A 65,315-nucleotide genomic window follows, 5' to 3' on the forward strand; every position below is an offset into this window, starting at 1 on the left:
TCACTCGGTGTTTCCTTGTCACCCATTATAGGTTGCTTGGACTCATCTATTTTTGCGGGGTCAGGCCGTCATCGAAGTCATCACACCGGATAGCAAGTTTTGGTACTTTCTTCTTAGTTGGCTTAGAAGAACATTTTGGCATGTATAAGCTATTACGTTGTGTTTGAACTTTGGCATGTAAACTTTAAGCCATGCGAAAATGGCACGAATGTTCGATTGAGTTGGATCAAGGGTAGGCATGAAATGGACCTAGTTACTTTCGTAACAGATGCTGGCAGCAGCAGTGTCATGAGATTGAAAAAAATCACTAAAAATAGTAGGAGTGGAATTAATTGATGAATAAATTATGTAATCGAAGCTCGATGAGTCTGTTTTCATGAGGAAGTAACGAAAAGATCATATGGGCAGTATATTAAGAGATAATCAGATTTTTGTGGGACAGGGCCAGAACGGTTTCTGGATTCCCTACTCCGACTTTGGAAATTCATTATAAATTAACCAGAGATAATTAGGGGTCATACCATATATGTACAGATTCCTCTCTGAGTCTAATTTTCATAGAAACAAACGGCATCAGTATTGAAGCCCCGTGCAGGGAGATATCCAAGTCATAATGGGCAAAGGTCAGTGTAGTCGACCCCTGCAACATGGGAGACTTTGACTAATAAACTGTACTAATTGGCCCGACCAAAAATTCTAGAAAAAAATACATAGATGGGCACATGAGTCTAGTTTCTGGAAAAAATTACGAAACTTATTTTCGAGTTACGAAACTGAAGATATGATTTTTAAAACGACTAGTACACAGATTGGGCAGTGTCTGGAAAATAAATTTTATAAGGGGTTAAAGTCAGTTAACACCTCGTGTTCGACTCCGGTGTCAGTTTCGGGTTCGGGGTGTTACAAATTAACTAAGAGCAAGACAAAGATTAAAGTTGGAAAGTATTTTTGGAAAAGCGATGGAGAAGACAATACCCAAGGAAAAATTCACCAAGACTTCACTTATACTTTTGAATTAGATGATTTATTCACTTGACTTAATCCGTAGAAATCCCTAACTTATGTTAATATCTCTTTCGAGACTAAAAACAACTGACTCTAGGTTGATTAATTGAAATCTCTTTCTAATTAAAACCCCTATTGTCGCATTAACTCGGTCTATGGACTCCTTTATTAGATTTGACTCTAATCCGGCAAATAAATGTCATCCTATCTCTAGGATTGCATGCAGCTCTACTTAATTATGGAAGATCTACTCTTAAATAGGGACATTTGCTCCAATAAATAAGCACATCAAAACATAAATTAATATCCTGGAATATTAAAGCAAGGATTAAAACTCATAACTAAGAATAAGAAAAGTATATATCAAATAATTCAAATAATAATAAGATTTGTCTGAGGTTTCATCTCCCTTAGGTATTTAAGGAGTTTAGTTCATAACGATAGGGGACAACATCTCAAAATTAGGAAAATAACAAAACATAAGAAACCCAAAAACTTCGGTAGAAATTGAATGGAGATCTTTAATCTTCAAGTAGTTCCTTCTTCCGAGCTGATTCCAATGGTTGTCTTCTAGTAATTTTTGCTCTCTGCTCTCCGTCTCCCCTTTGATCCTCCTCTAGGGTGTTTTTATAAACTTTGGAATGCCCAAAAAAGCCTAAAATTAGCTTTTTCTGAATAGAATTAAACTTGGGCTCAACAGGGACACGGCCATGTGCCACGCCCGTGTGAAGGTGCTTAGGCCGTGTGCAATTCTGAAATGGTTTAATGTCGACAAGGCTATGAGACAAAGGCGTGTGGTCAGCCCGTGTGTCATACATGGATGTGTAGATTACCCGTGTGGGAGTGCCTAGGACGTGTGAAACACTAATTTTAGCATATTTTGTCTGTTTTTGGCCTGTTTCTTGCTCTTTTCATTATCTTATACTTTCCTGAGTATAAAACGTGAAATTAAAGAATTAGGAGTATCGAATTCAATAAAACCAAGGAAAAAATCATCCATAAATATGCCAAGCATGGGGTAAAAATATGTATAACTTATGGTTTATCAAATATCCCCACACTTAAGCATTTTCTTGTCCACAAGCAAAAATCCTCAACTCACAATTAAAATAAATTCTTTTCAACTTATAATTCTCATCAATAATGTATTCGAAATAATCCACAAGTAGTCATACATTGAGAATTCGACTAAAAGAACATTAAAGTTTCAAATAATCCAAGCTGAGCATTTTAATCATAAAATTATAGGTACCCCCTTATCTAAATAATTACCTTTCATTCTAAATCGAAAAAAGTTAACATTATCACTAAAGATTCACTCAAATCGCTCAAAGTGTTTAAGGTTCAATAATCAGGAACTCAATAGTCAAACATGAAAAGTTATTACCATAGGCTTACGTGAAAATCAAATCTCCACCACTATAAATGAGATGATACACAAATCAAAAGGTCTTTAGCAGGGTTTTAATGGGGCTTGGGTTAAAGGTGTGGATAAAGGCTAAAAAAGAGGGTTAGAATCGAGACTAATTTAATAAATTACCAACCTTAGAAAATAAAGCCAATTACTGAATTACAAACAAGTGCTAGAATAAAACTATCCATAACTAATGACGTGAGCTTTTTCTTGATAATAAACTTTAACTCATCCCAGCTCTTTGTAACAATATGAAATTTTATGAGTAGAATATACGAATTCTTTTTAGAATAAGAAAAAGTAGAGAGTACATAATAATAAATAATTCAGCAATTGAGATGGATGAAAATTGTTAGGTAACTAATCAAATCAAATCTCGATAAAAAAAGAGAGTCAATAAAAAGGGAGAAATTCTTGATGAATCAAAAAGGGTTAAGTTGTGAGTTAACTTTTAGTGGGAAAATATCAAGAAATGGTGTTTAAAGCTCAAATGGGTTCACTAAGGGTTAATTATGAAGGTAGGCTTTTTAGGGAGTGAGTGGGTTAAAACCTAAGTGTCTTTATCATCTCAGTATATCAAATCGATGGTGTGGTCTCGACATGTATAATCGAAGCAAGTTCTATAATAACAAATCAGTATTGACACACTCATAAGCAACAATAAAAGTGAGCAAGAAAAGATATATACTCTAAAGGCTCAAGTTCTCATGAGAATTATGGCTTTTGATGTCAATCCTGTGAATTTCGAATTTCAAGATAATACCTCAATTTAGGGAAACAACCTAGCAATTTTAATTCTCAAAAGTCAACTTATCATGCTTGATTCTCTAATGTCTTAAAATTACAATAATCAATGCACAATTACCTTTGATTTAATTCAAAACATATCAATAAAAGTTATAAATCAATCCAAATTCATTCTAATAATAATATGAGGAAATTATTTGAGATTGAAATAAAAATTCAAAGATTTCCTAATAAATATATAAATAACTTCCCAACACTTAAGATGTACATTCTACTCAATGTACGAAGATAGATAATAATAATATAAGCATAATAAAAAAGAGGGAGGAGCGAAACTGCCCTGAATTGGGATGTAATCCTTGGAATGGGGAAAGTCGATTTATAGACATTGGATAAGAAGTGAATATGTAACTAGGCAGAGGTAAAGGTGGGGCAGGATACTCCGGTGGTGGTAGAGGTTGGGTTCCACAATCACAGTGCCATGCGAAGAGAATATCATAGTGGTCGGTGTCGTAGTGGCTATGGTCGTGGTCAAGCAGGTCATGGCAGTCGTAGAGGATTGTTTGTATATTTCTAAGTAGCACCATTCGATTGAACCTTTTGAAATTGCGATGTCATCAGTAATGTTTTAGGGAGTTAGATCGATAGGGTTGTTATGGTTAGTCATAAAGAAACAGCTAGATAAAAAAAATTCAAACTATAATAATAAAAGTCTTTTAAGAACATGAAAAATAAAAACAAAAATAAACATAAAAATAAAAAGAAAATAAAAAAAAATAAATTGAAAAATAAATAGACTCAAAAGTCCTCATTGGCAGCTGGATCGTGAGGTGCTAGAGCTGGAGGCGAAATGTGAAAATGCTGGAAAAGTTGTTGCAGAGTAGCCTCTATATTGTCGAATCATTGAGCGGTGGTGTGGAACTGTTGAGTGCAGTATTGCTTGAAGTGAGTCAGGTGGTCAGAAAGGTCTGTTAATGAAGCAGCCGGATGAACTGGTTTGTGACTTGGTGGTGGCTGAGAGGGTGGGTCCTCTTGAAAGGAAGGGATATAATCAGTAATATCCTCGGGATCATCTTGATAGGTGGCTCGTGCCAGTTGACATTGAGGAGGATCAAACCTACGACGACGCTCGATCATCCTCATGTGAAGCATACTTGAGATGCCCTATGGGGACATCTGATCGATGAGTGTGAGTGATGAGGATTGCGCCGATGTGTTCAGGAGCCCGAAGTGTCTAGCTAGATAAGTCACATAAGGGCTGATGCAGATAGATCCTTTTCTGTGTCATTCGGTCTGATGGCGAAAGGCGAGAGCTATGAAGTATGCGAGATCAAACACATATCCCTGCCTCATGCTCCATAAGAAGTATGCGTCATAGGTATTAATGACACCGGTGCTCTCTCGTTCAGATATCATAATGCTGGAGAGAGGGCCGATGCCATGGAGCGGTTGGGGTCGTAGATACCCGTAGCAGGACTGAAAGCTGCCCAACATGAGGAAGATGCGTAGTGAATGTGACATTGTAGATGAGGAAAATTGTCGGCCTCCATAAATTCCTCTGTATAGAGTCCTAAGGCAACTCTGAATTTTGGGACACTCAATTGATGCACTAGTCCACTAAGACGGAATTGGACTGTGCTTGGGTCGTCGAATTCTGACATCACTGTCTGTAACTAAAATGTCGAGCAAAGTTTCAAAGTGAACTCGAGGTATGTTGGCTTAATGATGTCGAAGAAACAATCCCAAGGAGTAGTAGCGAGGAGGGACCGAATGGAATTAGCCAAGTGGACCTGCTCTAGTGCGGCCTAATCAATGCACCAGCCCACACCAAGGGGTCGTCCACGTAGAATCTGAAACGACTCCTCCTGAGATCCTAGTGGGGATTGGAGAAAGGGATGGCGTATTACAGTGGTTGCGTTAGAGGATGTCGCTCCTAGGGCTTTTTGCTTTTTAGAAGCGGGGACTGCGAAATTTTTCCCGCGAGTATTTGTCATAGTGTCCTGCGAAAGTAAACACAGAATTCAATAGGACAAATCAACATAATGGGCAAATTAGTACGAAACAAGCATCCAAGTTCAACTTTAATCAAGCAGACGAAATAAGTAGACTCTTAATACCTAGTAGAAAACTAAATAATTAATTACTGAATATATATATAAATGACCCAGTAAAATATAAATTAAATCAACAAAACAACTGACCCTAAAATATAAATGCAGAATATTGCAAACGTTTAAAACTAACTTAGGCATAAAATTATCAATAAGAACCAACAATATCAATGAAGCAATAACAATGTATAGAATTAATAGGAAAAATAGGAATAAAGTAATAAGTGTAATAATACTAAAAATAATAATATTAATAAAACAACTAAAATAATGTCAAGCAATTAGAGGTGCAAAAGAGGAAACTGATAGTGGTGGTTGGTGGTGGTCGCGACGATGTACGATGGTTGAACGGTCGGCGTTATCGGTTAAAGGTATGGGTGGTTGTGTGAGTGGAATGGGGGAAGGAGGGAGGAGAGGAGAGGTTTTGTGGGCTGTGGGGGTGAACAAGGAGGGAGAAGGAAGAAAGGGGAAGGGACAAGTGTGAGGAGGAAAGGAGAACGCGGAAGGTTAGTCGCCGACGGCTCGTCGGAGTCTGGTGGCCGGAGTGGAAAGGATGAATAGTGAAAAGGGGGTGGGATGAGTGAATAATGGAGTTTTAAATAGAAATTGGGGAAAATTAGGGTTAGGGATTTGATTTAAAAAGGGGACACGGTCGTGGAGGCCCTGTTTTGGACCCCACGGGCGTGTGTAACATTCCCAGCCTGTGTTTTTCGTCAAATTGTAAGTCAGTATCATCCACGGCCTGTGCCCACGCCCCAGTTCCCAGGTCGTGTGGCGCACACGGCCTCATCGCACGGCCGTGTGCTCTTTCGTCAACTTCTCCCAAGCCCGTGTGAATTCCAACATGCCCGTGCCTTAGTTTGTGCTTGTGGGTTGATGATTGAAGTCAGTGTCGTGCATGGCTTGTGGGCATGCCCATGTGTTAAGGCTGTGTGGCGCACTTGGCCACATCACACGTCCGTGTGATCCTTCATTCGCTTCTCCCACGCCCGTGTGTGTTCCAACATGCCCGTGTTCTGTAGTCAGGTTTGCCCACGGCCTCAGACACGCTCGTGTTTCTAGACCATGTGGGTTGCACGGCTGTATCGCACGGCCGTGTTGATTTATCGTATTCCATGCTCTGCGAAATTTTTTTGGAGATTGAAGTGCAGTTTCACCTCGGTCTGGGACACGCCCGTGTGTCATAGCCGTGTGGTGCACACGGCCGTGGCTAGTTATCGCAGCTCGTGTGTCAAAAATACATGCACTTAAAGTACGAAAAGTGAAAGAAAGAAAGAAAAATAAACTACTTTAGTAGGGTTAGTGCTCGGGTTGCCTCCCGAGGAGCATATGTTTCTTGCTCTTTTCATTATCTTATGCTTTCCAGAGTATAAAACATGAAATTAAAGAATTAGGAATATCGAATTCAATAAAAGCAAGGAAAAAATCATCGATAAATATGCCAAGCATGGGGTAAAAAAATGTATAACTTATGGTTTATCAAATATCCCCACACTTAAGCATTTTCTTGTCCACAAGGAAAAATCCTCAACTCATAATTAAAATAAATTCTTTTCAAACTTATAATTCTCATCACTAATGTATTCGAAATAATCCACAAGTAGTCATACATTGAGAACTTGACTAAAAGAACATTAAAGTTTCAAATAATCCAAGCTGAGCATTTTAATCATAAAATTATAGGTATCCCCCCTTATCTAAATAATTACCTTTAATTCTAAATCGAAAAAAGTTGACATCATCACTAAAGATTCACTCAAATTGCTCAAAGTGTTTAAGGTTCAATAATCAGGCACTCAATAGTCAAACATGAAAAGTTATTACCATAGGCTTGCGTGAAATCAAATCTCCACCACTATAAATGAGATGATACACAAATCAAAAGGTCTTTAGCAGGGTTTTAATGGGGCTTGGGTTAAAGGTGTGGATAAAGGCTAAAAAAGAGGGTTAGAATCGAGACTAATTTAATAAATTTCCAACTTTAGAAAATAAATCCAATTACTGAATTACAAACAAGTGCCAGAATAAAACTATCCATAACTAATGACGTGAGCTTTTTCTTGATAATAAACTTTAACTAATCCCAACTCTTTGTAATAATATGAAATTTTATGAGTAGAATATACGAATTTTTTTTAGAATAAGAAAAAGTAGAGAGTACATAATAATAAATAATTCAGCAACTGAGATGGATGAAAATCGTTAGGTAACTAATCAAATCAAATCTCGATAAAAAAAGGGAGTCAATAAAAAGGGAGAAATTCTTGATGAATCAAAAAGGGTTAAGTTGTGAGTTAACTTTTAGTGGGAAAATATCAAGAAATGGTGTTTAAGGCTCAAAGGGGTTCACTAAGGGTTAATTATGAAGGTAGGCTTTTTAGGGAGTGAGTGGGTTAAAACCTAAGTGTCTTTATCATCTCAGTATATCAAATCGATGGTGTGGTCTCGACATGTATAATCGAAGCAAGTTCTATAATAACAAATCAGTATTGGCACACTCATAAGCAACAATAAAAGTGAGCAAGAAAGGATGTATGCTCTAAAGGCTCAAGTTCTCACGAGATTATGGTTTCTGATCTCAATCCTGTGAATTTAGAATTTCAAGATAATACCTCAATTTAGGGAAACAACCTAGCAATTTTAATTCTCAAAAGTCAACTTATCATGCTTGATTCTCTAATGTCTTAAAATTACAATAATCAATGCACAATTACCTCTGATTTAATTCAAAACATATCAATAAAAGTTATAAATCAATCCAAATTCATTCTAAAAATAATATGAGGAAATTATTTGAGATTGAAATAAAAATTCAAGGATTTCCAAATAAATATATAAATAACCTCCCCACACTTAAGATGTACATTCTCCTCAATGTACGAAGATAGATAATAATAATATAAGCATAATAAAAGAGAGGGAGGAGCGAAACTGCCCTGAATTCGGATGTAATCCTTGTAATGGGAAAAGTCGATTTATAGACATTGGATAGGAAGTGAATATGTAACTAGGCAGAGGTAAAGGTGGGGCAGGATACTCTTGTGGTGGTAGAGGTTGCGTTCCACAATCACAGTGCCATGCGAAGAGAATATCGTAGTGGTCGGTGTCGAGCAGGTCATGGCAGTCGTAGAGGATTGTTTGTATATTTCTGAGTAGCACCATTCGACTGAACCTTTTGAAATTACGATGTCATCAGTAATGTTTTAGGGAGTTATATCGATAGGGTTGTTATGGTTAGTCATAAAGAAACAGCTAGATAAAAAAAATTCAAACTATACTAATAAAAGTCTTTTAAGAACATGAAAAATAAAAACAAAAAAAAACATAAAAAGAAAAACAAATTGAAGAATAAATAGACTCAAAAGTCCTTATTGGCAGTTGGATCATGAGGTGCTGGAGCTGGAGGCAAAATGTGAAAATGTTGGCAAATTTGTTGCAGAGTAGCCTTTATATTGTGGAATCGTTGAGCGGTGGTGTGGAACTGTTGAGTGCAGTATTACTTGAAGTGAGTCAGGTGGTCAGAAAGGTCTATTGATGAAGCAGCCGGATGAACTGGTTTGTGACTTGGTGGTGGCTGAGAGGGTGGGTCCTCTTGAAAGGAAGGGATATAATCAGTAATATCTTCGGGATCATCCTGATAGGTGGCTCGTGCCAGCCGGCATTGGGAAGGATCAAACCTACGACGACGCTCGATCATCCTCATGTGAAGTATACTGGAGATGCCCTATGGGGACATCTGATCGATGAGTGTGAGTGATGAGGATTGCGCCGATTAGTTCAGGAGCACAAAGTGTCTAGCTAGATAAGTCACATAAGGGCTGATACAGATAGATCCTTTTCTATGTCGTTGTGTCTGATGGCGAAAGGCGAGAGCTATGAAGTATGCGAGATCAAACACATATCCCTGCCTCATGCTCCATAAGAAGTATGCGTCATGGGTATTAACGACACCGGTGCTCTCTCGTTAAGATATCATAATACTGGAGAGAGGGCCGATGCCTTAGAGCAGCTGGGGTCGTAGATACCCGTAGCAGGACTGAGAGTTGCCCAACATGAGGAAGATGCGTAGTGAATGTGACATTGTAGATGAGGAAAATTGTTGGCCTCCATAAATTCCTCTGTATAGAGTCCTAAGGCAACTCCGAATTTTGGGACACTCAATTGATGCACTAGTCCACTAAAACGGAATTGGACTGTGCCTGGGTCATCGAATTCTGACATCACTGTCTGTAACTGAAATGTCGAACAAAGTTCCAAAGTGAACTCGAGGTATGTTGGCTTAATGATGTCGAAGAAACAATCCCAAGGAGTAGTAGTGAGGAGGGACCGAATGGAATTAGCCAAGTGGACCTGCTCTAGTGCGGCCTAATCAATGCACCAGCCCACACCAAAGGGTCATGCACGTAGAATCTGAAACGACTCCTCTTGAGATCCTAGTGGGGATTGGAGAAAGGGATGGCGTATCTCAGTGGTTACGTTAGAGGATGTCGCTCCTGGGCCTTTTTGCTTTTTAGAAGCGGGGACTGCGAAATTTTTCTCGCGAGTATTTTTCATAGTGTCCTGCGAAAGTAAACACAGAATTCAATTGGACAAATCCACATAACGGGCAAATTCAACAAAACTAAATAAGTAGACGAAATAAGTAGACTCTTAATACCTAGTATAAAACTAAATAATTGATTACTGATTATATATATAAATGAGCCAGTAAAATATAAATTAAATCAACAAAACAACTGACCCTAAAATATAAATGCAGAATATTGCAAACGTTTAAAACTAACTTAGGCATAAAATTATCAGTAAGAACCAACAATATCAGTGAAGCAATAACAATGTATAGAATTAATAGGAAAAAGTAGGAGTAAAGTAATAACTGTAATATTACTAAAAATAATAATATTAATAAAATAACTAAAATAATATAAAGCAATTAGAGGCGCAAAAGAGGAAACTAATAGTGGTGGTTGGTGGTGGTCGCGACGGTGTACGGTGGTTGAACGGTCGGCGTTATCGGTTAAAGGTATGGGTGGTTGTGTGAGTGGAATGGGGGAAGGAGGGAGGAGAAGAGAGGTTTTGTAGGCTGTGGGGGTGAACCAGGAGGGAGAAGGAAGAAGGGGGAAGGAACAAGTGTGAGGAGGAAAGGAGAACGCAGAAGGTTAGTCGCCGAGGGCTCGTCGGAGACTGGTGGCCGGAGTGGAAAGGATGAATAGTGAAAAGGGGGTGGGATGAGTGAATAATGGATTTTTAAATAGAAATGGGGGAAAATTAGGGTTAGGGATTTGATTTAAAAAGGGGACACGGACGTGGAGGCCCTATTTTGGACCCCACGAGCGTGTGTAACATTCCCAGCCCATGTTTTTCGTGAAATTGTAAGTCAGTATCATCCACGGCCTGTGCCCACGCCCCAGTTCCCAGGTCGTGTGGCGCACACGGCCTCATCGCATGGCCGTGTACTATTTCGTCCGCTTCTCCCAAGCCCGTGTGAGTTCCAACATGCTCGTGCCTTAGTTTGTGCTTGTGGGTTGATGATTGAAGTCAGTGTCGTGCATGGCTTGTGGGCATGCCCGTGTGTTAAGGCCGTGTGGCGCACATGGCCACATCACACGGCCGTGTGCTCCTTCATTCGCTTCTCCCACGCCCGTGTGTGTTCCAACATGCCCGTGTTCCGTATTCAAGTTTGCCCAGGGCCTCAGACACGCTCGTGTTTCTAGACCATGTGGATTGCACGGCTGTATCGCACGGCCGTGTTGATTTATCGTATTCCATGCCTCTGCGAAATTTTTTTGGAGATTGAAGTGCAGTTTCACCTCGGTCTGGGACACGCTAGTGTGTCATAGCCGTGTGGTGCACACGGCCGTGGCTAGTTATCGCAGCCCGTGTGTCAAAAATACATGCACTTAAATTATGAAAAGTGAAAGAAAGAAAGAAAAATAAACTATTTTAGTGGGGTTAGTGCTTGAGTTGCCTCCCGAGGAGCGCATGTTTCTTGCTCTTTTCGTTATCTTAAGCTTTCCTGAGTATAAAACATGAAATTAAAGAATTAGGAGTATCGAATTCAATAAAACCAAGGAAAAAATCATCCATAAATATGCCAAGAATGTGGTAAAAAATGTATAACTTATGGTTTATCAAATATCCCCACACTTAAGCATTTTCTTGTCCACAAGCAAAAATCCTAAACTCACAATTAAAATAAATTCTTTTCAACTTATAATTCTCATTAATAATGTATTTGAAATAATCCACAAGTAGTCATACATTGAGAATTTGACTAAAAGAACATTAAAGTTTCAAATAATCCAAGCTGAGCATTTTGATCATAAAATTATAGGTATCCCCCATTATCTAAATAATTACCTGTAATTCTAAATCGACAAAAGTTGACATCATCACTAAAGATTCACTCAAATTGCTCAAAGTGTTTTAGGTTCAATAATCAGGCACTCAATAGTCAAACATGAAAAGTTATTACCATAGGCTTGCGTGAAAATCAAATCTCCACCACTATAAATGAGATGATACACAAATCAAAAGGTCTTTAGCAGGGTTTTAATGGGGCTTGGGTTAAAGGTGTGGATAAAGGCTAAAAAAGAGGGTTAGAATCGAGACTATTTTAATAAATTACCAACTTTAGAAAATAAAGCCAATTACTGAATTACAAACAAGTGCCAGAATAAAACTATCCATAACTAATGACGTGAGCTTTTTCTTGATAATAAACTTTAACTAATCCTAACTCTTTGTAATAATATGAAATTTTATGAGTAGAATATACGAATTTTTTTTTAGAATAAGAAAAAGTAGAGAGTACATAATAATAAATAATTCAGCAACTGAGATGGATGAAAATCGTTAGGTAACTAATCGAATCAAATCTCGATAAAAAAAGGGGGTCAATAAAAAGGGAGAAATTCTTGATGAATCAAAAAGGGTTAAGTTGTGAGTTAACTTTTAGTGGGAAAATATCAAGAAATGGTGTTTAAGGCTCAAAGGGGTTCACTAAGGGTTAATTATGAAGGTAGGCTTTTTAGGGAGTGAGTGGGTTAAAACCTAAGTGTCTTGATCATCTCAGTATATCAAATCGATGGTGTGGTCTCGACATGTATAATCGAAGCAAGTTCTATAATAACAAATCAGTATTGACTCACTCATAAGCAACAGGAAATGTGAGCAAGAAAGGATATATGCTCTAAAGGCTCAAGTTCTCACGATAATTATGGTTTTTGATGTCAATCCTGTGAATTTAGAATTTCAAGATAACACCTCAATTTAGGGAAACAACCTAGCAATTTTAATTCTCAAAAGTCAACTTATCATGCTTGATTCTCTAATGTGTTAAAATTACAATAATCAATGGACAATTACCTCTGATTTAATTCAAAACATATCAATAAAAGTTATAAATCAATCCAAATTCATTCTAATAATAATATGAGGAAATTATTTGAGATTGAAATAAAAATTCAAGGATTTTCTAATAAATATATAAATAACCTCCCCACACTTAAGATGTACATTCTTCTCAATGTACGAAGATAGATAATAATATAAGCATAATAAAAGAGAGGGAGGAGCGAAACTGCCCTGAATTTGGATGTAATCTTTGGAATGGGGAAAGTCGATTTATAGACATTGGATAGGAAGTGAATATGTAACTAGGCAGAGGTAAAGGTGGGGTAGGATACTCCTCTGGTGGTAGAGGTTGGGTTCCACAATCACAGTGCCATGCGAAAAGAATATCGTAGTGGTCGGTGTCGTAGTGGCTATGGTCGTGGTCGAGCAGGTCATGGCAGTCGTAGAGGATTTTTTGTATATTTCTGGGTAGCACCATTCGACTGAACCTTTTGAAATTACGATGTCATCAGTAATGTTTTAGGGAGTTATATCAATTAGGTTGTTATGGTTAGTCATAAAGAAACAGCTAGATAAAAAAAATTCAAACTATACTAATAAAAGTCTTTTATGAACATGAAAAATAAAAACAAAAATAAACATAAAAAGAAAAAGAAAAGAAAAAGAAAAAAAATTGAAAAATAAATAGACTCAAAATTCCTCATTGGCAGCTGGATTGTGGGGTGCTGGAGCTGGAGGAAAACTAGGGTTAGGGATTTGATTTAAAAAGGGGACACGGTCGTGGAGGCCCTATTTTGGACCCCACAGGCGTGTGTAACATTCCCAGCCCATGTTTTTCGTGTAATTGTAAGTCACTATCATCCATGGCCTGTGCCCACGCCCTAGTTCCCAGGCCATGTGATGCACACGGCCTCATCACACGGCCGTGTGCTCTGTCGTCCGCTTCTCCCAAGCCCGTGTGAGTTCCAACATGCCCGTGCTTTAGTTTGTTCTTGTGGGTTGATGATTGAATTTAGTGTCGTGTAGGGCTTGTGGGCATGCTCGTGTGGCGCACATGGCCGTATCACACGACCGTGTGCTCTTTCGTTCGCTTCTTCCACGCCCGTGTGTGTTCCAACACGCCCGTGTTTTGTAGTCAGGTTTGCACACGGCCTCAGACACACTCGTGTTTCTAGACCGTGTGGGTTGCACGGCTGTATCGCACGGCCGTGTTGATTATCTCATTCCATGCCTCTGCGAAATTTTTTTGGAGATTGAAGTGCAGTTTCACCATGGTCTGGGACAAGCCCGTGTGTCATAGCCGTGTGGTGCACACGGCCGTGGCTAGTTATCGCAACCCATGTGTCAAAAATACATGCACTTAAAGTATGAAAAGTGAAAGAAAAAAAGAAAAAAACTACTTTAGTGGGGTTAGTGCTCGGGTTGCCTCCCGAGGAGCGCTTATTTAGAGTCTAAGCTCGAATTTATCTTATGGTAAATTTAGGCAGGTTCACGGAGCTGTAGCTCCTCTCTATATTCTTTAAAATCATCACCATTATAAGGTTTAAGACGATGCCCGTTTACCTTGAAAGTGCCGTGGGTTGGATGACTTACCTCTACTGTACCATATAGAAAAATAGTTTGGACTATGAATGGACCTGACCATCATGATTTTAACTTTTCAGGAAATAATTTGAGCCTCGAGTTGTATAGCAGGACAAGATCTCCAGCTTTAAATTGCTTTTGTTACTTTAAACAAGCATCATGGCGACACTTTGTTGCTTCATTGTATAATCGTGAATTCTCATATGCATTAGCTCGCCATTCATTTAGCTCGTTCAACTGCATCAAGCTTTTCTCACTGCAAGTTTGATATCAAAGTTTAGAAACTTTATTGCCCAGAATGCCTTGTGTTCTAGTTCAAACGGTAAATAACAACTTTTCCCATAAACAAGTTTGTAAGGGGATGTTCCTATAGGGGTCTTAAAAGCAGTTCTATAGGCCCATAAGGCATCATCTACTTTTATTGCCCAATCTTTCCTATTAGACTCTATGGTCTTTTCTAGGATATGTTTATGCTCCTGGTTTGCTACTTCGACTTGACCACTAGTTTGAGGATGGTAAGGGGTAGCTATTATGTGGTAAACTCCATATTTCTTAAGGGTTTTATCAAATTGAGCATTACAAAAATGAGTACCCCTATCATTGATAATTGCTCTAGGTGTTCCAAATCAAGAGAAAAGTTTCTTAAGGAATCTCACCACCACTCTAGCATCATTAGTAGGTAAAGCTTGAGCTAAGATGTATTTGTTCCCAAAGGAGCTAGAGAATGGACCCATAAAATCAATACCCCATACATCAAATATTTCACATGCAAGTATATACGTTTGATGCATTTCGTCGTGCTCGGAGATATTACCTGTTCGTTGGCATTTATCACAAAAGGTAACATACCTGTTGGCGTCTTTGAATAGTGTGGGCCAATAAAAACCTGATTCGAGCGCTTTATGTGCGGTCCTAGTCCCACTGTAATGTCCTTCAGTCAGTCCTGAGTGGCAATACTCTAAGATTTTACTTGCTTCTGACTTCGTAACGCATCTTCTAATGAATTGATCTGCACATATACGGAAAAGAAAAAGATCTTCCCAAAAGTAGTTTTTCACATCAGTAAAGAATCGCTTCTTTTGTTGTGTGTCAAACCTTTTGGTGTAATGTTAGTAGTCTGCAAACCAAGGTTCCTCAGAGTTAGATTAAGCAAAGAGTTGTTCTTCAGGGAACGAGTCATTTATATCATGTTCATCAAGCTTCTTAAGATGTGGGTTTTCTAATCTGGATAGATGATCTACTGCGAGATTTGCGGCTCCCTTTTTATCTTGAATTTCTAAATCGAATTCCTACAGCAATAATATCCATCTTTGTAGTTGAGGTTTTGCATCTGATTTAAAGAGGAGATATCAAAGAGCTGAATGGTTAGTGTATACAACAACTTTAGACAATATTAAATATGGTCTAAATTTATCGAATGCAAAAACCACAGCCAATAATTCTTTTTCAGTCATCGTATATTTTTTCTGTGTGGCTGTCAATATCTTGCTAGCATAATAGATTGGTTGAAAATGTTTGTCTCTTCACTGTCCAAGAACCGCACCTACTGCAAAATCACTCGCATCACACATTAGTTCAAAGGGTAAATTCCAATCAGGTGCAACTACAATCGGAGCATTAATTAATTTATCTTTCAAAGTGTTAAATGCTTCTAGACATTCCTGATTGAAATCGAAAGGCACATCCTTTTCTAGTAAATTCGTTAAAGGCTTAGCTATTTTAGAAAAATCTTTAATAAATCTTCTATAAAATCCCACATGTCCTAAAAAGCTTTGAATAGTCTTGACTAAACTAAGGGGTAATTTCTCAATAGTTTTAATTTTTACTTTATAAACCTCAATCCCTTTACTAGGAATCTTGTAGCCTAACACAATCCCTTCACGAACCATGAAATGACATTTTTCCCAATTTAGTACAAAGTTCGTTTCCTCACATCTCATTAGAACTCATTTTAAATTTTTAAGGCAAAGATGGAAAGAGCTACCATATATCGAGAAGTCGTCCATAAATACCTCCATAATGTCTTCTACGAGTTCATCAAAAATGGCCAACATGTATCACTGAAAAGTAGTAGGAGCATTACATAATCCAAAAGGCATTCTTCTATAAGCAAACTTACCATATGGACATGTGAATGTCGTTTTCTCTTGGCCCTCAGGAGCTATTGGGATACGGAAGTAACCAGAGAGTCCATCTAGGAAGCAATAATACATATGCCTAGATAATCTTTCCAACATCTGATCAATAAAAGGTAAGGGAAAGTGACTTTTTCTCGTGGCATCATTCAACTTCCTATAATCAATGCAGACTCTCTATCCCGTGACAGTGCGTGTTGGGATAAACTCATTCTTCTCATTAGCCACAACAGTCATGCCTCCTTTCTTGGGAACAACCTGCACAGGACTCACCCAAGAACTATCAGAAATAGGATAAATAAATCCGGCATCTAGAAGTTTAATTACCTCATTTTTACAACTTCCTTCATGTTAAGATTCAGTCGTCTTTGAGCTTGCACACAAGGTTTATATTCATCTTCCATTAAAATTTTATGTGTGTAAAAAAAAGACTAATCCCTCTTATACCAGAAATCTTCCAAGCTATGACCCTTTTATGCTCCTTCAATACTTGAAGTAATTCGTCCTTTTCGATTTGCTGTAAATCTGAAGCAATAATCACTGGTAATGTGGAATTATTTCCAAGAAATACATATTCTAGGTGATTTGGTAGTTGCTTTAATTCCAATTTAAGAGGTTCTTCAACAGAGGGTTTTAATTTTACTTCATTGTTTACCTCAATACCCTCATAACTCTTCTGTCTCAGTGAAGGGTCATTAGAATTTAGTTCAATTTTTGTCTTACCCAATCATCGTAATTTACCTCCTCTCCTTGGGCAAGACACAGTTTCAATGTGCCCTTATGTATGATTTCTTGTAAAGAATATTGAGTAGCATGATCAATAGAATCAATGAAATAACAGGAGTCATCTTGTTCTCTAGAAAATCTCATGGCATCGTAGATTTTAAAAATAATCTCTTCGTCACCTACTCTAAGCACAAGTTTACCATCACCACATCAATAACAGCCCTAGCAGTGGCTAAAAATGGGTGACCTAGAATTAAAGGCACCTCAACATCCTCATCCATATCAAGCACAATAAAATCAACAGGGAATATGAATTTATCTAATTTTACGAGTACATTTTCAATAATTCCCCTAGGTTATTTGACAGATCTATCAGCTAGTTGAATACTCATCCTATTAGGTTTTGGCTCCCTTAGGCCAAGTTTTTTGAACATTTTGTAAGGCATCAAATTAATGCTAGTGCCTAAATCAGCTAGTGCCTTCTCAACATTTAAACTACCAATTAAGCAGGGGACAGTAAAACTTCCTGGATCTTTCAGTTTGGTTGGCAGTTTATTTTGGAGTATGGTCGAGCATTCCTCATTGAGTTCTACTATAGACAACTCTTCAAACTTCCTCTTATTTGTTAGAAGCTCCTTCAAAAAAATTTCGTATGTAGGCATCTACGAGATAGCCTCAACAAAAAGTTCAAGAAATTTACCGAATTGTGCATCCATGCAGTCTTTTTTCAACTTTGCTAGATACGGAATTGGTGGCTTATATTCCCTCAGCACCGGTTTTTCATTATTCTTAGGTTTTACCTCCTTATCTTTGTTTCTGTCAACTTCTTGTGGCAGCTTTTTTTCAGATTCAGCTAACACTTTCCCACTCCTTAGTGTAACTGCTTTCACATGCTCTTTTGGATTGGGTTCAGTGTTACTAGGTAGAGTCCCTAGTGGTCTCTCTGAAATCATCTTAGCTAGCTGTCCTATTTGATTCTCAAGCCCTTGAATTGATGCTTGCTGATTTTTAAGTGTAGTTTCAGTGTTCTAAAAATGGGTTTCTGTTACTGAAATAAAATTTGTCATCATCTCCTCAAGGTTCGGCTTTTTCTCTTACTGGTAAGGTTGTTGTTGGAAGCCTGGAGGGGGTGGTGGTCTCTGATTCCCTTGGTCTCCCCATGAGAAATTTGGGTGGTTCCTCCAACCTGCATTATAAGTGTTACTGTAAGGATTATTTTGAGGTCGAGGAGTATTACCCATATAATTCATTTTCTTGTTCTCCATGTTGAGCCCATAGAATCAAATAAATCATCAATCTTTTTATTCAAGAGTTTTACCTGATTCGAAAGCATAGTAATCGAGTCAATGTTAAAAATGCAGGCCGCTTTGGTCAGATTTGTGCTCATAACTTGCCACTGATAATTGTTCAGTGACATCTCCTCTATGGACTCATAAGCCTCTTCAGGTGTCCTATTATTAATGGTTTCACCGGCAGCTACATCAATCATTTGTCTAGTTGAGGGATTCAAACCGTTGTGGAAAGTTTGAACCTGTAGCCAAAGAGGTAACCCATGGTGAGGGCACCTTCTCAATAAATCTTTGTATCTCTCCCACGCATCATAAAGTGTTTTTAAATCCATCTGCACAAAAGAAGAGATGTCATTCCTTAACTTTTCCGTTTTAGTCGGCGAAAAATATGTAAGCAAAACTTTTTTGGTCATTTGTTCCCAAATAGTGATTGACCCTCATGGTAACAAGTGTAACCACTGTTTAGCCTTATTTTGTAATGAAAAGGGAAATAACCGAAGGCGAATGGCATCATCAGAAATGCCATTGATCTTAAAGGTGTCGCAGAATTCTAGAAAATTTGCTAAATGAGTGTTTGGATCCTCGTCCTGCGAACCATCAAACTGAACAAATTGTTGTATCATTTGAATAGTGTTAGGTTTCGGTTCAAAATTATTTGTAGCAACAACAGGTCTAACTATACTCGATTCAGTTCCTGTTAAATTGGGCTTAGCATAGTCGTACATAGTACGAGGAGTAGGATTCTGATTCATTGGATTTGCGGCAATCACAGGAGGCAGCGGATTATTTTGATTTTCAGCCATCTCCTCGGTATTAGTGGTGTCGTCCTCATGCTCTTCCTCTATATATAGTAAACCTCGCCTTATTTATCTATGATTTCTACGAGCTGTGCTTTCAATTTTGCTGTCAAAAAGTAGAGGTCCTGACGGGTTTCTTCTAGTCATAAACTATAAAAACCTGCCAGCAGTAAATAAAAGAAAAATTAGTAATTAAAATAAAAACAAAATTAAATTGCAATAAAAATAAAAAATGGCTAAAGTAATAAAAATTAAGTGTTCCTAATATCTTAGTCCCCGGCAATGGCGCCAAAAACATGATGATCACTAAACTAACTAAAAGTTCAACTAAGGCAAGCGCACCTATCGAACAATAGTATAGTTATGGTAAGACTGGAAATATCATATCCACAAGGACTAAAAGTACTAGTAATTACTATCTTTTTATTATCTAGCCTAAGAATTAAAGAGATGTTTTAAACTAAGATTAACAATCTAATTAACTAAGAACACGACAAAGATTAAAGTTAGAAAGTCTTTTGGAAAACCAATGGAGAAGACAATACCCAAGGAAGAATTCACTTAGGCTTCACTTATACTTTTGAATTAGACGATTTATTCACTTGACTTAATTTGTAGAAATCCCTAACTTATGTTCATATCTCTTTCGAGACTAAAAACAATTGACTCTAGGTTGATTAATCAAAATCTCTTTCTAATTAAAACCCTTATTGTCGCATTAACTCGGTCTATAGACTCCCTTATTAGATTTGACTATAATCCGACAAATTTATGTCATCCTATCTCTAGGATTGCATGCAACTCCGCTTAATTATGGAAGATCTACTCTTAAACAGGGACTTTTGCTCCACTGAATAAGCATATCAAAACTTGAATTAATATCTTGGAATATTAAAGTAAAGATTAAAACTTATAACTAAGAATAAGAAAAGTATTTATCAAATAATTCAAATAATAATAAGATCTGTCTTAGGTTTCATCTCCTTTAGGTATTTAGGGAGTTTACTTCATAACGATAGGGGATAACATCTCAAAATTAGGAAAATAACAAAACATAAGAAACCCAAAAAATTCGGTAGAAATTGAATGGAGATCTTCAATCTTGAAGTAATTCTTGCTTCCGAGCTGATTCCAATGGCTGTCTTCCAGTATTTTATGCTCTCTGCTCTCTGCCTCCCCTTTAATCCTCTTCTAGGTTGTTTTTATAGACTTTGGAATGCCTAAAATAGCCCAAAATTAGCCTTTTCCGAATAGAATTAAACTTGGGCTCGACAGGGACACGACCGTGAGCCACGCCCCTGTGAAGGTGCTCAGGCCGTGTGCAATTCTGACGTGGTTTAATGTCGACACGGCCATGACACACAGGTGTGTGGCCAGCCCGTGTGTCACACATAAGCATATGGATTACCCGTGTGGGAGTGCCTAGGCAATGTGAAACACTAATTTTAGCCTATTTTTTTCCATTTTTGGCCCGTTTCTTGCTCTTTTCACTATCCTATGCTCTCCTGAGTATAAAACATGAAATTAAAGGATTAGGAGTGTCGAATTCAATAAAACCAAAGGAAAAATCATCCATAAATATGCCAAGCATGGGGTAAAAATATGTATAACTTATGGTTTATCATGTTCATTCCCATTACCACATCATTTTGTTTTTTTTAATAAAGAGGCATTGAGCTTATTTTGTTCATGCTTGTAATATCTTATTTATTATACGAAAGCAAAATATCAACTATGAAATAAATATAAATGCCTAAAAATAAATAAATGCTAAGGAAAAAGAAATTTTCCCTTTTTTATTCGTGTCATCCTCCATATCTTTTTCCTGCCCCCATTTTTTATCACACTTTATCCCACAATATCCTCTTGCCCTGTCTCAAATATATGACTTGAGAACTCAGGAACAAAAGTGTTAGAGATATTCTTAAAAGTATTTTGTATGGTATCATCTCTAACTTTTTCATATCTTCGGTAAGCTTGTTGTTGGTTAAGCATGAATTTCCATATATCAATCATAGTTGAGAATTTTAATTTATTCATAGCATTTGATGAGATAGGTATTGGAATAGTCAACTCAGGATTAACACTTGACATAAATGGTTCAACAACATTTGGTTCCACCCTCGGTTCAAGGTTGTTTGGTTCTTCTTCAGTTTCTGCTTCTTCTGTGGCATTTTTTAGTCAGTTTCTGATTCTGATTCTTTTGTGGCATTTTTTTAGTTAGTTTCTGATTTAAACTTAGTTAATGACTCATCAGATTTTAGTTCATTCGGTTCATTTGGCTCCACTTGGTTCAATAGTCCAACATTCTCCACTAACCTCTCAAGATCATGCCTTATTATGCAACTTTCAACATATTGGCCCTTCAAGTTTTCTTTTCATCTTACTTGGGCCCTCAAGCAAAGTGAAGTAATCAATGATAGAAAGTAGACACTTCCTACCTTTTTCCTTGCACAGTTTTGAATCTCATTGAGAATAATTTTCCCAACATTGATAGACCATTCTATCATAATCGTATAAAACAAAAGCATTCATTACATCGAGATGGTAGAACTATGTGAGATAAGCATGAAGCTATATCGAATAAAGTAGAACCATACCTTAGCCACATGATTGAAATATTCTCTTCCGCAAGAATGACTACCATACTTTCTTATAATCCATTAGGATCCCAAATTTGTAATCACATTAAGAACTTGTTAATGAAAATCTCAATTAATATTTTTCATTATGGCAGAGTACACATCTTCTTCACCATCAAGTAAGTTAAAAAAATCATTAATGGATTTAAAAGTAAGGGGTACCTTTCTTTTACGGACAAGAACTTCATTAGCGTTTGGTGTGGTTAAATTGGCATAGAACTTTTGCACTAAATCCTCATCAAGCATTGATAGTGCATCACAGAATTGTTCCCAATTTAAAGCATTAATTGTCTTTCGAAGTGACAATGGCATGATTATATTGTCGTTGCTCTCCAAACTCGAACCTTTTTTTAGCATCATGGGTTGATTCTTAAAGATAGAATCAAATCTTTCACTTACTTCCTCATCATGAATCGCAATTGGATTCTTAGTAGAAGTCTTGTAAGATCTAGTTCTTTTGTGAGACATGGTATTTTTTCCGAAAGATAGACAGAGTTTTAGCAAAAAGAAAAAGAAATTGGCAATGTGTGGTGGCTGAAGGATGCAGTGATGGTGGAATTACATTAGTGACAAGAGTGTGGCAGTGTCAAGATTGCGACGAAAATAGGAGGGTTTTCCAACAAGAAAGGAGATTTAGGAGAGATCCCTCGAGATTTGAGGCTAACGACAAGAAGAAAGAGATAGATGGCTAGGGTTGGAAGCAAATTTCTTTGAATGGTGTGAGGAATATGATGGTATAAAGGGGTTTATTGTAACATCCTGAAATAGGGGTGATAAACCGTAATTTATGCATATTTTTACCCCATGTTTAACGCATTTTATGGATATTTTCCATTAGAATTGGTGAATTCAATGCTCTTAATGCTTTAATTTCATGTTTTACACTTAGGAGAGCATAGGAGAGCGAAAAGAACGAGAAACGGGCCAAAAACGGAGAAAATGGGCTAAAGTACGAAATCAACACGACCTGAACCTCCTCACACGGGCAGATCACACAGCTGTGTCAATTTGGCAGGATCGAGCCCGGCCTGAAGTAATCGCACATGGGCGTGTCCCTACCGAGCCCAGGTTGAGTCCAATTCGGAAAAGGCTAATTTTGGGGGCTTTTAGGCATTCCAAAGCCTATAAATACACCCTAGAGAAGGAATAAAAGAACAGATAGAGTAGGGGGTAAGGAATTACTCCAAGAAAGCTGATTGATTCATCTCAGAAGCCAAATTCATTATCAAGACTGAAGATCTCTCATCAATTCCCCTTCAGGAGTTTTGGATTTTCTTTATGTTTTGTATTCTTTATTATTCTGAGATGTTTTCTTATTTAGTTATGAACTAAATCCCCTAAATACCTAAGGGGAATGAAACCTAAGATGAATCTTGTTATTATTTTCTGAATTGTATGATAAATATTTGACATGTTCTTTATTATGTGTTCTTAATTCTTGTTTTGATATCCCAGGATACTGATTCAAGATAAGCTCTTATTGAGAGTTGGAATAGACCCTGTTTAAGAGTACATTTGATATAATTAAGTGGAGTTGATTGCACGCCTAGACATAGGGTGACAAGATTTTGTCGGATTAGGGTGAAACCTAATAAGGGGATCCATAGATCGAGTTAATACAACCCTAAAGTGTTAATTAGAGAAAAGTCTCGGTTATTCAATCTAGGGATTAGACATTATTAGTCTTGAATAGGGATAATAACATAACTTACGGATCTCTACGGAACAAGTTAAATGAATAAATCATTAGATTCGGAGCCAGAATAACAAGTACAGTCTAGGTGGATTTTTCCTTAGGTATTGTCTTCATTCAATCGATTTTTTCAAAAGCAATTTCCCAATTCCATTCTTAGTGTGTTCTTAGTTTAGATAATTAGTTAGTTAAAAAAAAACCTCTTTATTCTTAGGCTAGATAATAAAAAGACAGTCATTACTAGTACTTTTAGTTCATTTGGGTTCGACAATCCAGTCTTGCTAAAACTATACTACTGTTCGATAGGTACACTTGCCTACATCGCGATAATAGTTAGTTCAAGAACGAGTAATTATAAATATTTAAAACCTATCACGAAATCACATGATCAAGTTTTTGGCACCGTTGCCGGGGAACTAAAATATTAGGAACACTCAATTTTTATTACTTTAGCCATTTATTTTTCGTGTACTTTAATTTATTATTATTATTTATTAATTAATTTACTCTTTTCTTCTCTTGGCAGGTTTTTATAGTTTATGACTAGAAGAAATCTGTCAGGACCATTACTTTTTGACGAAGAAATCGATCGTACAGTTTGCAGAAATCAAAAAGAAATAAGGCGAAGCTTAAAATACACAGAGAACGAGCAAGAAGACGTTACCCAACCCCCAACCAAAAAGATGGCTGAAAACCAAGGCAATCAACTGCCTCCTGCAATTACGGTTAATCAAAATCCTACTCCACGCACTATGTATGATTATGCTAAACCTTCTGTAACAGGAACTGAATCGAGCATAGTTAGACCTGCTGTAGCTGCAAATACTTTTGGATTAAAACCTAACACTATTCAAATGATACAACAATTTGTTCAGTTTGATGGTTTGCAGGATGAGGATCCCAACGCTCATTTAGCCAACTCCTTAGAACTATGCAATACATTTAAAATTAATGGTGTCTCTGATGATGCCATTTGTCTTCGGTTATTCCCTTTTTCATTGAGGAAAAAAGCTAAACAGTGGTTGAACTCGTTACCACAATTACTACTTGGGAACAAATGAGCGAAAAATTTTTACTAAAATATTTTCCACCGGCTAAAATGGCTAAATTACGTAATGATATCTCTTCTTTTGTGCTGATGGATTTAGAAACACTCTACGATGCATAGGAGAGATACAAGGACCTTTTGAGAAGGTGCCCTTACCATGGGTTACCGCTTTGGCTATAGGTTCAAACGTTCCATAATGGCCTGAATCCTTCGACTCGACAAATGGTTGACGCAGCTGCTGGCGGAACCTTCAATAATAAAACACCTGAAGATGCCTATGAGTTTATAGAGGAGATGTAACTGAATAACTATCAATGACAAGTCATGAGGATAAAGCCAACGAAAACAGGCGGCGTCTATAATGTCGATTTGGTCACCATGCTTTCTAATCAGGTATAACTCTTAAATAAAAAGATTGATGGTTTTCTTAGTTCTTCACAGGTTCACCCAGTAATGTAGTGCGAAGCAAGTGGAGGTGGAACAAGCCATTCGGAATACCAATCTTATGGCCACAACATGGATAACGAGCAATTAAACTACATGGGTAATAATCCTCGTCTCAAAACAATCCATATAGTAACACTTACAATGCAGGCTGGAGGAACCACCCCAATTTCTCGTAGAGCGATCAAGGAAATCAAATACCACAACCACCTCCAGGCTACCAACAACCACCCTACCAACAGGAAAAGAAGCCGAACCTTGAAGAGATGCTCTCAAATTTTATTTCGGTGTCAGAAACTCATTTCCAGAACACCGAGAAAGCACTTAAAAATCAACAAGTGTCAATCCAAGGGCTCGAAACTCAAATAGGTCAACTTTCCAAACTAATTTCCGAATGACCACAAGGTAGCTTGCCTAGTAATACTGAACCCAACCCAAGGGAACAGCTCAACTCAATTAATATTCAAGATGAAGAAGGAGTTGTTGAGCCTGAACCAAAACCGTGGCAAGAAACTGTGGTAAGAAAATGTCAAGGTGAGGTAGATAACAATAAAAACAAAACAGTGAATGTTGAATACAAACCTCGTGTTCCATACCCCAACGCGACAAGGAAAGACTGCTCAGATGAACAATTTGGTAAATTCCTTAAACTCTTAAAAAAATTACATATTAACTTACCGTTTATTGAAGCCCTATAGCAGATGCAAAATGCAATGAAATTTTTAAAGGAACTTTTAGCAAATAAGCGGAAGTTGGACAAGGCATCGCACGTGGAGCTAAACACAGTTTGCTCAGCTATTCTCCAAAATAGACTACTGAACAAACTAAACGATCCAGGGAGTTTTACGATTCCTTGCTTAATTGGTAGTTTAGATGTTAATAATGCATTAGTTGATTTAGGGGCTAGTATTAACATAATGCCCTACAAAATGTTTAGGCAATTAGGTCTCGGGAAACCCAAACAAACTAGGATGAGCATTCAATTAGCAGATAAAGCTATAAGGTTCCCTAGGGGTATTATTTGAACATGTACTAGTTAAAATCGATAAATTTATATTTCCTGTTGACTTTATTGTTCTAGATATAGAGGAGGATAGCAACACTCCTTTAATTCTGGGAAAGCCCTTTTTAGCAACTGCTAAAACGATTATTGATGTTGGCACAGGTGAACTCACATTCCGTGTAGGAGACGAAGCAATCACCCTTCAATCTCGCAATTCTGGCAACACATCGGGAATTGAAGGTGATCGTTTAACCCATTCTCCTAGAACTGACAATATGGTACAACCTACTCTACAGGAAATTAGTTTGAAGGAAGCACACGAGTCATTCTCAAGTAATAGTAGAGGACCTGTGCATGAAGCTCGAAGATTACAAATCGAGGAACTCGATGAATGGTGGACTCATAAACTAAGAACACCCGACAAACCGAATCTACGACTTGAAATTGAAGATAGAGTCTTATTAGATGCCGCAGATCCCCACATTGTAGCTACCATACCGAATGAAGAAATTCCTCTTACGGTACTTAGTATCTTTCCATTCGGTAAGGTCGAGGTAAGGCACCCCAAGTAGGACACCTTTAAGGTAAACAACACCCATTTAAAACCTTATTTTGATGAGATTAATGATAGGAATGAAGAGTATAAACTCCTCAAACCACCATGATTATTCAACGGAGAGGTAAGTCAAGCTTAGACTATAAATAAGCGCTTCTCGGGAGGCAACCTGAACACTAACTGTATTAACTTCTTTAAAACTTTAGTCTTCAACATCTAACTTACTAACAGAGCTCTCGAATACAGGTTTTCCACAGAGACATGGCCAAGCACACGGGCGTGCTTATGGCCATGTGAATACAGGGCAAGGATTTCCCTAAACACGGGCTACAATAAAACGCCACGGCCATATGACATGGCCATGGTCGAGCCTGCTAAAACAACATAAGCATACGACATGACTGTGTGGAAGACTTGTGGTTGAAACTGAAAAACTAGCACGGGCGTGCGACACGCCTGTGTCTAATACCCATGGTTGAACTTGTTAGATTGGCATGGGCGTTGGGATTTCCCACACGGGCATGGGAGAAGCGAACAACACCAGACACGGCCGTGCAACACGACCGTGTGCACCCACATGCCCAAAGAACACAGGCGTGTACTAAATGTCAACCGTGCCCAAATTCAAAATTCACGAATCACAAAGGCTGAAATTGGGGAACACGAGAGTGTGCCCTGGCCGTGTGGCCCAAAATCTATAAATACCCTGCACTATTCACTTTCTTCCCCATTCAAAAACCCTAACCCTAGCCGCTGCAACTCCACACGGCCTCCCTACCACGCCCGTGCGTCGCTTCCCACTCTATTTTTGATGCTCAATCTCTCTCCCTTAGCGTTTGTTTACTCTTTTCACTTCTATTTTACTTATTACTAATGCTTATTATTAGCATAATCTTCATTGCTTTCGAACTATTTTTCATTTTTCTTATTATTTTATCATCTTGTTTGCATTCTTAGGTTAGTTATCATACATTTCATCTTAAATCAAGTTATTACGAAAACCTCATACCCATGACTTTACTATGCTCATTCTCATGATATTTCCGTGCCAATGTCTATCATTTAATTTGCATTCTTCGATTATTTATCATACATCTCATGTTAAAACAAGTTGTTAGGAAAACCACACTCTTTTTTCATACACATGCTATTACTACACCCATTCTCATGCCATTACAATGATAATGTCACGAAATTATTATATTAGTTATGTTTGGTTGTGGCTGAAATTCTACTTTTTATTTGAAAATTGTATTCCTTTTACTTTTATCACTCATTAAGATGACTTGATGATTCTAATCGTAGGTACCATCTCGTCTTCACGAGAAAAGAAAACTACCGTACCTGCCTCGAAGAAAAGGAAGGGAGTGTCATCTTCCGCGGGTCCAACCACGGAAATTTGTCACCCTCTTCTGCAGTTCCCCCGAGGGCCCCAAGAAGAGCTTTTCCAAATACTTTGGGCCCAACCCTTAATTGCGGGCCGCTGCATTGCTAGGCTATCGTAGAACAAGTTCAGTTGGCTGATGCGATTTGGGCCCTCCCAACCACAGACCCTTGGGAGTTGTTCTTTAGGATCATCGAACCAACATACCTCGAGCTCATGATTGAACTATGCTCAACGTTCCATCTTCAGACCGTAATGACAAATTACAATGATCCCGGCATGGTCCAGTTTTGCCTAGGTGAGTTAGTCCGCCAGTTAAGCATCCCAGAGTTCGGTGCTGTACTAGGCTTATATACGGAGGAGTTCAAGGAGGAAAATGAACTACATGCTCTCACTCGCCACATACACTTTTCTCCCTCGAAGTGCTGGCACACTTTGGCCCCTTGCGCAGCCTCCTACAATCCTAGCCACTCCAAGGCATTAGTTCTCCCACCATCCTTGAGTTACCTACACGCCATTTTGGCTCACACAATTACAGGGAGGCGAGAGAGCACTGGCATCGTCAACACTCATGATGCCTACTTCTTATGGTGTATGTTAGACGGGTACATCATCGACCTTGCCTATTTCATCGTCCTCGCGATTCAGCACCAGACGGAGTGGCATAGGAAGGGGGTTATCTCTATTGGCCCTTATGTGACTCTAGTACGACACTTCAAGCTCCTCAACACTGCGACCTAAGAATCATCCCTCACCCTTATCGGCCAGATGTCTCCACAATGCATCTCGAGCATGCTTAGCATGAGGATGATCGAGAGGCGCCGAGGAACCTACCCTTCTTAATATCGTCTCGCCCAATCCACCGAGGAGGAGTCCTACGAGGATATTCCTGATGATGTCCCTTCACAGCACGAGGACCCACCATCCCAACAACCACCATTCCAGCAACCACCACCCTCGCGTCCAGTTCATGCGGCGACTTCATATGCTGACATCTTTGAACGCCTCACTCGATTCGAGCAGCAGTGTTTTTAATGACTTCACAACATTGATGCTAATCTACAGCATATTCGTCAGCACCTCCACATCTCATCGCCAGTCCCACCTCGCGAACCATCCAGCGATGAAGATGTTTAAAAACATTTATTTATTATTTTATGTTTTTAATTTTTATTAAAACTACTTTTTATTTTTATTAGATTTTAGAAATTTATTTTTAATTATTAATTTCGGTTATTTCTTTTTGAGTAATTATTCTTCTTAATATCCCCTAAAAAGTTTCTGATTTTATCACAGTTATATAGAGCTCTTAAGCTCATCATCACATAGGAACTAAAACTCCACCAGGAAAGGTTCTACACGATTGCCATGTCCTGCTCGCCCACGACCATAGCTACCACTAGAGATAATATCCTTTTGGCGCAGGAGTTATGGCCTAATGAACCTCTACGACCGCCAGAGTATCCTCCTCTACTCTCGAACCGATTACTTTCCAGAACTCCAGTTCGAGGAATTCATCATACAGGAAGTTTCACTTCTCTCCCTATCTTATTTTTATACTCTAATATCTATCTTTGTACATTGAGGGCAATGTACATCTTAAGTGTGGGGGTATTTATTTTATTATCAGAAAAATCCCTGAATAATTGCCTTGTTCCTTTGAAAAGCTCTCATATCATATTTAGGATAAATTTTGATTGATTTATGATTTTGATTGATATATCTTGAATTAAAACATAGGCATTTATGCATTGATTGTTTAAACTTTAAGACATTAGAGAATCAAGCATGATAAGTTGATTTTTAAGAATTTAAAATTTTAGGTTCTTTCCCCAAAATTTAGGTATTACTTTGAGTTGGGATCCACAAGTTTTAAACATCAAAAAGCCATAATTTTTGTGAGATTTTTGAGCCTTTTGAGCATCTATTAATTCTTTTATGCTCACTTTTATTCTTGCTTTGAGTGCGTCAGTAGTGAACTGTTATTCTAGAACTTGCTTGATTATTCATGTTGAGACCACACCATTTGATTTGATATGTCAAAATGATTAAGGCACTTAGGGTTAACCCACTCATGCCATGAAAAGCCTACCTCCACAATTAACCCCTAGTGAACCCCCTTGAGCCTAACAAGCCATTTCTTGTATTACCCTTAATATTAACCTTTAACCCATTATTGTTGAAATCCCCTAAATTAATTTAAGCCCTATTTTTGTTGAGATTTGAATTGAAATAGTTGCTTAGCTATGTTTTATTCTACTCTGTAATTTAATGTGTTCTTTAAAAAAAACATGTATACATATTAGTAGTGATATTTTGTTTGTGAGCTTCAGAAGTTAAATTCCTTAGCCTGAAAAGAAGCTCTGTTGAACGCAAGAAATGATAAACTCTTTTTCTAGTTAGGTAATTTTCCAATTCAATCTCAATTCTAGCCATTTCTTTCAACTTGTGACCATACCCCCTAACCAAACCTCATTACAGCCCTCTAAAGACCTTTTGATTGATGTATCATCTTAAATTATAGTGGTAGAGATTTGATTTTCATGCAAGCCTATGGTAATGACTTTTCATTATTGACTATTGAGTGCTTCATTTATTATCCTTAAACACCTCGAGTGATTTGAGTGAATCTGTAGTAAGGATGTGAAACTCTGTGGTATTCTGAATCAAAGGTAATTACTTAAATGAGGAGAGACACCTATGTTTGCATGATTAAATACTCAACTTGGAATGTTTGAAACTTTTATGTTCTTTTAGTTGAATTCTCAATGTATGATTACCTATGGATTATTCTGAGATATTATCGATAGAAATTATAAGTTAAGAAGAATTTATTTTGATTATGAGTTGAGAATTTTGTTTGAGGACAAGCAAATGCTTAAGTGTGGGTCTATTTAATAAATTGTAATTTATACATATTTTTACCCCATGTTTAACGCATTTTATGGATGATTTTCCATTAGAATTGGTGTATTCGATGCTCCTAATGCTTTAATTTCATGTTTTACACTTAGTAGAGAATAGGAGAGCGAAAGGAACGAGAAACGGGCCAAAAGTGGAGAAAATGGGCTAAAGTACGAAATCAACACGGCCTGAACCTCCTCACACGGGCAGACCACACAGCCATGTCAATTTGGCAGGCTCAAGCACGGCCTGAAGTAATCGCACATGGGTGTGTCACACGGGTGTGTCCCTGCCGAGCCCAAGTTGAGTCCAATTCGGAGAAGGCTAATTTTGAGGGCTTTTAGGCATTCCAAAGCCTATAAATACACCCTAGAGAAGGAAGAAAAGAACAGACAGAGTAGAGGGTAAGGAATTATTCCAAGAAAGCCGATTGATTCATCTCAGAAGCTGGATTCATCATCAAGACTGAAGATCTCTCCTCAATTCCCCTTCAAGAGTTTTAGGTTTTCTTTATGTTTTGTATTCTTTATTATTCTGAGATGTTTTCTTATTTAGTTATCAACTAAATCCCCTAAATACCTAAGGGGAATGAAACCTAAGATAAATCTTGTTATTATTTTCTGAATTGTATGATAAATATTTGAATTGTTCTTAATTATGTGTTAATTCTTGTTTTGATATCCCAGGATACCGATTCAAGATAAGCTCTTATTCAGAGGAGAAAAAGACCCTGTTTAAGAGTACATTTGTCATAATTAAGCGGAGTTGATTGCGTGCCTAGACATAGGGTGACAAGATTTTGATGGATTAGGGTGAAACCTAATAAGGGGATCCATAGATCGAGTTAATGCAACCCTAGAGTGTTAATTAGAGAAAAGTCTCGATTATTCAATCTAGGGATTAGATGTTATTAGTCTTGAATAAGGATAATAACATAACTTACGAATCTCTACGGAATAAGTTAAATGAATAGATTGTCAGATTCGGAGCCAAAATAACAAGTACAGTCTAGGTGGATTTTTCTTTAGGTATTGTCTTCATTCAATCGACTTTTCCAAAAGAAGTTCCCAAATTCCATTCTCCGTGCGTTCTGAGTTTAGATAATTAGTTAGTTAAAACAAAAACCTCTTTATTCTTAGGCTAGATAATAAAAGGACAGTCATTACTAGTACTTTTAGTTCCTTTGGGTTCAACAATCTGGTCTTCCTAAAGCTATACTACTGTTCAATAGGTACACTTGCCTACATCGTGATAATAGTTAGTTCAAGAACGAGTAACTATAAATATTTAAAACCTATCACGAAATCACGCGATCAAGGGCTTAGTCGTAACAGTGGCTTCAGAACCACAAATATGAGGTCGAGAAATTATTTCAATATTATTTTGGGTGTTATAACATGATTATATGAGAGCATGAAAATTTTGGTGAAATAATTTTAACGATTGCTTGCTTAATTTTGAAAAAGGACTAAATTGTGTAAAGTGCTAAAACTGTGTTCTATTAGTTAAATATGTTAAATAGCTAGATAACCAAAATTGTGGGTCTTTAAAGAGAAACTAGACCCTTAAAAATAGGATGGTCGGGCATAAGGGACAAGAAAGTTGAAAAGTCAAAATTTGGTGAACATTAGGTGAGTTTTTTTTAATAAAATAAAATAAGGAAAAAGGTTGTCATCTTTTTCATTTCTTCTTCTTCAACCAGCGAAAATGGCAGCAAACATGGGGGTTTTGAGAGCTTAAACTTTCAGCCACTTAGTTCCCTTGCAAGTAAGTGATTTTGATGACCTTTCTTGATATTTTTGTATTTTTAGAACCTTTGTAGCATGAGCTAGCTAATGGGGGGACTATTTTACAAAATGATTGAAAGTCTAGGGTTTTTCCATGAGAGCATTTATGTTGTTTTCTAAATTTTTATGGAAGAAAATGAGTCTTGGTTGTGTAATAAAAAACTTGTGTGAAAGGATTTTCATGAAAACCCCCTAAAATGGACCCTTTTGTAATGTTGTTAAATGGATAGTAATTGTGTGAAATATTTGAAATTGAGAGATGCTATAGGTATAAAAGTAATTCAATTAGCCTTGGGTGATAAGAAAATTTGATTAAAATCGATTTACGAGCCTAAAGGTAAAATCGTAATTTTTGTAAAAGTATAGGGGTAAAATGGTCATTTGGTCAAAGTATAAATTATGGAATGTATTGGTTAATATGATGATTAAAGTAGTGAAATTTATCGTTATAGATCAATAAAATCGAGATTCAGGCTTAAATCGAAAAGTACGAGGTTATGGACTAAAATTAAGTAATTAGTCAAAATTGCATTTGAGGTAAGTCCGGGTGATTTAAATATGCATGATATCCATGTTATTTTTAATATACTTGAAATCTATCTTGCTATGATTGTATTGAATTGTATGTTGATGATATTTAATATGATAAAGTGATGCCAAATGTCAAAAACAGTTATGTGATGATTGAATCAATTGGAAATTGATGGAATATGATATTTCATTGAAACGAGTAAGTTATGCATAAATATTACAACTTTATCGTTATTATGCATTGTATGGTTAATCTTGCATAAATATTTGAATGTGGCTATGAGAAATGTATAATGAGACTTAATGTGATAAACTCTCGGTTGAACCTTAAGAATAGATTTGGATATTCATGCCATGATATTTGGGTGATATGTGTGCTAATGTAAGACATGTCTGGGACATGCATCAGTCACATTATGAGAGCTAGTGTAAGACAATGCCTGGGACATGGCATCAACTTGATATGTTTCAGTGTAAGACCATGTCTGGAACATGGCATCGGCACCGACAGATGAAAGCCAGTGTAAGACCATGTCTGGGACATGGCATCGGCCTCGATATATGAGAGTCAGTGTAAGAGCATGTCTGGGACATGGCATCGGCTTTGATGTGTGAGCCAGTGTAAGACCATGTCTGGGACATGGCATCGGCATCTTACCCTATATTTGAGGCTTATTGAATATCCAATAGTATTCCAAGTGGTTCAACGGGCAGTTCAAAGCTTGTGATGAAAGCGAGAAGGTACGCATATGAGCATGTTGAAAAGGTACAAGTATGTACTCGAAGCTCAAATACTATTACGATCATGAAATGATGCATCTTTGGTAAGGATACAAATAAGTAAGCTATGCCGATGAGAATGAAATATTGATGACCTTATGATTATGGTTCTACGCTTATGATGTACCAATATTTATTTTTACCATAATGTTTAAAATGGTTTGTAAAGGTGTTACAAGCTTAGTTACCATTATTTTACACTAAACAGTTTTGAGACAACTGCAGTAGTCCAAATTGGAAAATACACCAAAAATAGTGGAAAGAGGGTTGAAAATTGAGTGAAGCATGGAATTAAATCCAATCGAGTCTAGTTTCTTATAAAGGAAACAATGTAAGCAAAAGAATTTCATATTACGAGATATTTGAATTTGTGTGAAACAGAGTCAGAACTATTTTGAAATACCCTACTCTGATTTAAGAAAACCATTGAAAATTGTAAAAAAATATTTATGGGTTATAATTTATATGATTAGAATTATTAATGAGTCTATTTTCAAGAGAAATAGACGGGAACATCGTCCGAGTTCTGTACTATGAGATAATTTATTTTTAGTGAAGAGGGATCGAAACTATTGGACAGAAAAAAAGGGGTATCTTTAAAGAATAAACTGTACTTATTGGCTAGACCAAAAATTCTTAAAATTTTATGGTAAGAAGATATATGAGTCTAGTTTTAGGGAAAATTATTAGATCTTAATTTTGAGTTCTTTATCTCTAGATATAAATAATTTAGTAACTATGACTCGAGAAAACAGCATGACCAGAATGTAACTAAAAGTGTAATTATGGTTGTATTACCTTGAGAAGCATGTTGGCATATTGCTTATTATTTTCATATGGACTTACTAAGCGTAAAGATTAATTTCATATGGACTTACTAAGCATAAAGCTTACTTCTTCCTTTTCATTTCTTTAGTGTTGTCCAGTTAGCTCAGGGTTGGAGATCGTCGGAGGCAGCATCACACTATCAAGCCATGACCTTCAGAGTATTGGCATATGTGTATTAAGCGCCTTCAAGTGAGTGGCATGTATAGGGACTTAGTTTTTATGATAAAAATTGTTATGAATAGCCGAATGTATTGGCTTATATTCATTTATTGTATATAGCCATGAGGTGTGGCTTATAATGATTGTGACTTGTAAGCCCAGTTATCCATGCTAAGTTCTAATGCTTGTGATGTGATGATGTGTTTATGCTTGTGGGACATGCATGATTGGTGTTAAGACATATGTGTATGATAAATTCTTTATGACCAATCGAAATGGTCATAGTCATGAATTAATTGTATGATATGGAAATAAGATGATGATGATTGGACCTGAATGCTTGATGTTTAAAATAAGGTCACTTGATAAGTCGATGATCATGAAAATTTGGTATAAACGGTCATCATATGGCAGGGTCAATGAATATGAATTGTGGTGTCTAGATTTGGCATTATTCGAGTATGTGTAACTCGTGAACGATAGCATGTTAATGTTAAGAATGTACCTTAGTGAGGTATGCTAAATCATTAAAATGTTTCCATGATCTATATCTTTGATGTGTGTAACAATGTGAAGGATTAATGGTAACAAAATGCTTGGAAAATAGCCTAAGTGCTAGCCACACAGGTAAAGGCACGACCATGTGTCTCAACCGCGCACACGGGCATGTTGCCTGACCGTGCGGTTCAATTTATTTTGCTGACATCATAAACAGAAAGTTACATGGCCTGAGGATACGGGCGTGTCTCTGTGTCCACACGGACCCTGACTCTGTTTCATGAAAATTTTTCTAAGTTTCCCAAAACTTTCCAAAGTTCTCGGTTTAGTCCCAAACCGCCTTTAATGCATGTTTAGAGCCTCGGTAGCTCGTGTAAGGGACATTATGCATGTAATTGAATGTTTTTAATTTAAATGAAATTTTATGGCTCGATTTTAAGAATTTGTGTATGTTTAAGTCCGGGAATGCCTCAAACCCTGTCCCGGGGTCGGATAGGGTAAGGGGTGTTATGTAACACCCCTTAACCCATATCTACTGTTGGAATAGGGTTATGAGGCATTACTAAATAATACACATCATTCACAAACATTTATACATTCATAATCAATATCCATTCACTCATCCACATTGTCCCTTATAAGGTCTTACGAGACCTTAAACATGCTTCAAAGTGGTTTGGGACAAAACCGATAACATTTGCAAACTTTTAGACACTTAGAAAATTTTCATACATTTAAGGGCCTCAAGCCCGTGTGAACAGGCTGTGTGCTTCACACAGCCACCAGACACGCTCGTGTCACAAGCCGTGTGAAAACAAGACATACATACTGACTTGCACCACAAGGCAGAGGACACGCCCTTGTGCCAGGCCGTGGGAAAACTGGAGGGATTACTGACATGGGTCACACGGCCGGCCACACGCCTATGTGCTAGCCCGTGTGCCACACACGGCCAGTAGACACGCCCGTGAGTCTAAGCCGTGTCAAACCTGTTGGGTATCTGACTTAATTCGAAAGGGTACCCCAAGGGACACATAGCCAGGTAACATGACTGTGTGTCGCACACGGCTGAGACACGCACCTGTGTCTCTGCCTGTGTGGACAAAAATAGGCCCTTTGTACAGTCAATTTGCCACCCTTTTCTCATGCACACCTAGCAACCAATTTGGTACCATTTCAACTCATATATAAGCAACCAAAACATACTATTCCAAATACATATTATGCCAAACTATCCTGTTAAATACACAACCCATAGCCAAAAACATACCAAAACAATAAACCACAATCACCAAACTCACATAACTTTTAAATGTATTTTCATCACCTTTCCATCAATTAAATCATGCCTTTCAAGAATATCAATTCATCATTTATAAATCATACCATAATATACGATACTTTAAGCATTAATACACCAACTTACAACTATCCAAAATAGCCAACACATAAACACACCAAACAAGACAACACATAAGGCATTATATACATCACATATATCATTTATCAAACACATAATTTAAGCAAACTTAAATGGCCAAATACATGCCAACATTTACAAGATAATTCACATGGCTCAAAGTCATAATTCAAAAGATATCAAGATAACACTAGCCTATACATGCCATATACCATATATACAGAGCTCCAAAAGTACCAACAAGACGATCGATAGTGTGATGACATTTCCCGACAATCCCCTAGTCTGAGCTAGCTTTGATAATCTATAAAATAGTGAAAAATAAACACAATAACTTTAAAAGCTTAGTAAGCCATATACAAATAAATCATCTCATGAATCAATATCATTTCCATCAATTAAGAAAGATATGAATAAGCACGTCTATATATATATTGAAGTTCACAAACCTTTTTCATGATACACATATTCAATATCATAATTAAATTCATCAAATACTTCCCTTCTCAATACTCATATCAAACTCGTACGTACTTGAGTCACTTAAATCATTCACACATCTTTCTTGACTTGACTTTGCCCGTTGAACCATTTGGAATCGTTAAGGATACTCAACAATCACATATAGCTCATACAATGCCATATCCCAGATATGGTCTGACATGTTATCACATATCGATGCCACTATCCCAGACAGGATCTTACATGAAATCGATTAACGATGCCAATGTCCTAGACATGGTCTTACATGTAATCACAATACAATGCCAATGTCCCTGACATGGTTTTACATGTAATCACATCTCGATAACCTAATGTCATGACATTCGTATCCTATACTATTCCTAAGGTTCGTACGGGACTTTCAGATGTCATAACTCTGTCGATTCTTGCTCATAATTGCTCGTTCAACATCATAACATTTCAATGACAAATAAACACATATAATTCAAATTAAAGACATTTATTTGCATATGAACTTACCTTGTTCCTAGAAACAACGAACTAGTCGATTAATCGAGTACTTTGTTCTTGCCTCGATCTAAGTCTGATTTCTTTCGTTCTTGATCTATATATATTCAAAATTAATCCATTTAATCATCAACTCAATCAATTTAATCCACAACACATATTTGGGCATTTTTATTCTTTAGCCCCTAAAGTTTCACATTTATTCAAATTAGTCCCTATTTCACAAAAACACAAATTACACAAAATTTGACAAAACCTATGCTTGGCCGAATTCTCTATAGGTCCATAGAAACCCATATTTTTCAACTTTCACACATTTAATCACACATTTTTATCTTTTCACAAATTAATCCCTAATATGCATTTTTACACAAAATTACTACACAAAACATGTATATTAAACAGCAAGCTTTCATATTTCATCATCAACATTTAAAAACATCAAGCTATCATCAATGACATTTTACAAAATCACCAAAAACTCAAAAATTAAGGCACGGGCTAGTTAGTACTCAAAGCAACAATCATAAAAAACGTAGAAATCATAAAAAAAACCTAACAAATTTCATACCTCAATCAAAATAAACCATGCTCGAATACCTAAAGCTTCAATGGCTTCTTTGGTGATTAAGCATTAAGCATTAAAATTGTTTTTATTTTATTTAATATAACTTACTACATATTTTACTATTTTATCCTTTGTTATTAAACCATTTAATCATCAATTATAAGGCTATTTATGTCCACCTCCACTATCAATGGTCTAATTTCAACATAATGACTTCACATTTAAACAACCATAGCAATCAGACACCTTTATGAAATAGACTGCAACTTTTTCATTTTAGGCGATTAAGTCCTTTTTCTCAAATTAAGCTATTATACGATAAAATTAGCTCACGGAATTTTCACAAATACATATTCACATGTTGTAAACACCAAAAATAATATTAAATTAATTTTTTATGACCTCAAATTTGTGGTTCCAAAACCACTATTTCGATTTAACTAAAATCGGGTCTTATAGTTTATATAGTAGTAGATTCGGGTAAACTTGTAGCAAAAAAATTAGCTACACAAGGAAGTTTGGGCAGTAAGGTAAGGAGGAAAGGGAAAATTGGCACAAAAATAGGGTTTTTAGGGACTCTATAGACAACAATGATGGGTAATTTCCTTCCTTTTTGCTGTTTTAGGCCTTAAGCCCAAACTACAATTATTTGCTATACTAAAAAAATAAACTGAATTAGGAAAATAAACTAATTACTACTTGGGCCAAATTGACCCTTTTTATTCAAAATAAAGACAATTAAAATTGCAAAATTAAAATTAAAAACATTTAGATTACTTAGAAAATTCCTTCTCGAAAATTTCCATCAAATTAATATCCGAAGAAAGGTTGGAGAGGTCACAAACAGTCCCGTTTAAGTTTCAATCTCCTTAGATAGACTTAATTTAATTTATTAATTTAAGAAGATAATTTCTAAGTGCTCTTTATTAAAAATAAAAGCATAAAATTAAAGGTCTATTAGATTAAACGAGGTTTCAACTCACCCAACTTCACCATCCCAATAGTGTTTTAGGCGTTGACTGTTAACTTTAAACGTACCTCTATTTTTGTCATACAATTCGATAGCTCCATATGGATAAACTTTGTAGATGGTATAAGGTCCTTTCCATTAGGAATTTAGCTTTCCCGGAAATAACTTTAGCCTTAAATTAAACAACACTTTTTGACCTTCTTTGAATTCACGAGGTTGGATACGATTGTCATGCCATATTTTAGAATTTTCTTTATACATTTTGGTATTCTCATATGAAAATAACCTCAACTCCTCAAACTGATCAAGTTGTAACATCCTTTTCTCACCGGCTTACTTAATATCCAAATTTAATTGTTGCAAAGCACAGTGAGCTTTATTTTCCAACTCAAGTGGCAAATGACATGCCTTTCCGAAGACTAACCAATAAGGAGTCATTCCTAATGGTGTCTTAAAAGTTGTTCGATAGGCCCATAGAGCATCATCAAGCCTCCTAGACCAATCTTTTCTATTAGGTTGCACATCCTTCTCAAGGATTCCTTTGATCTCATGGTTTCCCCGTTCAACTTGCCCATTTGACTCTGGCTGATAGGTAGTGGCAATTTTCTGTTTCACATTGCACTTGTCATGCAACCACTTAAGCCATTTTTTTACAAAGTGATCCCTCATCGCTAATTATAGCTCTAGAAGTCCCAAATCGAGTAAACACATATGTAGGAATCACATGACTACCTTAGCATCATTTGTTGGGTATGCTTCAGTTTCAACCCATTTGGATACATAGTCGACGGCCATGAGGATATACTTGTTACCATAAGAAGAAGGAAATGGGCCTAGAAAATTGATGCCCCATATGTTAAATAATTCTACCTCCAAAATATTTTTCAATGGCATTTTGTTCCTCCTTGATATGCTTTTGATCATCTTGCATCTATAAAAAAATTTCACATATGCATAGGCATCATTGAACACCATAGGCCAAAAAAACCCTGCTTGTAAGATCTTCACTGCAGTGCAGGAACCATCAAACTGTCTCCCACTTAGAGATGAATGGCAATGGTATAAGATCTTATCAATTTCACTTCCAGCCATGCACTTCCTGATTATATTATCTGCACATTGTTTAAACAAAATGGATCCTCCTAGAAATAATACCAACTATCATGAAGGAATTTCTTCCTCTATTGTTATGTCTTTTCTTAAGGGATTATTTTACATGCTAAATAATTCACATAATCAGCAAACCAAGGTATTTCATGAATTCGGTTTACCTTAAAGATATGTTCATCTAGAAAATTCTCATTGATAAGAACAAGTGAGTGAGTTACCTCATTTTGTTCCAACCTCAAAAAATGATCGACTACTTGATTTTTATCACCTTTTCTGTCTTAGATCTCAATGTCAATTCTTAGAGTAAGATTATCCATCAAATTATCCTCGGTTTTGCTTATTTCTTTGTGAGTAAGTATTTAATAGCTGCATGATCAGTAAAAACTATAACTTTGGCACCTATAAGATATGAACGGGACTTGCCAAAAGCAAAAACTATAGCAAAGAGTTCTTCTACAGTTATCGTGTAATTCTGCTTGCAAAGTAGATAGGGTGAAATACTTTGTTCCTTCTTTGACCCATCATAACTCCAATAGTGAAATCCCTTGCATCACACATCAACTCAAAAGATAGGTTCCAATTAGGTGTAACAATTATTGGGGTTGAGATTAACTGACTTTTCAACTCTTGAAAAGCTTCCAAGCATGTTTTGTCAAACTCAAAAATGGTATCTTTATCTAACAGCTTACATAAAGGCTTAGAAATTTTTGAAATGTCTTTTATAAACCTTTGGTAAAATCTGACATGGCCTAAGAAACTCTGAACTCCTTTCACAATAACTGCTGGTGATAATTTTTCAATTAAACCCACTTTTGCTGTAACAGCCCATTTTCAGTGAAATCGAAAGAGTGGTTTCGGGACTACAAATTTGAGCTAGAAAGAAAATTTATTTGAATATTATTGCGTAGTCCGTATTATGATAAAAATGTTATATGAAAATTCTCATAATAAAATTTTACCAATTATGTGTTTATTTATGGAAAAAACCAAATTGTATAGAATGCAAAAGTTGAATTCTAGTAGCTATAAGTACCAAATAGCTATGGAATTCAAAACTTGTGGTATTTCTATGGTAACTAGACCATTAAAGAAAAGTTAGTAGATATTTTTGATAAATCATCCATGGAAAATTTTAAAAAGGATAAGGACTAAATTGGAAACTAAAATAATTAAAAGATGATAACAGAAAAATATCATCATTTTATATCATCTTCCCCAAATTAGGACATTGAAACCCTAAGAAAGAGAAAAGTGTTCAAGCAAGCTTTCTTGGCTTAATTGGGTAAGTATTCTTGTCTCGTTTTTAGTAATTTTTATATTTTTGAGATCAAAATTGCCTGATCTATCTATTTTGGGGATTAATTTGAAAAGTTATCAAAGTAAAAAAGGTTTTCCATGGATTTAAATACTAAAAATTTGAAATTTATGGTAGAAAATGAAAGTTTATTGGTAGATAACAACTTTTACAAAGTAAATTTTGATGAAATTGTGATTTAGGGATTAAATTGTAAAAAGGTAAAATTTATGGAAAATTTTTAAAATTTGTGAAATACATGTGCTGTAAATGTTATATGAAAATTATGGTTGGGCTTGGAATAAGGATTAAATTGCATGAAATCCATTTTCTGAGCCTCGGGACGAAATTGTCATTTATGAAAACTATAGGGGCAAAATGGTAATTTGCCTAAGGTGTAAATTGAATGTAAATGAGTATGAAATGGATTAAATTGATGTTAAATTTATTTATATACATCCGGAAAGGTTAAATAAAGAGTTAGATCGAGGAAAAGAAAAAGTGTCGGATTAGTAGACTTTTAAATACGAACAAGTGTTGAGGTAAGTTCGTGTAACTAAATTGTGTTTATTTTTATGCTTGATTTTAATGTTGTATTTTATTAAATGAATTATATAAATGTTATAAATATATGAAATAATCACATATCCAATTATGTCCGAAATATGTTAAATTCCGTTTGACTAATGAAATTCGATGGATACAAGATTTGTCGTACTAATTATAGTCCTGCATATGTTGCGGACAATATAGCTCGAATGAGAATCCTGTTAAAACCCTTTTCAAGTATCCTATTATATATAGTTCCTGCGAGCATTCCTGATCGGTAGTGATCTTGCATGTGTTCCACACTACCGTAGCTCTTTGTGAGTGTCCTGTTACATGATTCGATCGTGTAACACCCCAAACCCGGCCTAGACGTTAGGCTGAATCTGGCGATGTCATATTGAAGTGTTTTTCACAAAGTGCAAAATTGTTAAAAACCTATTCTCCATTAACCCTTTTTGAATGACCTTGATGATGATTTCAAGGCCTTCCGTTTATCTTCAAAATGTAAGTCGTTTGTCAAAAATTAATCATATTAAAACTTCGTTATCCATTTAAAAACGATGTTTCTTACGGAAGCTTTTGAAATGTGTTGCATAGCTGTGATGTTTTGAAAAGCATTTATCTTTTGGAAACCCGTGTTCTACTGCTAGCAAATATAAATCAATTTAATAAAACCCCAAGTTAAACGTTAAAAAATTTAAAGAGGCCTTATTACAGAAAATACCCAAATTAAAATACTTATAATTTAAAAGTAAAATATAGAAGCACGCGCGGTTCTGTAGCCACCTTTGAGTCTCTCGCAGCACCGATCAGCCTAAGGATTACCTGCGCAGATAAATAGAAGGGTGAGTTTACGAAAACTCAGTGTGTAATCCCTTAATAAACAGACAATCAAACATATAGTGAGCAAATACAGTCTGGGCCTAAACCTTTTTAGTAACAGTGTCAATATCAGTTTGGGCTTTAACCCATCCCAATACAGAAACAGTCATATGTTCGGGCCTTGGCCCATTGTAGTAATAGTAAATAGTGCAGTAACAATAAACAGTGCAGAAACAGTAAACAGTATGCAAGTCCTACCCATCTAGGCTCTACACTCCATCTCCGTCCAACCCTACACTCCATGTGGGGATAAAATCAACCCACCCATCCCTACACTTCAAAATTAGCACCGGTTGTAGCATTAAACAGTATTTTCATCAGAGTTGCCAGTATAATAGGCTTAGAGCCATCAGTGATTTGCAGCAAAGCTTCCAGTACAATACACTTCCTTCAATCATATAAAACCCATCCCCATGCAATGTATCATGCAACATGTCATAATATTATACATGTATTCAATACAGTTACAATAGCATGCTCAAATATAAAACATACATCACATAGGGGTAAAACGGTCATCTTACCATAAAAGGGCAAAATAGTCATTTTACCATATAAGGGAAAAATAATCATTTTACTATATAAGGGCAAAATAGTCATTTTACCTCATAAGGGCAACAATTATTTTACCACATAAAGGCAAAATAGTCATTTTATCACATAAAGGCAAAATAGTGATTTTACCTCATAAGGGAAAAACAGTCATTTTACCACTTAAGGGCAAAAAGTCATTTTAGCACTTAAGGGCAAAACAATCATTTTACCGATTAAGGGTCCAAGTATGCTTACCGACCCAATATAAGGTCTACAGTCGTCTCGGGTGACCCATGCAACCTTAACAGTCAAACAGTGAAAATAGGCCCAAGGCCCATCATGCGAGCCCATGTAGGCCCACACGCACGTATGGCTTACTTAGCCCAGAAACGGCCTTGGCCATGTGAACTACACAGCCTGGCTCTATACTCTCCATGCTTTTGTTTGGTTTACCCGTGTGGGGCCCATGAGTCCGTGGGGTCCACGCAGCCCATTTCGGCCCAATGTGGCCCAAAACGGCCTAAACCCATGAAACCGCTCATGGTGGCCTCCACGATCAAACGCCCACGTTTTAGGCATTCGAATTACCACACAATTGAATGCATGCTCGTGTAGCGTCAATAGTCATACTTTTCTGACTTTTGCCGATCTACGTTTATAGTAGTGTGGTTACACACCTGATTGTGAAAGTGCATGACTAGCCTACGAGCACTCCAACCTATATACAATCATAGCACAACATGAGTCTCTACATGATAGGGTTAAAATGACCCCTCTAAAAATATTTATCCAAAATATCAGTGCCAATTGCCTTAGACAACCGATTTAGGCTTGCACCCTTCAGCCGTTGCAAAACTGATAACTAGCCCTTAAAGGACACCTACATTTCAACCGAATCCTATTAACCTTAACCAATATCGATACATCAATAGTTTGATCCAAACACATACCAACTTGTCTTCTTGCACTATTCATTGTCTTCTTCACCCAAAAACCCTAACCCTAGCCGCTGCAAGTCTACACACCCTCCCTGCCACGCCCGTGTGCCATTTCCAACTTCATTCTTAACGCTTATTCCTCTATTTTTTAGTGTACCATATCATCTTCACATGGTAAAAAGGTCGCTGTCCCTGCTTCAAAGAAAAGGAAGGAAGCATGATCTTCCTTAGGTCCTACCGCGGAAGTTCGTCACCTTTTCTTTAGGTTCCCCATCGGGCCCCAAGAAGAAATATTCCAAATACTCTAGGCTCGACCTTTAATTACTGGCCGCTGCATCGACTAGGCTACGGTAGAACAAGTTCAGTTGGCTGAAGCAATTCGGGCCCTCCTAACCACTGACCCTTGGTAGCTTTTCTTTGGGATCATCGAGCTGACATATCTCGAGCTTACGATGGAATTATGTTCCACATTTCATCTTCAGACCATAATGACGAACTATGATGATCCCAACACGGTGCAATTTCACATTGGCAGATTAGTCCGCCAGCTCAGCGTCCTAGAATTTGGTACTGCACTAGGCTTATATTCGAAGGAATTCAAGGAGGAGAACGACTTAGATACTCTCAACCGCCACATCCATCGTTCTCCTTCACGGTGCTGGGACGCACTTGACCAGGTGGGGCCACCTTCAATCGTAGCCACTCCAAGGCATCAACTCTCCCTCCATCTCTAAGGTACCTACATGCCATTTTGGCTCACACGATTACAGGAATGCAAGAGAGCACCGGCGTCGTCAACACTCACGATGCCTACTTTTATGGTGTATGTCGCACGGACACGTCATCAACCTTGCCTATTTCATTGCCCTCGCGATTCAGCACCAGACGGAGTGACATAGGAAGGGGGTCATCTCCATTGGCCCCTATGTTACTCGGTTGGCTCGACACTTCAGGCTCCTCATCACCGTAGCCAAAGAATCATCCTTCACCCTAATTGGCCAGATGTCTCCACAAGGCATCTCGAGCATGCTTAGCATGAGGATGATCGAAAAGCACCGAGGAACCTACCCTCCTCAATATCGTCTCGCCTAATCTACCGAAGAAGAGGCCTACGAGGACATTCCTGATTATGTCCCTCCACAGTACGAGGACCTACCGACTCAGCCACCACCACTCTCTCGTCCAGTTCATGTGGCGGCTTCATATGTTGACATCTCTGAGCGCCTCACTCGATTCGAGCAGTAGTGTTTTCAACGATTTGACAACATTAATGCTACTCTACAGTAGATTTGCCAGCACGTCCACATCTCATCGCCAGTTGATCGTGTGATTCGTAACAAGTAAGAAATGTTTATAATGAAGATCAAACCTAGACTAACTATTATCATGACGAAAAGGCAAGTGCACCTATCAAACAATAGTATAATAATGGCAAGACTTGGATATCGTACCCAAGGGATCCAAAAGTACTAGTAATAACTATCTTTTTATTATTTAACCTAGAAATAAAGAGGGGTCATTTATTAAACTAATTAACTAAACTAATTAACTGATTAAACTAAAGCAAAGAGAAAAATAGGAAAAAGACTTAAAGAAAAGTAATTGATAAAGACGACACCTAAGAAGGAATCCACCTAGATTTCACTTGTTATCTGACTCTAAACTAGATGATTTATTCACTTGACTTGATCCGTGAGACTCCCTAACCTATATTATTATCTCTTTCGAGACTAATAATGTCCAACCCTCAGTTGAATTAATCAAAATCTCTTTCTTAATTAAAACCCCTAGGGAAGCAGTAAATCAATCTATGGACTCTCATATTAGGTTTCACCCTAATCCGGTAAAATCTCGTAACCCTATTTCTAGGCGTTCAATCAACTTCGCTTAATTATGCCAAATCTACTCTTAGACATGGACTTTTGCTCCTCTTCATAAGCACATCAAATCATGAATTAATACCCGGAATCTTAACTCAAGCATTAAGAACACATAATTAAGAACAAATCAAGTGTTTATCATACAATTCAGATAATAATAATAAGATCCATCATAGGTTTCAACCCCCTTAGGTATCTAAGGGGTTTAGTTCATAATAAAATAAGAGTACATCTCAAAAGTATGAAAATAACAAAACATAAAGAAAACTTTAAAACCCCTGAAGGAATTCTGAGAGAGATCTTCAGTCTTGGAGTAGCTCCAGCTTTTGGGATGGATCATCTGGATTCCTTCAAGAAATTCCCGGTGTGTGGTTCTGTACTCCAGAAAAGTTCTAGAGAGAGCGACCCCTTTCTAAGTCATACTTAGGGTGTTTATATAGGCTTTGGATTGGCTTTCTTCCTCCCTAAGTATCATTTTCTATGTAAAATACAACTCTTTGAAAAAGGGACACACCCGTGTGCCACGGCCATGTGACGTGATTGCCAGGCCATGTTCGATCTGTTAAATTGCACACGGCCGTGTGGGTCAATGGCCAGGCCGTGTGAATCTTGAAAACCTTGGTCGACACCCTCGAAAGACACGGCCATGTGAGCAGCCCGTGTGGCAAGGCTTAGGCCATGTCATCTTCTCAATTTGGTCTATTTTGTCCCTTTTTGGCTCGTTTTTGGCTCCTTTTGACTCTTGGTGCTTTCCTGAGTACAAAACATGAGATAACCGGATTAAGAGCACCAAAATTCACAAATCTAGTAATAAAAATCCATAAATATGCTAAGTATTTGGGGTAAAAACATGTATAATTTGGCGTTTATCACCAGTCCCACCTCGCGAACCATCTAGCGATGAAGATGTTTAAAAATATTTATTTATTATTTTATGTTTTTAATTTTTATTAAAACTACTTTTTATTTTTTATTAGACTTTAGAATTTTATTTTTATTTTTTTTAATCAACAATTTCGGTTATTTCTTTATGAGTAATTATTCTTCCTAATATCCCCTAAAAAGTTCCTTATTTTATCACAGTTATATAGAGCTCCTAAGCTCATCATCGCATAGGAACTAAAAACTCCACCAGGAACGGTTCTCCACAACTACCATGTCCTGATCGACCACGACCATGGCTACCACTAGATATAATATTCTTTTGGCGCAGGTCTTATGGACTAATGAACCTCTACCACCGCCGGAGTATCTTCCTCTACTCTCGCACCGACTACTCTCCAAAGCTCTAGTTCGAGGAATTCATCATACAGGAAGTTTCACTTCTCCCCCTATCTTATGATTACAAATTTATCTTTTCTTATCTATCTTTGTACATTGAGGGCAATGTACATCTTAAGTGTGGGGGGGATATTCATTTCATTATTAGAAAAATCCCTGAATGACTCCCTCGTTCTCTTGAAAAGCTTTCGTATCATATTTAGGATAAATTTTGATTGATTTATGATTTTGATTGATATATCTTGAATTAAAACATAGGCATTTATTCTTTGATTGTTTAAACTTTAAGACATTAGAGAATCAAGCATGATAAGTTGATTTTTAAGAATTTAAAATCTTAGGTTGTTTCCCCAAAGTTTAGGTATTACTTTGAGTTGGAATTCACAAGTTTTAAACATCAAAAATCCATAATTTTTGTGAGATTTTTGAGCCTTTTGAGCATCTATTAATTCTTTCATGCTCACTTTTATTATTGCTTTAAGTGCGTCAGTATTGAACTGTTATTCTAGAACTTGCTTGATTATGCATGTCAAGACCACACCATTTGATTTGATATGTCAAAATGATTAAGGCACTTAGGATTAACCCACTCATGCCATGAAAAGCCTACCTCCACGATTAACCCCTAGTAAACCCCCATGAGCCTAACAAACCATTTCTTGTATTACCCTTAATATTAACTCTTAATCCATTATTGTTGAAATCCCCTACATTAATTTGATCCCCATTTTTTGTCGAGATTTGAATTGAAATAGCTGCTTAACTATGTTTTATTCTATTTTGTAATTTAACTTGTTCTTAAAAAAAATGTATGCATATTAGTAGTAGTAATCTTTTGTCTTTGAGCTTAAGTATTTAAATTCCATATTCTGAGAAGAAGCTCTGTTGTACGCAAGTGATATTAAATCTTTTTCTAGTTAAGTGATTTTTCAATTCAATCTCGATTCTAACTGTTGCTTTCAGCCTGTGACCACACCCCCTAACCAAGCCTCATTACAACCCTCTAAAGACCTTTTGATTGATGTATCATCTCAATTTATAGTAGTGGAGATTTGATTTTCATGCAAGCCTATAGTTATGACTTTTCATTATTGACTATTGAGTGCTTCATTTATTATCCTTAAACACCTCGAGTGATTTGAGTGAATCTTTAGTAAGGATGTGAAACTCTGTGACATTTTGAATCAAAGGTAATTATTTAGACGAGGGGATACACCTATATTTTCATGATAAAGTTCTCAACTCGGAATGATTGAAACTTTGATGTTCTTTTAGTTGAATTTTCAATGTATGATTACCTATGGATTATTTTGAGATATTATCGATAGAAATTATAAGTTCAGAAGAATTTATTTTGATTATGAGTTTAGAATTTTTCTTGAGGACAAGTAAATGCTTAAGTGTGGGGGTATTTGATAAACTGTAATTTATACATATTTTTACACCATGATGAACGCATTTTAAGGATGATTTTCCCTTAGAATTGGTGAATTCGATGCTCACAATGCTTTAATTTCATGTTTTATACCTAGGAGAGCAAAAGGAATGAGAAACGGGCCAAAAATGGAGAAAATGGGCCAAAGTATGAAATCAACATGGCCTAGACTTCCTCACACGGGCAGACCACATGGCCGTGTCAATTTGAAAGATTCGAAGCACGATTCACACAGACGTGTCCCTGCCGAGCCCAAGTTGAGTCCAATTCGGAAAAAGCTAATTTTGAGGATTTTTAGGCATTCTAAAGCCTATAAATACGCCTTAAAGGAAGAGAAAAAAAGGAGGCACGGAGAGGAAGGAAGGAATTACTCGAAGAAAGCCCATTGATCCATCTCAAAAGCTAGTTTCATCATCAAGACTGAAGATCTCCCCTTAACTTCCCTCAGGAGTTTTGGGTTTTCTTTATGTTCTGTATTCATTATTCTTCTGAGATGTTTTCCTTTTTAGTTATGAACTAAATCCATTAAATACCTAAGGGGAATGAAACCTAAGACGAATCTTGTTATTATTTTCTAAATTGTATGATAAATATTTAACTTGTTTTTAATTATGTGTTCTTAATTCTTGTTTTGATATCCCAGGATACTAATTCAAGATAAGATCTTATTTAGAGGAGGAATAGACCCTGTCTAAGAGTACATTTGTCATAATTAAGCGGAGTTGATTGCGCACCTAGAGATAGGGTGACAAGATTTTGCCGGATTAGGGTGAAACCTAATAGGGGGATCCATAGCTCGAGTTAATGCAACCCTAGAGTGTTAATTAGAGAAAAGTCTCAATTATTCAATCTAGGGATTAGACGTTATTAGTCTTGAATAGGGATTATAACATAACTTAGGGATCTCTATGGAACAAGTTAAATGAATAAATTGTCTGATTCGGAGCCAGAATAACAAGTACAGTCTAGGTGGATTTTTCCTTAAGTATTGTCTTAATTCAATCGTTTTCCAAAAGTAATCCCCCAATTCCATTCTCTGTGAATTCTTATATTAGTTAATTAGTTAGTTAAAATCAAACCATCTTATTTTTAGGCTAGATAATAAAAAGACAGTAATTACTAGTACTTTTAGTTCCTTTGGGTTCGACAACCCGGTCTTGCTAAAACTATACTACTATTCGATAAGTACACTTGCTTGCATCAGGATAATAGTTAGTTTAAAGAACGATTAATTATAAATATTTAAAACTTACCTATCACGAAAATCACGACCAGTACAACCTCAAAAACGAAAGATACTGTTTACTAGAACAATTTCGCATTTACAAAAAGGAAAAGAATCAAATGTTGACAGTTACCAAAACAATGAAGTGCAATTTGCTAACCCCCAAAACAGAATGCATGAGTGCCTACAATCCCATTTCGGCACCAACACTCCCTCAACTTCAAATCCCTTTGATTTTATCCAAAAATCCCTCCTCAAATCACTCCCCAATCTCTCAATCATCCAATTTGAATTCCCTTCAACACTTTAGTGTTTTAGTCAACCCACAACTCTCCCACAACACAGGAACAAAATAAAACACTCCACTGTGCCCACCAGAATTCGAACCTCAGTCCTCTAGCATAGGTAACACGCCACTTACCCCCTAGACCAGCAAGCTTTTTATGTCATGTTTTACCATATTATTTTAAGAAGCCTACTAATTAGAGACAGGGTTTATTCCAGTAAGAAACAAAATTTTTGCACAAGCCAAGGCTTGAACCCAAGACTTCTCAGACACTTCCAAGAACACATAACCACTGAAGTAGACATACAGTTGTGTCACTTTTTTGCATAACTAAACATTTATGAACAGCCTCCTAACTGTTTCCATACTCAAGACCTAATACTTCTAGGCCTAAATTCAGGGTGTTACAAATCGATTTTGATCCAGCATATATTGCAGACACAAGCGTAGCTCTAGTGAGCATCCTGATATAGGCTCTTATGAGCTTCCAACATGGCTTGCTTGAACTCCCTGTTAAACGGCTATCCAGTGCTCCCTGATAATAACTCTTCGAAGTTATCTGATAATAAATCTTTGGATTTATCTGTTAAGCCTTATGAGCTCTCTGATTTAAAACTCTTATGAGTTTCCTGTTTAGCCCAGATAAGTGTCATGTTACACAGCTCATCTGAGCATCCTGATATAGATGGCTTGAGAATGTGCTCCCTGATTATGTGCCCTATTGGGTACCCCTAAACATGAATTGACAGATCACTAATTTGAATACCTCGTGTATACTACCTGAGTATCCATCGAAATTTCAATGATTTAATAGATAAAACTCCTGACATGAAAAAAATTTGAGATTAAAAGAATTATGTCTTGAATGTTTCTGAAATACTTGAAAGTTTGTAGCATGATGAGCTCATCCATTTTTATTTGATGTACATGTGAATTATGTGACTAACTTGCTTAATTGGGTGTATGTGATTAGGCAAATTGCCAAATTGTTAGAAAGCATATTATTGAATGCTTATTTTAATGAATATTATGGGTAAGTTTAATTCTTGTTATACGAACTTATTAAGCATTAAATGCTTACTAGGTTTTCTTTTCTTTATATTCTAGTGCTCAAAAGCTCGCAAAGGTTGGAGATCGGTCGAAGTATCATCACACTATCCACCAGTTTGTTTTGGTATAAATAGTAAACTTATTTTGGTATAATGGCATGTATAGGTTAACTTGGCCAATTGTTGGCTAGTAAATAGTTGTTTATAATCTAGCCATTGGAGTAGCTAGTGATAGTTTGTTTTGGTATATTTATAAGGTTAAATCATGATAAATACATGTGTTTAGGATGGTTTAATTATGTTATGTTAAACATGTATGTTTATAAAAGGTAAGATTATAAACATGAATGCATGTGATGATATATCATGTCAGATGATAGAGTTGGTTTGGTTATAATGCTTGAATTGGTTGGTAGATGATTGCAAGTATTGGTGTAGGTTGTTGGAAAATTTGGGTGAGAAATAAAGCTAGGAAATGGCTTTATTTTGTCCATACGGGTAGACACACGGGCGTGTGTCTTGACCGTGTGTGACACACGACCTGGCATATGGCCTTGTGGTTTGGCCGTGTGTTCCTTGCATCTTAAAATTGAAAAATAGAATGCTCAGAAGTGGGCATACTGGTAGAGACATGGATGTGTGTCTCGGTCGTGTGTAACACATGGCCTAGAACACGGGTGTGTATCTTAGCCTTGTGAAACCTGCACCTAAATTTCGAAAATTAAAATTAACCACACGGCCTAACACACGAGCCTATAATTGGCCGTGTGACCTAAGTCAACGAGTTACACGGGTATGGACATAGGCTGGGACACAACCATGTGCCTCCCATCGAATGTCCGTACGACCTGAGACATGTGCATGTTATTTGGTCGTGTTAGCCACACGGCCTACTCACACGGGCGTGTGACCCTTGTATATAAGAAAAATTTTAAAATTTTAAGAAAAATTTTCTGAGATTCCGAGTTAGTCCCGACTTGTTTCTAACGCTTAAACTGGGTCTCAAGGGACCATTCAAGGGACGATATGATTAGTTTTGGATATCAACAATAAATGACATGAATTATCTGTTACTGTTCCGTAAACTTTGATAATACTTTGTAACCCTGTTTTGGTGACAGATACGGGTTAGGGGTGTTATATTTATTGGTATCAGAGCTAGAGTTTAGCTAATTCTCGGACTAATGTAGCAAATACGAGTTTCGCTATAAATGCCATTATATTATTTTTTTATAGTATGACATCTCCTGACCATATTTAAATGTGTTTTTCATATAGTAATGTCATCCACAAGCTAGAGTTGAATCTGAGGAAGCTACGTGTAACACCCTAATTTTAGGTCTAGTCGGAGCAGTGATTTTGGGACCACAAATCTGACATAGTAAAATTTATTTTTATTATATTTTTATGGTTTACAATTTCATGAAACCATTTTGTGAAAATCTTGTTCGAAAATTTTGACGTTTGAGCACTTAATTTAGTCAAAAGGGCTAAATCGTAAAAAGTGCAAAAGTTAAGTTCTAATTGTTAAAGGTGTCCAATTGCTATGAGAATTTAAATTAGAGGTCCTTATTTTTAATTAGACCATTTGTTAAGTTAGTGGACAAAAATGGACATGGTGAGATAAAATTTTAAAGTTTGGTAAAAAGGGTATTTTGGTCATTTGGTAAATAAAAGAATAAAAAGGGAAAATAAAGCCAAAATTTTGTCCATCTTCTTCTACCTTGGCCGAAATTCTCAAGACACCATAGCTAGGGTTTTCTTCAACTTTCAAGCTTGATTGTATGTACATCCTAACCCCATTTTTAATGCTCTTTACGTTTTTGAAGTCGTATTCACCCGATCTTTCCATTTCTACCATTGTTTTGAAGTAGGGTTCATGTTTAAAAATTTACCCATGTGTGACATGCATGTGTTTTGATTTTTAATGGTAGAAAATGAAAGTTGGATGTGTAATAAACAATTTTTACTAGGTGATTTTTTATGGCAATGCATAAAAGGACCTATTTGTAAAAAAGTTGTAAAATGGGTCGTAAAAATCTTATTTAATGAAAAATATGGGCTGATATGAGCATGTATATGGTTCAGCTAGGCTTGGGTTACCAAGAAATTGAACACATTTCATTTTATGAGCCTAGGGACTAAAGTGTAAAATTTCAAAAAGTTAGGGACAAAATGGTAATTTTGTCTAGGATGCAAATTAATCTAAATGTATGTGAAAAATCAAGAATTGATAGTCAAATTTGCTTATATAGACCCAGAACAACAAATTACGGAACTAGATTGAGGAAAACAAAAGGTCTCAGAATAATTGAGTTCAAATACGAACCATTCTCAAGGTAAGTTCATGTAACTTAATTTGGCATGTTATTACGTTTTAATTAAATTGTGTGATTGAGATAATATATATATACATAATGATATACACTATGAAATAATCACAAGATGGACAATATAAATAAAATGTCATTGTCCCGGTTGAGCATTGTATTTTGATGGATTATAATAATTTTCTTGAACTGAACGAAAATAATATAGAAAAGATTTAGCCCGAACGTGTAATCTTGAGCTACACACTCCTGAGAAAATGTTATGAAATGGATTTAGCCCAGATGGGTAATCCATAATAGGCTCATTAGAGCTAACATTATCGAAGGGAATTAGCCTGGACTGGTAATCTTGAATAAGCTCTTGAAAGCGAATGCTAAATATGGTTAGCCTGAACTGGTAATCCTATTATACAATTGTGGCTTGATTGTGTGCTCTATGAATATGTGCTCAAGGAGCACTCTGTATGTAAATTGACGGATGATTGACATGTATACCTCGAGTATACTACTCGAGTCTTTATCGAGATTTACAATGGTTCAATGAAAAGAAATCTTGAAAAATGGAAATTGTGCAATGATATTAAACTTTATATTATGGTGAGCTCATCTATGTTGGTTTGAATACTTCATGATATGTATGACTAACTCGTTTATTGAGCAAATGTATTTAGGTAAATTGTCAAAATTATTGATGGAATGAATGCATATGTATGCTTATTTGAATAATTATGACTGGTAAGTTTTCTTTCTATTACGCTAAGTTACTAAGCATGAAAATGCTTACCCTATTTTACTTTTCCTTGTTTTATAGTGCTAGTAAAGCGCGCAAAGGTTGGAGAATTCAGTCGGAACAAGATCACACTATCCATAAATCTCTTTTTGGTATAGCTAAATGATTCATTTTGGTATAATGGCATGTATAAGCTATTTGGCATAAATGAAGGCTTGTAAGTAATATTTTGTGACTTAGCCATTGGAATGGCTAAGGATGTTCAAGTGGTACATGTATGATGTTAATGTATGTCCAAATTCTTAAGTGTCAAGTATGGTTGATGATATATTTTGTAAGTGGTCATTGAAATTGGCTAACATTGGTTTAAGTTTACATGTATATGATGATGTTTTTCATAGATGTAGAAATTGCATAGTATGATTTCATAAGTATGTAAATGATGTGTGGATCCTTTGGTTGTGGCTAAATTGGTTATATGTTTATACTTGGAATGGTATTACATGTTGTTGTGTAGGTTGTGCATGGAAGGGTGGTAAAAAGGCTTGGTAAATAGCCTTATTTTTGTCCACATGAGTAGACACACAGGCATGTGTCTAGGCCGTGTGTGACACACAGCTTGCCCCATGGGCATGTGTTCCAGCCATGTGTCCCCTGTACTTTAATTGTTACAAAACAGAATGCTCAGCATCAAGCACACAGGCAGAGACATGGGCGTGTGTCTCAGTCGTGTGGATGGCACGGCCTTGAACACAGGCGTGTGCCCTGGTCATGTGAAGTCTACACCTATTTTATGAAAAAATATGAAAATTTATTCAACCACATGGCCTAAGCACACGAGCGTGTGCCTTGGCCGTGTGACATCAATTTGTTGATGACGTTATAAACAGAGAGTTACACGGGTTAGAGACACGGGCGTGGGTGACCACACAGCCTACCCACACGAGTGTGTCCCATGCCATACGGGCGTGTGGCCCCTGTTTTGGTGAAATATTTTCTAAGCATTGCAAAATTCCTAAAGTTCTCGGTTTAGTCCTAAACCTCTTTCAATTTATGTTTTGAGCTTCGTAGGCTCATTTTAGGGAAGAAATGAATTTTTATGAAAAGTTTTGAATTTGAGTGGAAATTCGTGTCTCAGTTTTAAATGTTTGTTTGAGTTTAAGTCCAGTAATGCCTCGTACCATGTTCCGGCGTCGAATACGGGTAAGGGGTATTACACTAAGAGTACTGCTCAAGCTTCCATTCAGCGAGCTGTATCAAGTAGTTGTAGAAGGCTCGTATCTAAAGGCCCAGGTGGGAAAGGAAAAGAAGCCTTTTTCAAATGATGAATGAGTGGTTCACAGAATTTATAAGAACAAATTCTACTATAAAACAACCTCCCCCTCCTGCTCCTCAATTGGTTCTTGACATGCCACAAGGTGTTAAAGCTTTTAGAACTGGTAAGCCTTCGGTAGATAAAATCTGTAAGTATAGAGCCGAAGAATTTAGGGCTACTACTGAAGATGATCTAGAAAGGGCTGAATTTTGGCTGGAAAATACTATCATGGTTTTAGATGAATTGTCATGTACACCAGCTAAATGTCTGAAATGTGTCGTATCATTGTCAAAAGATTCAGCTTATCAGTGGTGGAATACTTTGATTTCTGTTGCGCCAAGGGAAAATGTTGCACAGAAGTTTTTTAAACAGAATTCAGAAAGCCAGAGATTCTTGGATCGGAAAAAGAAAGAATTTTTAAAGCTTAAACGGGGAAACATGACAATATCTAAATACAAACGAGAGAATTTGTTAGATTGAGCAAGTATGCCAGATAATAGATTCCGACTGAGGCTGATATGTGTAAATGTTTTGAAGGGGGATTAAATGAAGATATCAAGTTGTTGATAGGAATTCTTGAATTAAGGGAATTTGTGGTATTGGCTAATCGAGCACACAAAGCTGAAGAATTAAGTAAAGAAATGAAACAAGTAGAGAAAGAAGCCTGGATTTCTGGTAAAAAATTTATGGGCAAGTCACAATCATCTACTTGAAAGAAATCAAAGAAGTACCATGATTGTCTTATCGTATCTGTGGGGTATTCTAGAAAAGAATGAGGCTCTCAACATTCTAACCCGAGATCTTTGTCTCCATCTATAATAAGTGTGGGAAGTGTCGATAACCCCAAACTAAGGTGTAAACACTATATTAAATTTCATTTTGGGGAATGTCGTTTGAGAAGAGGAGCATGTTATAAATGTGGTTCTCTTGACCATTTTCTTAAACATTGTCCGGAAAGGATTGAAAAGATATTGATCAGACTTCGAAGCCAAGCAACCTTGGTTCGAGTGGTAGACCACCCTAACACCCTGGAAATGTCAATGGTAGCCGAAGTGCTAGAAAAGATTCAACAGTTAAATCTGAGGCAGGAGCACTGAAAAGGACATATGCTATACGTGCAAGAGAGGATGTCTCTACACCAGACATCATTACTGGTACATTTTCTCTACTTGATACTGATATTACTGCTTTGATTGATCCTGGTTCAACAAATTCATACATATGCACAAAATTACTGTCTGTTAAAATTTTACCTGTTGAATTCATTAAATTTGTGGTTAAAGTTTCAAACCCCTTGGGCCAGTATGTTATGGTGGATAAAATTTGTAAAAACTATTTATTGATGGTAAAAGGTTACTGTTTCTCGGCTGATTTGATGTTACTGCCCTTTGATGAATTTGATGTGATTTTAGGAATGGATTGGCTAACTCAGCATGATGCAGTAGTGAATTGTAAATGAAAATAGATTGTGTTGAAGTGTCAGAATGGTGAGTTACTCCATGTTGAATCTGATAAATTGGATGGGATATCTAATGTGATCTCTGCAATATCAACACAGAAACATATCAGAAAAGGGTAGGATGCTTATCTTGCATATGTGTTGAATGCTAATGTATTTGAGTCGAAGATTCAGTCAATACTAGTTGTTTGCAAATTTCCTGATGTATTTCTAGAGGAATTACCTAGTTTACCACCTGTTTGAGAAGTGGAGTTCTCTATAGATCTTGTTCTGGGAACAACATCGATATCCATAGCACCCTATAGAATGGCTCTTACCGAATTGAAAGAGTTGAAAGCACAGTTACAAGAATTAATTGATAGAGGCTTTGCACGACCTAATTTCTCACCTTAGGGTGCACCGATTCTGTTTGTAAAGAAGAAAGATGGATGATTGAGATTGTGTATTGATTAAAAACAACTCAACAAAGTCACAATAAAGAATAAGTATCAACTACCTCGTATTCATGACTTGTTTGATCAACTGAAATGTGTCACTGTATTTTCGAAGATTGATCTTCGTTCCGGTTACTATCAACTACGGGTAAAAGAATTTGATGTTCCAAAGACAGCTTTTAGAACTAGGTATGGGCACTATGAGTTTCTTGTAATGTCATTTGGCTTGACAAATTCACCCGCAATATTCATGGATTTGATGAACATAATTTTCAGACCATATCTAGATAGGTTTATGGTGGTATTTATTGATGATATCTTGGTATATTCTTGAGATGAAAATGAACATGCTGATCCTCTGAGAATTTTGTTGCAAACTCTACTTGAGAAACAATTATATGTCAAATTCAGTAAATGTGAATTTTGGCTACGGGAAATTGGTTTCCTCGGACATATAGTATCTGCAGAAGGTATCCAGGTAGATCCGAATAAAATTTCAGCTATTGTTAATTGGAAACCATTAAAGAATGTGTTTGAAGTTAGAAGTTTTCTAGGACTAGCTAGATATTATCGAAGGTTTGTTAGAGGGTACTCAATGATAGCTTCTCTGATGACTCGTTTGTTGCGGAAAGATATGAAATTTGAGTGGACTAATAAATGCCAGCAGAGTTTTGACAGATTGAAAGCCTTATTGATAGAAGCACTTGTGTTAGTTCAACCTGAATCAGGTAAAGAATTTATAATTTACAATGATACATCATTAAATGGTTTAGGCTGAGTATTGATGCAATAAGATAAAGTAATAGCCTATGCTTCCAGACAGCTAAAACCACATGAAAGAAATTATCCGATACATGATTTGGAGTTGCCAGCCATTGTGTTTGCATTGAAAATCTGGAAGCATTACCTGTTTGTTGAAAAATGTCACATATTCACGGATCATAAAAGTTTGAAGTATTTGATGTCGAAAAAAGACTTTAACTTAAGACAATGCAGGTGGCTTGAATTATTAAAAGATTATGATCTGATTATTACTATAATCCAGGGAAAGCCAATGTAGTTGCTAATGCTTTAAACAGAAAGTCTTTATTTACTTTACGAGCAATGAATTGTCATTATTAGATGATGGTTCAATTATAGCTGAGTTAAAAGCTAAACCGACATTTTTACAATAGATTTGTGAAGCTCAGAAAAATGATAGTGAGTTGCAAGCAAAATTGATACCATGTGAATCAACTTCTAATTCAAAATTTTAGATTGGATCTGATGATTGTTTATTATTTAGAGGCAGAATATGTGTACTAAAGAATTCAGAATTTGTACAGAAGATTCTACATGAAGCTCATAATAGTACTATGTTTATTCATCCTGGTAGTAACAAAATGTACAATGATTTGAAAAAGATGTATTGGTGGCTAGGAAGGAAAAAAGATATTTCTGATTTTGTATCTAAATGTTTGATATGTCACCAAGTAAAAGTTGAACATTAGTTGTCTTTGGGATTATTATAGCCAGTTACAGTACTGGAGTGGAAGTGGGAAAGAATTACCATGGACTTTGTAACAGGGTTAGCCCTGTCTCTGAAGAAGATAGATGCCATCTGGATAATTGTTGATTGTTTAACAAATTTTTCACACTTCATTTTGGTACATATGAAATTTTCTCTGGATAGATTTGCTGAATGGAGAATTTTCTCTGAGACTGTTAGACTGCATGGAGTGCCGATCTCCATTATTTTAGACAAAGATCCTCGATTTACGTCTTGATTCTGGAAAAAATCGCAAGAAGCTCTTGTTACACGGTTACATTTCAGCATTGCATTCCATCCTCAGACTGATGGACAATATGAACGTGTTATACAGATTTTGGAAGATATGCTTCGGTGTTGTATTCTAGAATTCGAAGGTAACTGGGAAAAATATCTGCCTTTAGTTGAATTTGCTTACAATAACAGTTACCAGTCTAGTATTAAAATGGCACCATATGAGGCTCTGTATTGTTGTAAATGTGGAACTCCATTGTATTAGACAAAGCTCAGTGAGAAAAAGATACATGGAGTTGACTTAGTCTGTGAAACTGAAGAAAAGGTGAAAGTAATTCAAGATAGTTTGAAAGCAACCTCTGATTGTCAAAAGTCTTATGTCGATTTTAAACGAAAATGAAATAGAATTTCAGGTCGGTGACAAGGTATTCTTAAAATTATCACCTTGAAAGAAAGTTCTCCAATTTGGTCGAAATGGAAAATTGAGTCCACAGTTCATTGAGCCATATGAAATTATTGAAAGAATCAAACCTGTTGCATATCGGTTGGCATTACCACCAAAACTTGATAGAATTCATAATTTTTTTAATGTGTTTATGTAGCGATGGTATGGTCAGATCCTTCACATATTATTTCTCCACAAAAGTTGAGATTCAGCCTGACATGACATACAGTAAGGAACCAATCAAAATCTTGGCATATGGGACAAAAGAGTTAAGAAATAAAAAAGGTAACTTTGGTAAAGATTCTTTGGCAGCGACATGGAATAGAAGAAGCTACCTGGGAACCGAAGGATACTATGAGAAAGAAATATCCAAATCTCTTTACTGGTAAGATTTTCGAGGAAGAAATTCTTAAAGGGGGGAGCTGTAACAACCCATTTTCAGTGAAATCAAAACAGTGGTTTCGAGACCAAAAATCTGAGCCAGAAAGAAAACTTATTTGAATATTATTACATGGTCTGTATTATGATAGGAATGTTATATAAAAACTCTGATAAAATATTTTTACCAATTATGTGTTTAATTATGGAAAGGACCAAATTGCATAAAATGCAAAAGTTGAGTTCTAGTAGCTGTAAGTATCAAATAGCTACGAAATTTAAAATTTGAGGTCCTTATATGGTAATTAGACCATTAAAGAAAAGTTAGTAGATATTTTTGATGAATCATCCGTGGAAAAATTAAAAAATGATCAGGACTAAATTGGAAACTAAAATAATTAAAAAATGATAATAGAAAAATATCATCACTTTATATCATCTTCCCCAAATTAAGACATGGAAACCCTAAGAAAGAGAAAAGTGTTCAAGCAAGCTTTCTTGGCTTAATTGGGTAAGTATTATTGTCCTGTTTTTAGTACTTTTTATATTTTTTAGATCGATATAGCCTAATCTATCTATTTTAGGGATTAATTTGAGAAGTTATCAAAGTAACAAAGTTTTTCCATGGATGTAAATGTTGAAAATTTGAAATTTATAGTAGAAAATGAAAGGTTGTTGGCAGATAAACAACTTTTACAAAGAGAATTTTGATAAAATTATGATTTAGAGATTAAATTGTAAAGAGGTAAAAGTTATGGAAAAATTCTAAATTTTGTGAAATACATGTGCTGTAAACGTTATATGAAAATTTTGGTTTGGCTTGGAATAAGGATTAAATTGCATGAAATTCATTTTCCGAGCCTAGGGACAAAATTGTCATTTATGAAAAGTATAGGGGAATAATGGTAATTTTGCCTAGGATATAAATTGAATGTAAATGAGTATGAAATGGATTAAATTGATGTTAAATTAATTTATATACACCCAAAAAGGTCAAATAAAGAGTTAGATCGAGGAAAAGAAAATGTGCTGGATTAGTAAACTTTTAAATACGAACAAGTGTTGAGGTAAGTTCGTGTAACAAAATTGTGTTTATTTTTATTCTTGATTTGAATATAGTATTTGATTAAATGTATTATATAAATGTTATAAATATATGAAATAATCACATATCCGATTATGTCCAAAATATGTTAAATTCCGTTTGAATAATGAAATTTGATGGATACAAGATTTCTCATACTAATTATAGTCCTGCATATGTTGCAGACATTATAGCTCGAACGAGCATCCTGTTAAAAGTCTTCTCAAGCGTCCTATTGTATATAGTTCCGACGAGCATTCCTGATCGATAGCGATCTTGTATGTGTTGCGCACTACCGCAGCTCTTTGTGAGTGTCCTCTTACATGGGTTGTGATCCAGCATATATTGTGGATACAAACGCAGCTCTATGTGAGCGTCTTGATATAGGCTTTTATGGGCTTCCTAGCATGGCTCACTTGAACTTCCTGTTAAAAGGCTATCCGATGCTCCTTGATAATAACTCTTCGGAACTATCTGTTAAACTCTATAAGCTCTCTGATTTAAAACTCTTATGAGTTTCCTGTTTAGCTCGGATAAGCATCCTGTTACACAGCTCATCTGAGCATCCTGATATATGTAGCTCAAGGATGTGCTCGTTGATTATGTGCCCTATCGGGTACCCCTAAACATGAATTGACGGATCACTTATTTGTATACCTCGTGTATACTACCTGAGTATCCATTGAAATTTCAATGATTCAACGGATAAAGCTCCTGACATGAGAAAATTTTGAGATTAAAAGAAATATGTCTTGAATGCTTCTAAAATACCTGAAAGTTTGTAGCATGATTAGCTCATCCATGTTTACTTGATGTACATGTGAATTATGTGACTAACTTGCTTAATTGAGTGTATGTGATTAGGCAAATTGTCAAATTGTTGGAAACCATATTATTGAATGCTTATTTTAGTGAATGTTATTGGTAAGTTTAATTCCTGTTATATGAACTTACTAAGCATTAAATGCTTACTAGGCTTTCTTTTCTCTGTTTTATAGTGCTCAAAAGCTCACAAAGGTTGGAGATCGGTCGAAGTATCATCACACTATCCACTAGTTTGTTTTGGTATAAATAGTAAACTTATTTTGGTATAATGGCATGTATAGGTTAACTTGGCTAATTGTTGGCTAGTAATGGTTGTTTATAATCTAGCCATTGGAGTGGCTAGTGATAGTTTTTTTTGGTATATTTATAAGGTTAAATCATGATAAATACATGTGTTTAGAATGATTTAATTGAGTTACGTTAAACATGTATTTTTATAAAAGATAAGAATGAATGCATGTGATGATATCGTGTTAGATGATAGAGTTGGTTTGGTTATAATGCCTGAATTGGTTGGTATATAATTGCAAATATTGGTGTAGGTTGTTGGCAAATTTGGGTGAGAAATAAAGCTAAGAAATGGTTTTATTTTGTCCACACAGGTAGACACACGGGCGTATGTCTTAACCGTGTGTGACACGCGGCTTGGCATATAGGCAGTGTGGTTTGGTCGTGTGTCCCCTACATCTTAAAATTGAAAAAAAGAATGCTCAGAAGTGGCACACTGGCAGAGACATGGAGGTGAGTCTCAGCTGTGTGTAACATATGGCCTAGAACATGGGCATGTATCTTGGTCATATGAAACCTGCACCTAAATTTCAAAAATTAAAATTAACCTTAGGGACTAAACACGGGCCTGTGGCTGGCCCTGTGACCTAAGTCAGAGAGTTACATGGGTATGGACACGAGCTGGGACATGACCGTGTGTAATATCCTGATTTACGGTCTAGTCGGAATAAAGGTTTTGAGACCATAAATCTAACTAAAAAATTTTATTTTTATTATGTTTTTATGGTCTACAATTTCACAGAATGATTTCATGAAAATCTTGTTCGAAAATTTGATGTTTGGGCACTCAATTTAGTCAAAAGGACTAAATTGTAAAAAGTGAAAAAGTTGAGTTCTACATGTTAAAGGTATCCAATTGTTATGAAAAATTTTAAATTGGATGGAAATTCATGTCTCTGTTTTGTATGATTGTGTGAGTTTATGTCCGGTAACGCCTCATACCCTGTTTCTGTGTCGAATACGGGTAAAGGGTGTTGCAGCTGTGTGCCTCCCATCGAATGCCCACATGACCTGAGACGGCATGTTATTTGGCCGTGTGAGCCATACGGCCTACTCACACGGGCGTGTGACCTTTATATATAAGAAAAATTTTGAAATTTTACGAAAAATTTTGTGAGATTCTGATTTTGTCCTGACTTGTTTCTAATGCTTAAATTGGGCCTCGAGGGTCCATTCAAGGGACAATATGATTAGATTTGGATATGAACAATAAATAACATGAATTATCTGTTATTGTTCTGTAAACTTTAGTAATACTCTGTAACCCTGTTCCTACGACGGATACGGGTTAAGGGTGTTACATTTGCTTTTTCAACTTCAATTCCTCTTTTGGAAATTTTATGCCCTGAGACAATTCACTCATTAACCATAAAATGACATTTCTCCTAGTTAAGGACAAGATTTTTCCTTAGCCAAATTACTCAAACAAAAATCGTAAGCATTACTCAAACAAAAATCATAAGCATTACAAAAAATAGAAAAATCATCCATGAAAACCTCAACAAAAATTTCTACCATATCAATAAATATTGCAATCATGCATCACTGAAATGTGACAGGTGCACTATATAAATCGAAAGACATTCACCTAAAAGAAAATGTACCATACGGGCAAGGAAAAGTGGTCTTGGGTTGATCTTCTAGGGATACAAATATTTGGTTATATCCCGAATATCCATTTAAAAAATAGTAATATGTGTTACCTACTAGTCGATCTAACATTTGATCCATAAAACGCTACGAAAAATGATCCTTCGGAGTGGCTTTCTTTAATTTTTTGTAATCAATATAGATTCTCCAACCCGTGACTGTTCTCATCGAGATTAACTCATTACGTTCATTTTCAACAATCATGACTCCGTCTTTTGTTGGTACACATTATACCAAACTTACCCATGAACTATCTGAGATGGGGTAGATAACTCTCACATCTAACCATTTGATAACTTTCTTTCTAACTACCTTTTTTATGATAAAGTTAAGTCTCATTTACCCATCAATTCTAGCTCACTCGCCCTCGTTTAAGATAATCTTATACATACAGAAAATAGGGTTTATACCTCGAATATTAGCTATAGTTCAACTGATCGCTTTTTTTAAATTTATTTAAAACTTTGATCAGTTGCTCCTTTTAGTGTTCTGTTAATTCTACTGAAACATTCACAAGCAAAGTAGAAAAGTTACCTAAATAAACATATTTTAAATGGGAATAAGATACCTTATGTTCGAGTTTGGGTGGTTCCTTGATTGACAACTTGAGGTGCACAAACTCCCCAACTTCCAATTCTAGTGGTTCAAACCGTGTTGGTTGAACATAAACCCTCGGATTGGCTTCCATCAAAGCCATGTTTTCATTACCTTTTTCATATTCCAATGGCTCAGACCCTAAAGTATTCTCCGCTTGGTCTTCTTCAAAATTATTTTCCCATTCCATATAAGCTAAAGCTTCTA

General features: G+C 36.4%; 2 non-coding genes across 2 annotated transcripts; one reads left to right on the plus strand and one right to left on the minus strand.

Annotated features, from left to right (window-relative positions):
- The first annotated feature begins 18,625 nt into the window (after nucleotides 1–18,625).
- Nucleotides 18,626–18,732, plus strand: LOC121208966 (small nucleolar RNA R71). The gene has a single exon (XR_005904086.1). It is a non-coding gene; the product is annotated as a small nucleolar RNA R71 (small nucleolar RNA).
- A 5,872-nt stretch (nucleotides 18,733–24,604) lies between these two features.
- LOC121208748 (small nucleolar RNA R71) lies at nucleotides 24,605–24,711 on the minus strand. The gene has a single exon (XR_005903873.1). It is a non-coding gene; the product is annotated as a small nucleolar RNA R71 (small nucleolar RNA).
- Nucleotides 24,712–65,315: the final 40,604 nt, after the last annotated feature.

This window comes from Gossypium hirsutum, chromosome A10 (assembly GCF_007990345.1).
Source record: "Gossypium hirsutum isolate 1008001.06 chromosome A10, Gossypium_hirsutum_v2.1, whole genome shotgun sequence".
NCBI lineage: Eukaryota > Viridiplantae > Streptophyta > Magnoliopsida > Malvales > Malvaceae > Gossypium > Gossypium hirsutum.